The 60948-nt window shown below is 39.2% G+C and overlaps 2 protein-coding genes across 2 annotated transcripts; both read left to right on the top strand.

Annotated features, from left to right (window-relative positions):
- Nucleotides 1-905: 905 nt before the first annotated feature.
- Nucleotides 906-48684, top strand: LOC119766935 (histidine-rich glycoprotein-like). Its single transcript, XM_038253511.1, has 2 exons — nt 906-1395; nt 47568-48684. The coding sequence occupies exon 2, from the start codon at nt 48007-48009 to the stop codon at nt 48577-48579; it is 573 nt and encodes a 190-aa protein (XP_038109439.1). The 5' UTR covers nt 906-1395; nt 47568-48006; the 3' UTR covers nt 48580-48684.
- Nucleotides 13591-14387, top strand: LOC119766936. The gene is made up of 2 exons (XM_038253513.1): nt 13591-13797; nt 13855-14387. The coding sequence occupies exons 1-2, from the start codon at nt 13774-13776 to the stop codon at nt 14368-14370; spliced, it is 540 nt and encodes a 179-aa protein (XP_038109441.1). The 5' UTR covers nt 13591-13773; the 3' UTR covers nt 14371-14387.
- Nucleotides 48685-60948: the final 12264 nt, after the last annotated feature.

The raw sequence follows: 60948 nt of genomic DNA, 5'->3' as shown, positions 1-60948 counted from the left end.
TATAAAGAGATTAATACCTGTTTCAAAAAACTTTCAAATTATTGCAACATTACCAATTACATTTTAATGTCAAAAAGAATAATCGCACTTAAATCAATGCACCCATAACCCTTCCATTTTGGTAATCAATCAATTCAAGTGATTCAGACAGGTTGAAATTGGTTGAAATTGGTTCAAATTTGTTTAAATTTAAAGAAAAAATCATTGGAAAATCTTTGATCATTATTTTCCAACAGTCTGTGACTAGTCAGTCACGCCACGCCTGATTCTCTTAAAAAAATTATTTAAATTTGAAAAAATATTTTTTTTACACATTTGCTCGCCAGTCAAAAAATTAGGCACCCCTGCTTTATACATAACTTTAGTTATGCTACCATCTCAATTTGTAAAATATCAATAAATTTATGAAATATTTTTCGAACACATTTTAAATTGTTATAAACAATGTATGCTGGAATGTGTACAAGCAATTTTACAGTTATTTCAACAAAAATTCATTTTTTTTACAATCTGTTATGACTTCTAATTTTGTAATGAAAATGTAAAGGGGAGTTGGGAATAAAAAGTAAAAAAAAATCATTGACATTATTAAATTTTAAACAAGTATACTGTTTTGAAAAAAATGCAAAAAATTTAGAATAAACAATCACTTGGCTAAAAATTTTGTAAACGAATAATAAATCAAACCTCTAAAAAAAATTGACAAAACCTATGTAATCAACCCTATTACTCCACCACCCAGCAGGAGAAAAACCACGAGGTCTCCCCATCAAGAGAGCGTGAGCGCGAGAAAAACTCTCTCTCACACCACAACCTCTCTCCCGCTCTTCCCAGCAGCTGTTGTTGCTCTTGCTTGCAAGTTTTGCTAGGCTGCAAACCCTCCACAACTTGCCGTCGGACCCGCTGGAATTAGTCAAATTCGACGTACGAACTCGCTAGGATCGTTTCCGACCAACGGGCGCGCGCTTATTCGTGTTTTTGTACGAGAGTGTGTATTTGTGTGTGTGCGTTTTGGCCGTTGTTGTTTACAACCTGAAATTTTCCATAAAAATTTCCGCAAAGTTGAAAACTTTCCAAAATTTACATTTTTTCCTGGAGTGTAAAAAGGTGTAATTTTGACAGTTTGGAGAGGGAGGTTTTAGTGAAAACGTAACGCTGATAGATGGGGGTCGTCCCCAACCAAAGCTGCACCGCATTTGCATAACGTTCAGCAAGTCGAAAGATTAGTTGTGCCGCCCACGGAAAACGGCCTACGAAGAAAAAAGAGTAAAATAAAGTTTAAGGTGACGAAACGACACAAACGTGGAATAGTGCGCGAAACATCCGTCAAATCGGGTTTGACGGAAGCAGAGGAAACAAAACAAAACCGCGAACGTGGATAGCAGAGCCATCAAAGTACGTAAGGAAATCAAACAAAGTGATCGACACATGGGGACACGTGTGTGTGTGTGCGTGTGTGTGAGCAAATAAGTTGGAGCAACTAAAGGAGGAAGTGTTGAGCAGAAGCGATTATCGGATAGGCAAAAAGAGTTAAGAAAAGAGGAAAAAGAAAGCAAGAGAAGCACAAAGTCAATGAAGCAAAGCAAAGTGGAAATGAGCAATACGTGAAGGAAGAGCGATTGACAAAAAGGCAGTCAATGATGATTGCAGCGCGAATACAAAGTGACAAAAATGAGTTGACTTAACTGAAGAGAATGAGTTTAAAGAGAGAGAAGGATGTACCGTTGGATAAATCGGGGTGTGTTGATGAGTTGTCACCGTAATTCGCGCGGTTTCTTCGTACTTGAAGCAACGGTTCCAACTGTTTGTTTAAGCATTTTTTATGTCAACGAAGTTGACCCTCATAACCAGCAAAGGAAGAGTCGAGCAAACTCAATTTGTCGAAAATCGCGAAGCGATCCAAACTCTTTGTACGGAAAATTCAACACAAAATCAACTTTCAACATCGTTCTAAATCAACTTTCCGGACAGCGATTGGCGCCCACCTTGGTTCAGCGATTCGATCAACCAGATGCAGCAGCAAAAAGCAAGTGTTCGAAACCAGACTGCGAGGAAAAAGTGGTTGTCGAGTTGAGCTGAGCGATGTTGATAACGAAGTGGTTTTGGAGTGCGGAGCAGACTTCACCGGCATGCGTTCGGCGGAATCAATGAATAGATTTTCTATTCAAATTGGATGAAGTTTATTCAGGATTTTTTGTTGTTTCGACGCAAAACGAAGTAGTGATAGTTGGTCTAGACACAATAGACGTCAAATTGAAGAAATTTGACCGTACTTGGGGGGTGGGTAGAGTAATTGGCTCCCTCTTTTCATCTGCTGTTACGCAAGTTATTTGGAAGGGAAAATTGTTACTTGCTAGCCACCCTGCAACTACAGTGTAGTGCAAGCTGCTAGTATTTACATTTAATTGATTGGATTAATTTGTTGACTCACGCGCTGCTGGTAGACAAATTGCACGTGGTGCCAATTACGTGACAATACTTGGTTGAAATGGAGGGCTGATGATATCAGAAGCACCTTTGTCATACAATTTTTAAATTCAATTTTAACTTCGATTATTTTAACACAATATACTGAAACATTATGCATTTTTTATTAATTTCTGGTCGAAAATAAATTAAGGAAAATGTCTTTTTAAAAGTTACACAACTGTAAAACAAAGATTACCAAATATTCATTTAATAATGCTTATACAGTATATAAATTCTACCATCACACAAAAAATCAATAAAGCATAAAAAATTTCACATGTTTTGATTTCCGGTAACCTAGAACTGGGCATCGGCATACGAGAGGATAAAGAGCACGATTCGGTAGATAAATCGGAGAGGATAAATCCCGAAATTTCCGAGAGTACTTTACTTTTGGGTTCATTTTCCTAAAAAGTTCATCTGCTAAAAAAAGTACCAGCACCGAGACTTGAACCCAAGACCTTCGGCATATTGAACCGTGCCTTTGCCGTATGGGCCACCATGGTTCGGTGACTAAGTGGCGGTCGTTTGTCCAAATAAGCCAATCAATAGGATGAACTGATCCAATGAACGCATGAACACGCGAGAGGACTATACTCTCGCAAAATAGCACTTTCCTCACGTTTCTTTTCGCGAGGACTATCCTCTCGTTCTTTACCTTTGGGTGTTACAAATTTTCTAAATAATGATAAGCTCTCATCATTACAATTAAATCACCTACCGATGTTTGGCCACAAAATTTAAAATTCTTCTACTCAGGTGTGTTCACGTAACTAAACAACATTATTTAAAAGTACTCATTAAAAAAACTTTTAAATCAATCAATTTTAATAAAGAATAACGTGTTTTGTGCACGGGCCCTGAAAGCCTTTAAAATTTAGAATTCTTATTTATAACTTTGTACTCACATAAAAAAATTGTGTAAATTAGGATGGTGTAAAATTACAAATATTCAGAGATAAAATAACACATTTTTTCTTACATGAAAGACAAACCAAGTTCTTAAGCAGAAATTAAACAGAAAAAAATTATTTTAGTTTTCCACATGTAAAATTTGTTTTAATCTAATCAACTGAAAACAATCTAAAATGCATTTTTCTGCATTGATAAGCACATTTAGCATGTTTGGGCTTGTTTGAAAATGATTTGAATTTTTATGAAATTCCAATGAACAGCACCGCAAAAAAATATTTTTCGCAAAAAATTACATTTTCGTCAATACTTAGATATTTTGGAAACTAATGATGGCAAAACAACTGGACATGTGTATAGTGCATTTTAAAACACTTTTTTCATTAAAATGTTGAAACCATGGCTCGTAATTTCAATTTTTATACTTTTATATTTTTTGCCTCCCCCTTGACTTTGGTCAGAGTCGAGGGATATAAACTTCAAAAAATATTTGCAACGGCCTTATCAAACAATTATGGAAAATATTTTCAAGTCAATCTTCTTTCAGAAGTTTTGAAATTTTCTCAATGTAAAAAAAAAGAAAAAAAACACACGACTAACACAGAACAAATAGTAATAGCACACTGATTTTTAGTGATCCAGTGAAGAAGGCTTCAAAATATAAGCCGAAACGTCGGTAACGAAGGAAAACGGTTGTTACTTTTATTCGACGGAGCCAAATATGAAGAAAACTGAAAAAATATATAAATTTTTAAGCGAATGTAAATAATCATAAGTTATATTTCATACACTTTCAAACTATTTCCCACCGTTTCTAAAATTTTATCAATTTTGAAATTTTTAAACATAATTAGTCAAAATAGTTGAGCACAATCTGTCAGTTGCCAAACATTTAAAAAAAATATACAAATCTTTTATTATCAAATTTCGCACTTTGTAATCGTTCGGGAAATTTGTATTTTCTTCTTATATTTTTTTAATTTAAAGTGCAAAAAACTGTTTTTTGATTTAATTTATTTTATTACGTTTGGGAAATTTGTATTTTCTTTTTATATTTTTTTTAGTTTTAAGTGCAAAAAAAAGGCTTTTGATTTATTTTATTAAACTATAGAGTTTTTTGAATAGGTCCTATAAACATTTAAAAGACAATAGCTTATAGGACCTTTTCAAAAAAACTCTAGATTTTTCTTTTAACATTAAAAATTGGTTTTACATAACAAGTACACAGCTAATTGCTCTTCATCTCCGTTTTGCTTTTTGTGTTTGTTTATGTTAGAATGAACATAAATTATTAAAATTTCATTTTTATGAGCAACAAATTAAAATTTATAGTATTTTAAAACAATTTGGTAAGACAAATTTAAATATATTTCATATTATATTGTAATAAACTATTCTCACATTTAAAAACATGATTTGAAGATATAAGAATAAATTAAGAAATTCATGCAAAAAAGTGAAAGTGTATGATATCAAAAAGTTATATTTTAACAAGAATGGTAAAATTCAGCTTTTGTGATATTTTATGATTTCAAATTATAAAAAAATGAAGACTTTTAGATTTGAGGATTCATTCCCTGAATTTATTTTTTTTTAGATTTTTAAGCTTGTAAATTTAACTCACATGCAACAAAAAAAGCGGAACTATTTAAAAGATTTCATTGAATCAATCAATCAATGGATCAAATAATAAAATTTTAGTTAGAATAGTATACAATATTGTAGCAAATATTTAAAGTAGAATACTCAAAAGAAATCTCAAAATATCAATGAAAGTAGACGTGAAACTGATAAAGAAAAAGCACTTAAACTTTAAAAATGTTCACAACGTCCTTTAATACCAGCACTACAAATCTGAAGGCAAAAAATATTACAAGAAACTTCAAATATGCATTGAATTATCAAGATATAATTTTACAATTTTGACGCGAAAACCATTCATTTGCGTTTAAAAGAGCTACACTTGGTTTAAATGTCAAAAAACTTATTTTTTAGAAAAAAAAGTTTTGTTTGCTTTTTTCACAAAATGTCATTTTTAGGAACCACCCTAACATGGCTAGGAGCATTTTAATGACCAAGTTAAAAATCTCTGAGCACATACAATTTGACAAACAAATTACATAGTTACCTGTTTAGCATAAACCATGCATCGTGTTGTTCCTTCTATGAAGCAAATGATTAATTTCGAATGTAAACAATTCCAAAAGCAACTTTCAACACATTTTAATTATATTTCATTGAAACCATGTTTACACTTCAGCAACGAAAATTGATTACCCCGACAGTACACACACTCACACGCAATCGACTATCCAAAACAGGTCCAGTTATTTGCCCAACCAAGTCACGTTCCCAACCCCCAAAACTCTTTGTCCAGCAGCTTGACTGCAAATTTAAGCCAATTTGCAGCCCCCAGCGGACAATCAAATTATACCATCGTGCCAAAACAGTTCGAGGTCCGGCCTCTAATATTTTATTTTTATTTAGTTTTTCACGATCAACTACCAACAACTATTATTCGCGCGAAGCGTCACCCGGTAATTACCGGTGGTGCTAATCAGTCATATGGCGAGTGTCGCACCCCTCGCCAAAACTCAGACCAGGGTTGCCGATTTGGACCCACATTTCGTCACGCGCACTCACCTTGATTGGTCTGGCTGAACGCCTTTTAAGGAGACTTGAACTGGGGGCATCTCGGTGCAAAAACCAGTTCCGAAGAGTCTTGGGCAAAAAAGTAGGCAAAAACCGCATCTTGGAATTATAAATAGCTGCGATGACATTTGCATTGGTGTTGGTCCCCGCTGGAGCCACCGACTTGAAGAAGTGGTGGAGTTGAGATATAGTTTTTAATTGGGCGTATCTCAAACTCACTTTTTTTTATATATTTTTTGTGATATTTGTAAACAATATCTAGATGTTTTCAAAAAAATGGATATGCCCTTATGAAAAACTTCTCTCGCAAAAATATTGTCTCATCCTAGTTTCGCAAGTTTTAAGTGACTGCGACGCCTCTCAAACACTGCTAAGTAAGTTTCGCGTACCAGTAAAACGAAAGTGTAAAACTGGCCCTGGAGGCGTGATCTACTTACAAGTGGTCTTGCCTGAAGTGGACGGATTTGCGCGGACAATCTCTTGGTGCAGCTACTAAACGACCTTCAGCCGGTTTGGTTTTTGCTTGATGATAATCGTAATGGACTTTCGCGGTGCAAAACGGTGATGGCTGCTTCATTAGCTGGTTTGTCTTTAAGAAGCTGACTTCATCAGCTGATCGGTTGCTGCAAGTGCAGCGACAGCTGGGGAAATGAGGGGGTGGAACTGGAATATCTCGCTGGAACGGTAGTTGACCATTGATTGGTGGGTGGATGAACAAATTTGTGGAACAACACAAGCAGTGCATGTTAAATGACTGAACGAAGCCAACTTCACGAAATATCTTGAGATTTGATATTTCGTGACGGTTGCTAACTTAAAGTTGACAGATTGACAAATTGACAGAGGTTGGTTTACGGGAACCACTGAATTCACTTAAGTCACTTCACTTACCTTACACTTCACTAATATGAACACCAAACGCCATCTTTTCCTTAAAGTTAGTACTTACCTCAACAGTTTTTTTCTGTTAAACGATTTTACTACTTTATGTTGAAGTCCGTAATATAAGTGACATTGATCATTTTTCAAAATTAAACCATAACTGCTCGATAATTCTGCTATAGTTCCAAATTTTCTTTTATCTCAAATTATAGTTAGTTGCAATACTTATAAATTTTCAAAAATAAATCTTAAATGGAAAATAAGCAAACCTCACGAAAGCCAAACGGATATCCTCTCACTTGTCCACTTCAAAACGGCTAGAATTAAACCCATATCGTACAAGGGGCACTAAAATTTAACAACCCCCGTTGCCCATTAATCAAACCCCAAACTTAACCACCAACTGTAGACTGCAACCCGTTGAAATAACGATTCCAATCTCCAAACAAACATCCGCTCGCCAGAACATCGCCAGCTCAACCACAAACCTCAGCTTAGCTTAGACGCTCCGTCAAAATGATCAGCAACTTCCCCTTCGAAATCTCGACTTCGCAGTCGATGACAGATCACTGCCCAAGGGGGGCGTCACCTGATCTGAGATCACCCGTCAACAAATAATCCTCATCCCCGGTGTGTTTGAGTGAATCATAACGATCCGCAGAACCGATTCTTAAGCCCCAACGAAAAATTCGAGCAGTTTTGCTCGAAATTCGCCGCAAAACAGGTTTGCAATGAAGTGAAACTGATTGCTTCTCGCGCTCGCGCGCGCTCGTGAAGGTGAATAATAGTTTGGAATAATTGGTTGAAATTCTCACTTTCGTTGGAAACCCGAGGGGTAAGCCTAATCGTGAAAACTGCTCGAAGAAGAAGACAAGGCGCGATGAGGAAAAAACACAGTGAATCAACGAAAAAAACGAGATGGAATTCAGTGAAGGTGAAAATGAAGTGAAAAAAAACGTCGAAAATGGATTAAAGTTTTTGCCTATTCAAATCGCTTCTCAACAGCTCACACACACAACCGCAGGTGCACGCATGTGTGATCACACTATTAAAAACAAATATGCTTTTGAAAGTCATTTCTGGTGCCAACGAAAAGTCGCGGTGGATTAAAATTGCCGCAGCACAAATCACAAAGCCTAGTTTTATGGATTATGTCGCAAGATAGTTTATAAATTTTTCGGTTCAAGAATTGTCATCGCCTTCGGGGCTTAATTAGAGCCATTATAGTGCGCCGCTATTGTTTCCACAGCCAGCCCTTTTAATTCGAATCACGGGGACACATGACAGATGCGCGCTCCTTGACGACGACTTACGATGTGTGTGTTATTGTGAATGACAATGCCAACCAGGGTTGCGAAACAATAGGTTCCGTGAAGAAAATTGCGCGCGTGACCTGGGTTGGCAGTGTTGCTCAAAACTAGTTAGTTTACGCAGCCCCAAACAACACAAAAGTCATCCTTTGTGCTGTTGATTGGACGTTGCGTAAGAACTTCACGAAATATTGGAACAGCAATATTTCGTGACAGTTGTAGATTGAGGTTGACAGTTGACAGAATTTTGACACTTACATTCACTGCATCTCACTCACTTCACTTACCTTATCATTCACTGTAATGCACTCACTTCACTTCAAAATTCATCTCTTTTATACTTACCCCCTTGACTTTGACGTCCGTAATAGAGAAACACTTTAAGAAAAATCATTTTCTTGAAATCAAAAACTTTCGCCACGCCCTTGACTTTGACGTCCGTGATCGGGAAACGCATCCGATGCTTTCCAATTGCATTTTTTCGATCAAAAACTCAATAATTCATCCCACCCCAGTCCAAACCTACGCACTAATTGACGCCGCTCACGACTCGTGTGTGTGTGTCGTTTTCAAGGTTGAAGCTGTTAAACCTGATATCCCACCCGGCATGACAACGTCCGCGACGTCGACGCTCGTGCAACTCACATTTCATTTCCAGGAACCGTGCCAGAACGGCCTGCAAACTAGTTAGCCTACTTTCCGTGAAGTTGGCGCTGCAAATGTGATACCTCTCGCAAGACTCTCGCTTTTCGCGCGCTCGTTCCAGTTTTTCCACCCGTAGGGCATTCGGAATGTCGGCGGGAAAAACTGCGCGGAATCGTCGATTGTTTTCAATTATTTTAATCAAAAAAGGCTAGTGCGTTACCATACTTGGGGTGGGTAAAGTGATGGCCGGAACACACTAACGAACGGCATGGCGATGAGCATGCTAGGTCTGCAATCAGGATTAAATTTTGAGCCAGAGCGTGAAATGAAATGTTTTGCTGAAATTTTAATGACTGTGCGCGGGGGTGGAGCCCCCAGCCCTTATGAAAGTGAGTAAATTTGGGGTATCATGGGCTGGAGGTATGAGAGTGGAACCTTTTGAAGCACATAGATGAGTGATCAAATTGTTGGAATTGGAGCAGGGAGTTCATTGAATGTGAAAAATCATAATTGGTTTGACAGATTGACTGATTTGACAGTTTACATAGCTCACTTACCTTCCTGATTAATATTCGACTTGCTACTTAAATTATCAACTCAAACCTTTATTCTGACGTCCGTAGTTGAGAACTTCTTCCCAAGTACTTACGTCAACGTTGTAAAGTTAGTTGACAGGTTGACAGAATTGACAGTTGACAGCTATTGATAAAGCACTACATCACTTACCTTTATTGCTATAAATCACTTCAAACAAAGTATCCACTGTTCTTACCTCTATGATAATTTCATAATGTAACAACTCTTGACTGTATTCTTACGTCCGTAACTGAGAACTTCTTCACAATTTTTCACTAAAAACGTTGTTTACGCTTGATTCTAGACAACGGTGCCGTCAACCTGTTCAAATGAAAAGTTGATTTAGTTGACAGGTTGACAGAATTGACAATTGACAGCAGCACTACATCACTTACCTTTATGGCTTTAATTGACTTCATACAAAGTCTCCACAGTTCTTACCCCTACGATTTTTTTCTTAAATTATCAACTCTTCACTTAATATTTACGTCTGTAATTGAGAACTTCTTCACGTTTTCTTCTTCAAACACACAAGAACCTAAGTTTACAAAGTACTAACCTCTTCGAATATTCCTGAAGTATCAACCTTGACTTGAGTCTTACGTCCGTAATTGAGATTTTCTTCACAATTTCATATTTAAAAATATTTTTCAAGCTTGATTCTAGCACACCGATAGCGTCAAACCAGTGAAGTGAAAAAAGTTGACTTAATTGACAGAATTGATTTTTGACAGATGTTGAGAAAGCCCTACATCACTTACCTTTTCTGCTCCAAACACATTAGGCAACAAGTCTCCACAGTACTTACCCCTACGAATATTCTTGAAGTATTGACTCTTGACTTAATTCTTACGTCCGCAATTGAAAACTTCTTCACAAATTCCATCAGTAACCTTTTCTGCTTAAAACTCACTAGAAACAAAGTCACCACAGTACTTACCCCTACGAATATTCCTCATGTATCAACCCTTGACTTAATTCTTACGTCCGTAATTGAAAGCATCATTGTTTTTTTTTTTCAAGCCTTTAAAAATCATTTCTAAGCGTTCAGCCTAGTTCAGCACCCCCTCGAAACACTTCCTCTAATTACCAGACCACCCAGCTCTCCAAGCGATTCTAGCGCACCGATAGCGCGCGTCAACCCGCGCGGTGGTCATCACTACCGTTCGGAACACTACCGTTTGATGACTTAGCTGTGCGCTCAGACGCGCACGTGTTTTCCTAGATCTCTTCCTAAAGGCGGGGGAATAATAATTAAAAGAGTTGCTTGTGTGTACATATCGGGGAAGACGAGAAAGAGTTGGATAACTGCTGTTGGATACCTCCTGCTGTAGAAATCCATAAAAGTGCCTGGACTAAGACAATACCTGGGGTTGGAAACCTGATGGGGGTTCACTGGAGCGTTTAGGCTGGTTAGCTGTTCTTTTCTCCGAACGTGCACCGGAGTTTGTTTTGCACGTTACGGTTGGAAGATCCGGAGAAGGAGGGAGCACGCTGACAGTTGTTTACGAAGCATGTTTCAAAAAATCTTAAGTTGAGACTTTGCTGGACTCAATATTGCTTCCAAATCCAAAGATCTAAAAGTCACGAAACCAATGAAGACATCTCAAAACTCACCCAAAATCACCGCGGCATCGCGGTTTCAATTAATCTCATCCGCTCTACTTCCCCTCAAGAACTCCCCAAGCCCATGCCAACCAGAGCACATCAAGCTGCGATGACTCACTCGAAAAAAGCTCCCCGTTCGTTAAGCTCAGCTTCCGTGTCTTGGCGGGTTCTGTACCACCTACACAGAGACGCGACTTCTTCCTGGGAGCTGCATGATGCGCAAAAGTTTTACAAAAAGCGAAACCAAGTACACAGAAGAAAGGCAATTAAGTCTAGGCCACATCCCGTGTACTGCATCCGGATGGGGGGGAGGGGGGTTAAGTCCTCCCCTCCCCTTTTGAACATTGACGAACGCTGGGCGCATAAGGCACGCGCGCGCTGAAGAGGGTTCGCTCTTTTGTGTTCACGAGAGAGCAGCGCATTGTTGAAACTGGTAAATTAAATTACCATAAAAATAATAGAAAAAGAGTTGCAGATATTGCGCTCGAAGGGGGGAACGGAAATTGAGGAAAGCGCGCGAGGAAGTGGCTGTGTTTGCTGATGAGTAGCTGTTGTTTAGACTGGGTTTAGGTTGTAGATTAGCTAGGGTTATTAAGTGAAACCTTTTGGATTAGTTAGTGGAAAGCAAAGGGGAGGGGGGGAGTTTACAGCTATAGGGCTGACCTAATTAATGCTAGTTGACATTGACAGCTGGTGACAGAATACTTACATGATGTTGATCTAATCACAATAACTAATGTATTGTGGCTGCTTCTTAATCACTACACTACACACTGTTACACAATCACTTCACTTCAAATATTTCGATGGAGTTCACTTACTCCCTCGACTTTGAAGTCCGTAATTGAGATCTGCTTCTGATTGTTCAAAATACCCTGAAGTCCCTAATCAAAATCTCGTTCTTCTAGCTTAATTATTAAAATTAATTAAAACTAGTTAACATTGACAAGTGTTGACAGAATACTTACATGATGTTGATCTAATCACAATAGATGATGTTTTGGGGCTGCTTCTAAATCACTACACTACACAATCACTTCACTTCAAATATTTCGATGGAGATCACTTACTCCCTCAACTTTGAAGTCCGTAATAGAGAAGCAAACTATCAAAGCATACCTAATTGAACGCTAGTTCTTCTAGTTTAAACTACTCTTCCGAAATTGTGCTTACCACCCAAAAAGTCACGTATGCCAATTTAGTAAACCTTACGAAAACATTCCAAGTACGTTCCAAGTACGCTCCGGACTCGCTTTATTTCGAACCAATAAAAATCAACCACGGTCACTTTTCGCTGACCGTGCGTACTGGCAGGCATTTTGATGACCCCCCGCCATAAATCCGTTCTAGGTTAGCACTTCTGGTGCAATAAACAACCAAATTGGCCTGTCCGGGAGTTCTGTAGTTACCAGTGCAAAACAAACCGACATGATAAATCGCGATGATTTCTGCATTTTATGGTATCACCTTTCAGCGGCTTCTGGGGGTGCTATAAATTGTGTCTGAGTTGATTCTGGCGAAAAAACAAGTCGAATTATGCAGCTCGTCACCGAAAGGCATCCATTTTGGCTGAGGCGACTGAGTGCCGCACGATCTCGTTGAGCACTTAATTATTGCTAAGCGGTGCGAAATTGATGCGCTGATTGAAAGGTTAATTGAACGAGTCGTGGCCCAAATTGGCCACACCTCGTGGCGCAGATCTTGAACTCCAAAAGTTTTGTACGCGATAAAAATACTTCGTCAACAAAAAGTGTGTAATTTTTTGCTTCTGCCTTGCAAGCTCATCAATTTGGGCTGCAAACGGTCATCAGCGGGCGATAATTACTGCTTGCAGGAAAGTTATGCTATCAATTACATCGTTAAGCTGTTTTTTGGCGCGCTCGCGCAAAAAACGTGTCCCAAACAAGATGTGTGCATTGATTGGATGATTATGGATTCACTGCACGTGATAAATGGTTAGGAAAATATGCTCGTTGAGAGAATCGAGCATATTTGACTTATTTGACAGGTGACAGAATTGACAGTTGACAGAATATCACTACACTAAACACTGAATCACTTCACTTTGAAAACCATACCAGGAGCAAGAAATATCATGAAATTGATGTTCGTAATAGAGATGCATCACAATTGTTTTGATTTTGACAGTTGACAGAATTACAGTTCACTAAACACTGACTTACTTCACTTCGGAAACCTTACCAGGAGCAAGAACTCCCATGACTTTGTAGTCCGTATTAGAGAATCATCGCAGTTGTTTTGATTTTGACATTTGACAGAATTTCAGTTCACTAGTCACTTTTATTTTGATTTCGTCACAATTGTTTTGATTTTGACAGTTGACATAATTCCAGTTCACTAGTTTGTTTTGATTTCATTACAATTGTTTTGATTTTGACAGTTGACAGAATTTCACTACACTAAACACTGAATCACTTCACTTCGAAAACCATACCAGGAGCAAGAACTACCATGAAATTGAAGTCCGTAATAGAGATGCATCCGAGGGGCGTGACATTGGCCTTTATGAATTAATTTTAGCAGTTAATATATTAAGGAATTAAATACCTCACGTCATTTGACATCTGACAGCGCCACACCTGCATTCAAAACATTGGTTTTGTTTGTTTCTCTTTCGCGCGCTCAACTGTCAAGTTTGTTTGGATTCCGTGAAGCGTTGGAAAAAAAGTGGTGATGGATAAAGTGAAATTTACGGAGAATGCAGAAAAGATGTGATCCGCTGGTAGAGTAGATGCTGCCGGAGGAAGAGATTACATTTGCATCATTATTTTGCTTCCAGAACGATGGCTTTGCTGAGGGGAACGGAGAATTATTCTTTAAGCCCAACCTGTTCCACGCTCGGATCGCACACAATCTACGCCAAAATCCCGTGTCCCCGCTGGACGATGCCCATCAGCCGGCTGCTGACCGAGATGACCGGCCTAGATTCGAGCGAGTACCAGCCGCACTGCTGGCCTCCCGGTATCTGGTCACACAGCAAACGAATAACGGTTCCGCTAAAAAGGACCTGGACGGTCCCATTGAACCGGTTGTGATAAAGCCGGCGGTGAAACGACCGGAAATGAACGACGTTTGCCAGTGGATGATGACGGCGGGCCGGATGGGCGGGCGGTGCCCTTTCAGAAGAACCTGGACAAAAGCAGCTGATGCAGACGTGTTGCTTAATGGGAATGGGTGGACGCAGCAGCAGCGAAGCAAGAGGCAGAACAATTTGGACGAGGAACGGCTACAGATGGACGAAGCGGAGATTTTTTCTTTAAGCATGAACCCCACATGGCAGAGTTGTTGCGGATGATTACGGTGGAACCTATGCTGAGCAGCCCGGGAGCATGTTGACAGCTCCCATACAAACTGAGCGTACCTCTTTTTGTGGGCCCAGTGGGCCTAAGATGGCGGCCTTTGATATCATCTAGCCAAACATTTGAAAATGGCGAATAGTTTAAATTAATATAGTTTTTGCCTACTTTCGGTTTAAAACGACAAAATAAGCATTCTGGAATCATTTTCTTGAAAAACTTGTTTAAAGATACGCCACGTTAAAATATTAGTCTCGAACAGTTGGAAGGAGCGTGCCGCGAAAGCCGTCACGGAAAAAAAGTTTCCCATGCAAATTTTGAGTTGCGTTTTTAATGGGCGGACTCCGACGAGGTCCACATGCCATCTGTCGGTGGATACGCGCAATTCACGAAAACTGTCATGTTAGGGGACGGCTGATGCTGAGGATTCTGAACCGGGCATGGTGAAGTACCTGACAAAATGGCGATGAGCAGCTGGAGAACAAAACGGTGCTGCTTCCCGAAGGATTGAAAGGGCAAACCGAAGTTTCTGTTGAGATAACAACCACTGCCCCCTCTTTTTGCTGCGCTACTGCGCCAGACCTGAGTGACGTGCTCCTCTAGCTGTCACTGTCTGTTTATAATAATAAAAGTCTTTTTCAACCGCTTTGACTGTACGCACGCGTTTTCGTCGTTCCTCCTGTAAGCCATCCGAAACCTCTTGAGGTTATGGGCCCAGGTCGTTTCAAGTCCGGGTAGTTTTTCGCAAGTTAAGTTTTCGCGATGTCGGAGGGAGCAGTTGTCCGTGAAGATCGGTACCATGTCGCATTGTTCGACGGTACAAATTACGCGTCCTGGAAGCTGAGAGTTCGGGTACTCCTGGAGGAGTATGAACTCTGGGACTGCGTGGAGCGTGACGTGGGCGAGATTCCGGAGATCGTCGTGAAGCCGGAAGATGCCCCGGCGGCCCAGACGGCGAAGCAGAATCGACGGGAGCTGGAGCTCAAGCGGCGGCGGAAGTGCAGGCGACTCCTGATCGAGCGGATCCACGACTCGCATCTGGAATATGTGCACGACAAGGTCTCGCCGAAGCAAATCTGGTGCACGCTGCAGGATGTGTTCCAGCGAAAGAGCATCGCCACTCGCATGCACCTGAAACGCCAAATTGTGGGCATGCGATTCGAAAGTGGACGGCTGGCGGATCATTTTCTGCGTTTCGACCGGCTGGTCCGGGAGTTCCGTGGAACCGGTGCTGTGATGGAGGAGCTGGATGCAGTTTGCCATCTGCTGCTGAGCTTGGGGTCGGCGTTTCCGGCGGTTGTGACCTCCATCGAGACCATGTCGGAGGATAACCTCACAATGGAGTTCGTAAAATGCCGGCTGCTGGACGAGGAAACAAAGCAGCAAGGCATGGGCGATCAAGTGAGCGAGATGGCTGCATTTTACGGCGCGAAACAGCAGAAGAAATTGCGCTGTTTTTCGTGCAAGAAGGAAGGCCACAAAAGTGTCGACTGCCCAGCGAAGAAGAAACAACACAATGAGAGCGCGAATGTTGCTGACTCGAGCGAGCGCAACAGTGTTTGTTTTGTTGGTGTGCGCGGTGCTGAGCCGCAGAAAAAGCAGCGGCAAGTAAAGTGGTTCCTGGACTCGGGAGCGTCCGATCACCTGGCGCGGGATAAACAGCTGTTTATGGACCTGCGCCGACTGTCGGAGCCGATCGAGATCGCCGTGGCCAAGAATGGCCAGTCTGTGGTTGCGGAGTACTGTGGCACAGTGAAGATGACGGCTGCTGTGAATGGCCGATCGATTGAGTGCACAGTGAAGAACGTTTTGTTTACACCGCACCTGCGGCACAATTTGCTATCTGTTGTGCGGATCGAAAAGGCCGGAATGCGAGTTGTTTTTGACAGCGGAAAAGCTCAGGTTTATCGTGGAAATGAGCTGATCGTGTGTGGTGTTCGTCGGAACAATTTGTACGAGATGGATTTTCGTACTTTCGATCGTGAAAAGTTGTTGTGTGATCGTGCACAAACAGAGCATAATTTGATTGCTCTCGCTGAATGTTACATGGTGTCATCCCCGAAGCAGATCGTTGGCAGAAAGTGCAAGAAAACGATCGTTTGCGACACGTGCGGTGCAGGTAAACAAACACCGTGTGGAACTTGGGTTGTACCCAGTCGGAGAGATGTCGGGTACGAAGCCGGTGAACGGGTTGAAGTCGGGCTGGAAAGAAAGCAGCAGAATTTGGTGCGTCCGATTGCTGCCGATGCTGATGAACCTGGTGGTGATCCCGCTGAAGAAGAATTTGGCCGTTGGGACGAAGAACCTGAAACTGAGCCGAATGTTCGAGAAGATGAAGAATCCGGAACAGTTGGTGCGGATGCAGAACAGGGACGTGGATACGGATTCGCCTTGTTTGCTACGAGTTACATCGACAACATCACGCAAACGATTGCTGAGAGGACGAAACCGGACGAGGTGATTGATTCGTTGGGGTGCAATAAAAATTGTTCTTTGACGATGCTCCCCATTGGTCGCACACCGGTCACCTGCAAGTGGAATCGTTTGAAGCGAGGTGACGGAGTTGTGGCCGACAAGTACGAGGCGAACCAGAACGTTCCGGCTGGTGTTTTCGTTGGATCATCAAGAAGAAGAAGAACGCGCAGCCAGATGGACTTCAGCAGGGGAACGCCCCTAGGTGTTGGCTGCGTTGATTGCTGTGTGAGAGTGTAGACGGGATGCTTCGGATTGTTCGGAGAGTTGGGACTACTGTTTTGTAGTTGAGATGGTGCTGTGGTTGAGCAGGGGTGTTGAGATAACAACCACTGCCCCCTCTTTTTGCTGCGCTACTGCGCCAGACCTGAGTGACGTGCTCCTCTAGCTGTCACTGTCTGTTTATAATAATAAAAGTCTTTTTCAACCGCTTTGACTGTACGCACGCGTTTTCGTCGTTCCTCCTGTAAGCCATCCGAAACCTCTTGAGTTTCTTCTCAATATTGTTTCTTAGGACTAGACAAAATCAAAATAAAGCGGAATAATATTCTTTAGTGTGGTGTGGATATTACGTTGCGTGGTGAAAATGCATTTTTATTAGCACAAATAAAAATAAGATTTGGTTGTTGTTTTTTTGTGTTCGCTTTTTATTACCCAAATAATTTTACCGAAAACTCTGCTCTCGCAGGCATCTTCCGTCCTAACCACTTCTCTGGAACCAAGTCTGGAACAGTTACGTAATTTTACATCGTTACATAATTCGCCACAATTGGCTCTTGGTCCTGGCCCATCCTCATATTCCGGGTCTTCCGGTCACAAAACGTACGTCCGCTGGATCGTCTTCGATGGCTTCTTCGTTGATGTTCAGGTGCAGGCGCTCTTCCAAGACGAAATCCATGAAATCGGTGCTGTAAATGTTGGGAAGGCAGGGTTGGAGGCCAGTTTGCACTCGAAAACAGACACGGCGATTTGTCGAAGCCCCGTGAATTCATTTGCGATCATCCAATGGGGACGAGTCAGCTAATTTTCCAGAGTTAATCATGTCGATGGAAATGATGTAGGACGTTGTCTGCCTGGATCCGGTTGACCACGTTCAGGAGGCAGGTTAGGATCTGGAACGCCACAGTTTCAAGTGAACTGGCATTATTGTACTTTCCGATGCAGTAAAAGCGATGTACATCTGGCAGGAGTTCAACCAGTTGGCTTGTTGGAGCAGATTCCTGGCGAGCAATGCCCTTTGTTTGGTTAACGCAAATACGCAATCAAAACAAAACAAAATTTGACCAAACACAACAACAAATATCCCGCGCAATGTCAAGCTGCCAAATCAATGTGGTGTGAAAAGAGGTGGCGTTGTTTTGGTCGTAAACAAAAGTTAATTTTGCCTTAATTTGTTAATTTTGACCGTTAATTAATTAAATTATTTAATTTCTTACTATTGTCCCGCCCCTTGGATGCATCACAATTGTTTTGATTTTGACAGTTGACAGAATTTAAGTTCACTAAACACTGACTCAGTTCACTTCGGAAACCATACCAGGAGCAAGAACTTCCATGACTTTGTAGTCCGTATTAGAGAATCATCGCAGTTGTTTTGATTTTGACAGAATTTCAGTTCACCAGTCGCTTTTGTTTTGATTTCGTCACAATTGTTTTGATTTTGACAGTTGACAGAATTTAAGTTCACTAAACACTGACTCAGTTCACTTCGGAAACCATACCAGGAGCAAGAACTTCCATGACTTTGTAGTCCGTATTAGAGAATCATCGCAGTTGTTTTGATTTTGACAGAATTTCAGTTCACCAGTCGCTTTTGTTTTGATTTCGTCACAATTGTTTTGATTTTGACAGTTGACATAATTCCAGTTCACTAGTTTGTTTTGATTTCATTACAATTGGGTCCTAAAATGAAGCTTAGATTGCTGATATTATTGTTTACAGCGATAAAGCTTATTTTTCTGAGTACAATGACCCTTTGTACGACCACAAAGAGTTTAAAATGGATTTTTGAATCAATTTTGAAAAATTAACCTCGCGGTCCTTCTTGACAGAAAAGCTCCTACTTGACAGCTCGTTCCATGGGGACCATAGTTGATCCATAGAAAAAATGTTGTCGTGTCAAAAAAAATTTTTGCACTAAAATGAAAAAAAGTGATCAGAAATGGTTTTTAATCGTGTTTTTTACCGTTGTACATAAAAATTTACATAGGGCTTTAGTACCCAATTGTTTTCATTTTGACAGTTGACAAAATTTCACTTCAACACTGAATCACTTCACTTTGAAAACCATTCCAGAAGCAAGAACTCTCTTAACTTTGAAGTCCGTAATAGAGAAGCACCTCGGATGTCTCAATTATCTAACAATCTACCTCAAAAGCAATCCCAATTCATGGGAATTCCCATTGCGCCCCTCACAAAAGAAAATTTAATCAGCGCTTCCTAGGCAATTGACGTTTTAATAATCATAACTTTTAAAAGCCCTCATCTTCACCGCTGATACCTTGAAGAGGTAGCTAATCACTTTAGGAGTGACATCATCACGCAAAAGGCCAACACCCACGAGAGAAAACCCCGTCCAAATGAAACTCTTGAAAAATGCATCCAAACCTAAACGGCTTTATCACGCCAACGCTCCGTGTCTCAAATCCACTGAATGTTTAATTTCTGTTGAACCTCCCTCCTCATGGGAGGGGGTAAACCCTAGATCTAACCACGCGAGAGGGCATCGCTGCGCTGTCGCGGTGGGAATTCGGAAGTTTCACCCGCCATTGTTGTGACTGCTGATTAGCTGCATCTGCCACGTGTGAATGTCACTTGTGCCAGTTTCCAGCGAAATTTGTTGTTTTCGTTATGGATTTCTCAATTACGGACTTCAAAGTCGAGGGACTAGAAACCTAGAAAGCCACTTTTGAAGTGAAGTGAACATCAATCAGTTTGTTATGAAGAGTATCTGTCAACTGTCAATTCTGTCAACTGTCAAAATTTGTCAACCAAGTGTTCACATTTGCAAAGGGCATTTCGTCAAAAGTAAACAAACTTCTTGTTCTTATTGATTTGAACGAGTCGTAAGTGAACTAAATATGCAGAAGTTACGACCTTTTCAAAATGTAAACACAAAACTGTCAAACTGTCCACTTTAAGTGACTAAAAAAGTGAGGTTATCCCTCGGTACAACCCGCTTCAAATGACCCTATTCGTAGGCATTGTTCGTTTGAGGGCGTAGCCACTAAATCATCGCGTTACTATTTTACAGCGCGCTGCGGCAGAGTTATGACAATTGAACACACCCAAACAACTACAATGACAGATGTCAACAGAGGCGTACACGGTGTTCCGCGGGGAGAAAACAGGGCACCCACATTTCCAAACAACCAAAATGAAAATTTTATTGCCTTTTCACGTGTCTCTGTACGTGTACTCTTCGCCGCAATGTGACAACTATAATGGCAATATGGCGCAAGCGACCGCAAAATACAACACCGACGTCGTCGACGACGACAAAGCAAAAGGGCCAATGTCCCATAAACGGTACAACTTTCGGCCGACGACGGGGGTCATACGCGTTGTCGCAATTACGAACGTGCGCTGTCCGAAATTGGGACAAACCGTTCGTGTTTTGTTGTTTTCGGCGGCGAACATGCGTTGACGCGAAGAAGCGCACGCGTAATTGCCAGGTTCTGGAAAGTTGAGAAGGCCAACTGCCAACGACCGGTGTGGCAGATGGCGGCGTTGACCGGACAGATGGTGGTGTTTATTGCGACGATCAGCTGGTGCAAAAACAGGTACAGTTATCGTCGTCCAGGCACACGTTGATAGCTTGATGGAAATGAACGGCATAGTCTTGAACTCGGTCAATATCGAAGGGGGGGTTCTGTAATGAGGAACATCTGAGTCGCAAAAACCTTGGAGGTGTTCCCTGTATCGTTTAACAACGTTTTTAGTATAAAAAAACAAGTACTTTGTACTTTTGAGACCTACAAAGTACTTGCCTGTCAATACTGGTGACCTTTTCGATGTCCCCATCCTCTTAAATCACAGCCAGGAACTCGCTGAAGATCCCGCACAGTGCGGAATTGTCCGCGACCCCACCATCATCGATATTGATCGAGTTCAATTTTTCCAAACCACTATCATCCACCAAACAAACTTCGCATCAAAGCCAGAAATCGAACCTCTCATCGAGGATTTGTTGTTTTCCCGACGACTGTGTCTGCGCCACTACTGACTGACTGACACAACCGAATGCACCACATCGAGCCCGGGCCGGCTCGTCATTATTATTAAGTAGTAAATGATTTCGCTAAAAAGCTCATAATAATAGGTTAGCCCGAGACTCGGCACCGCGAGGAAGAAAAGTGAATCTCCGTTTTCTCATCGTAGCGCGAACGGCCAGAAAATCGGAGAGAAAGATGGTGAACAGATTACACGCAGCAACAACACCATCAAACGGATCATCAATATGAAGTTGGTGTAGTTGTTTTCTCTAGTATGGGATGGGTTAGTTTGCCCTATTGTGAGGAGGAGGGAGGCAATTAACACCAACCCTCCCGGGACGATTAAAAGGGAAAGGGCACGAAATTGGTTTTTGGTGAGTTTTGCTATTGCTTCGGAGCAATGTGGAGTACGTTGGCGTTTGAACCCGCTCATTTTAGGGCTTTTAAAGTTTGGGTGGTTTAAAGATCAGAAGGTTGAACTCGCTAAGGTTTACAACTTTCTGATCGCAGACATATCATCCTTTCAGAATGATATGACTGAATCATAGTTTGACAGAATTGACAGTTGACAGACGTTGAAAAACTTACCATGATCTCCTATTCATACCACTACGCACTACTTGTACTTACCTGAAATCGCAACATAAACTACTTTCAAGCCCTCACCACCTCCCGCTTGACGTCCCGAATTGAAGTGTCACTTTCCCAACCCGCTAACACACATCTCCCTAGACCCACTTCACGGCTGGTCACTTTTCTGGCACATTCAAAACAAGCCGCCGCCGCGCAATCTTCCTCTCACAGGGCTAATAAATCATCATTGATTGCCGGTTTGAGTCTCGGATATCTTAAGTGTTGAGGTATCGCGAGGAAGTCATGTTACAAGCCTTTCTAATTACTATGCACGGTGCGATCGCACCCACCCCCGCGCGCAACACTTGGAAGCGCGTCCCACGTGATGGTGGTGGGCTGCGAGCCCACTCGCGTTCTTTTTCGAAACCTGTTGCTCCAACAAGCTCCAATCATAAGTGGTCGGATGGACCGCGAGGGGCAACTATGTAATCAAGCGCTAACCCCCGCATGCCAAGGCGATACGAACTTCGTCGGAGTGTGGTGATGATAGTGCCGGCGATGAGGGTTCAGCCGGAACTCGGCTAAACCTAACCTCAAATTTGAACTGGGTGTCAATCAGTCATTTCCTAGCTGGTGGAGGTTGTTCACACTGCAAAAGAAGATGCTTTAGTCTAGTGGAGATTACGTCACTTTTTAAAACATAGTTTGCTTAGAGCGTATCCTAGACCTTTCCAAAAACTGTCCAGCTCCAAGCGAAACTTTTTTTTTGGGACATCGTGGAGATTTTCCCTTTTCCCCTTAAAAAAAGTGTCCTTAAAAAAGTGGAGCATGAATACTACCCGACTTACAAATTCTTTTCCATATCACAGATGCGAATCTGATTCAGGTAGAATTGGCTTTATTTACAATCAATTGTTAGGCATCCAGTTCTGGAAAATCATCATATATACATGACGAAATCCAGACTGAAAAGTCATTTTGTATCAAAATTGAACCGATTCAGACAAATCGGTTCACCCAACTGGTTTAATAGTTGTACCGGTTGACCATTTCTACCATAAAATGTATTATCCGACATATCTATCTTCATCAAATTGGCTGAAAAGTCAATCTATATCTTAATTGAACCGGTTCCGACATTTGTTCAAGTCTTCGGATCAGACAGCTAAAGCTGTGAAGTCCGTAATAGAGGAGCTCAACAAACTACTCATTAAAATTGAGGAGCTTTTTAAGGTTCAATAAACCAATTTGTTTATACTCCATTAAATACAGTGGAGATAACGTCATTTCGATGACGGATTTAAATCGAATTTTGGGGATCTGTGAAAGTCAAAAGGTGAGGCATTGCGAGCTTCACAAAATGGCGTTCAACACGCCATTTTGCCACAAAACTTTTGTGACAGTTGACAAAAATTAAGTGATTTGACAGTTGACAAGATTGACAGGTTTGGCAGAACTGTTAACCAATGAAACTTCAGCAATTACTTTTTCGCTTTTACTTACCTCAAAAATCTCCCTCAAAGTGCGTATTAACCCAACATTAAAGTCCGTTATAGAGAAGCGCATCAACCCACCTATTACCAACTTCACAGAAAGTCAGTATCTTGACAGATTTTGATTTCATGCCGATTTGAAGTCCGCAATTGGGAAGCGCCTAGGTTCAATTCCAACCATAAAACGTCACTTTTCACTGTGCAGTTTTCTAATCACTCCTCAATACCCGCGTTCGATACGTTCCACAACCACAACTTCAACGTCGCGCTCAACGTTTATGCAAATCTAGCCCAGCTGACGTTGGTGGCGCGGAACGGCGGCGGATGTGTGTGCGATTTGTATCAACAACAACATCATGCAACACCCACACCAACCTCCACAGGCAGAACATGGCGGTGTTCTTCGGCAAGGCCCATTGTGGCGTACAAACTCTCAGGGATTTAGGTTAGTGTGTAAGGGTTTTTTTTGCTGGCGCGGTTTGCAGATTGAGGTTGTTGTTGTTGTTTGTTTTTTTATGGGTGAGAAATGTCGATATGCGTACGATGGGAGCATTCTTGCGGAAATGTTGTTGTACTATTGATTGTTGGAATGATTGAGATGTTGGAGGAAATTCTCACTCAGTTGTTTTCCGTGTAGTTTGAAGAAGGAAGCAAGGTACTAGATATCTGTAATATTTTTTACAGATTTTTACTCTATACGGAAATCTGTGCAATAAAAGCTTGACAGAGATGGCAGATTGTGACAGATGTTGAGAATTTGACAGTTGACAGAACATGTAATCACAACATCACTACACCACTGCACCTCACTAAGTTCACTTCGAAAATCATCGCAACGTACTCCCATGACATTCAAATCCGTGCTAGGGCATCTCCAGCACTTTCGAGTCAACGTTCGTTTCCAATGCTTCTCAATTACCATATTGCGGAACAAACGAATAATTCTCCACACACGCACACACCTGTCAGCAAATCACGTCGTTTATCCTAATGTCACCATCTGTCACTGAACCCATTGCAGCTCAGCAGCTGCTGCCGAGAGCTGCTCAGGTATTCAGGTTACATCTCAAACCCCTCCGATGAGCACGTGATTGCCAATAGCTAGTCACTCCAACTAGTCTTAGAAGCACGCGCGGAGGAGTATAATGCACACACTTGCGCGGTGGTTCGATTAATATTCAATGACATCACGGAACCGTTTCCGAGTTTGAAGCAAATTGAAGAAAATCATTCAAGTTTGTGTACACACGCTAAATGCGAACTGCACGTGGGGGTGACTGCTGGTACAGCTAGATTTATAATTAATGATGCTCAGCGGTTGGACTTTTGACGGTTGACAATGTTGCCAGCAGGGCAGGATGAAAGGGCAACGTTCCAATTACGGGCAACACTTGCACAACGCAGTTGTTTGCCGAGTCAGCGCATACGGCTTTTGCCCAGAAGAGATTTCCTAGCCCTGGATTCACTTTGAAAACAAACGAAAACAAACAAGTGAATTATGAGTTCAGTTCAGCGCAAACCTGTTTGTACGGTTAATTACATTTGAGCTTCTCCGGGTGCTCACCTTGTTTTTGCTTCTTCCCCGAAAGCCACGTGTGTGCGCGGGCAGCCGTGAACCAGTACCGCGCTCTGTTGTGACTGCTACCTGGTTGTGGAAATGTGAATTAGGGGTATACTGTGCGGGTTTTGCATTCGTAGAACAACGGTTGAGGAGAGTCTGGGTTAAAGGAATACTTAATATAATTAAATTCTTTATTAACTTTAAATATTTGGAATTCTAGAAATAAAAATATTTGTAAAACAGTTAAACTTAAAAAAATAAATGTTTAAATACATAAAACTATTGCAATACTTAAAATGGGCAATTCCAGGTCAACTGAGTACACTTTTGGACTCGACCTTCACCGATTAGGACCAAACTTGGAGGGAACGTTCATCTATCGATAGTTAACAGAAATCCCAAGTTTGGTGCTGATTAGACCATCCCTCTATTTTTGGCACCGCCCTCTTTTTTGAAAATTTCTAAAATTTTTTTTTTCTTTTAATCATAACTTAGCAAATACTTGCCCACTAATATTATATTTTACCGTGTCAAGTATTAAAAATCAGTTTTGACCAATTCCTTATGTTTTTATTTGTTTTATTTTATCACCATCGTGTTCCCCAGACAACCTAAACCTGAAACTAAAATGAACTATTGGCGAGATACAGCGATTTTACTAAAAAAAAAAAGTTTGATTTTGCGCTGCACTCTGTCCTATGAATTCAAATCCGAAATAAGTTTCTCACATATAAAAACCGAACTATGCGGGATTCATCCCTTTTTGTTGAAAAGTGCACCATGTACTTTCAAGTGCTGCGCAAAATCATACTTTTTTCAGTAAAATCGCTGTATCTTGCCAATATAGTCCATTTTAGTTTGAGGTCTACATAGATTATTTTGTAAAATTGTCCGAGGAACACGATGGTGATAAAATAAATTAAATAAAAATATAAGGAATTGGTCAAAACTGAATTTAAATACTTGAAACGGTAAAATATAATATTAGTGGGCAAGTATTTGCTAAGTTATGATTAAAAGAAAAAAAAAGTTTTTTAGAAATCGTTGAAATAAAATATTAGTGGGCATTTAAGGGTTAACATTTTATTTTTATCGAATTTCTTGGACAATTTTCTATAAAATAAAACCTCTAGAAAGTCTTTTGCTCAAGTATTTACAAAGTTATGATTAAAAGAAAAAAAAAAGTTTTTTTAGAAAATCGTCAAAAAGAGCGCGGTGCCAAAAATATTGGGATGGTCCAAACAGTTCCAAACTTGGGATTTCTGTTAACTATCGATAGATGAACGTTCCCTCCAAGTTTGGTCCAAATCGGTGAATGTCGAGTCCAAAAGTGTACTCAGTTGAGATGGAATGACCCAAATGCTACTTAAAAATCTTGAAAACTTGAAAAACTTCAAAAAACTTGAAAAACTTAAAAAAAAACTTTAAAAACTCAAATACTTGAAAAACTTTAAAAACTTGAAAAACTTGAACAACTTAAACAACTTGAACAACTTAAACAACGTGAACAACTTGAACAACGTGAACAACTTGAACAACGTGAAATTCTTGAAATTCTGAAAAAATCCAGATATTTTTAAAATTCATGCAATTTATAACATTCTTAGAATTCTTAGAATTCTTAAAATTCTTAAAATTCTTGAAATTCTTAAAATTCTTGAAATTCTTGAAATTCTTGAAATTCTTAAAATTCTTGAAATTCTTAAAATTCTTGAAATTCTTAAAATTCTTGAAATTCTTAAAATTCTTGAAATTCTTGAAATCCTTGAAATTCTTGAAATTCTTGAAATTCTTGAAATTCTTGAAATTCTTGAATTTCTTGAAATTCTTGGAATTCTTAAAATTCTTGAAATTCTTGAAATTCTTGAAATTCTTGAAATTCTTGAAATTCTTGAAATTCTTGAAATTCTTGAAATTCTTGAAATTCTTGAAATTCTTGAAATTCTTGAAATTCTTGAAATTCTTGAAATTCTTGAAATTCTTGAAATTCTTGAAATTCTTGAAATTCTTGAAATTCTTGAAATACTCGAAATTCTTGAAATTCTTGAAATTCTTGAAATTCTTGAAATTCTTGAAATTCTTGAAATTCTTGAAATTCTTAAAATTCTTGAAATTCTTGAAATTCTTGAAAATCTTAAAAGTTTTGAAATTCTTAAATTTTTTTAAATCCTTGGAACTCTTGGAAATCTTGAAATTATTATTTTTTATTCTTTAAATTCTTCAAGTTCTTAAAATTCTTAAAAAAATGAAATTCCTCAATTTTTAGATTGCTCGTTAACTAGAAAATTGACTAACATTTGTAAAAACACAAATTTTCTTTAACTCTTTTTTTTTCAAGAATTTCAATAATACATGATGATCACGTAATGTTACAAGGTTTAATCTTCGATTCTTTAAATTATGGTTTCTCTTTATCCCAAGTTTCCCCTACCGCAGAAAGCAATTACCAATTGAAAACTAATTAGTCCGCAAAACTTTTTGTTCCCCCACGTGCCGTCATAATCTGCAGTGCAATTGCCACACGCACGCACACGTGTGCTGTTTCGAGGGGCCTGCAAAGTGTGATTACGACTAAACTTTTTTCGATCAACAACAACTGCCAGCGACGACTATGGCTACGACAAATTGCACCCCAATCACAGGTCTAACGTTTCAATTAGGTTACTTAATGGCGACGACCTAATCGAACCGCCGAGTTGTTTTTTTCCTAGTTTTTACTCGATCAAAGTGAGATTATGTAAATCCGGCTCGAGCGTGCGTCCAACGATCGGAAAATTTTCCCGCCCCACCCGGAAAACACGCATTAGTTCCAGTCCAGAAAGAAGCTAGTTGGACCGACTTGAAACCCCAAATGATGCACCTGCTATCCCTAAGTTTTAAGCTTGGCTGTCACACGCCCGGAACGACACTAATTTGAGACTCGACTTTTTGCTCTCTCTATTTTTGATGGCTTTTTAAAAATTACCTTCCCAAAGGCGGGAGGCAACGCCCAAAATAAAAGTAGAGCACGTCGTATTTACCGTGTAAAAATATATTGAGAGTTCTTTTGCTGTATAGTTTCTTGAACGAGGTGCTATCAAAATTGAAAATGCGACGGCTAATTGAAAAATAATTGAGTTTTAAATGGCGCTGCTGGCGACGAGGGGGGTTTTACGTGTGGCGCCGCCGATGTCAATTCGATCAAGCACATTTAAATTGTATCACAATGTTGGCTTCAAATTGACGGAGCTGCTGGTGGTGGTAATGGAATCTCGTTAGGCACGTGGCTGGGAAGTTGTTTGGTGAGTTGATTGAAATTGGAATTCGAAAATCAGTGAACTACTTACAAATAGTGTTTTCTCGATTTAGTAAAAAACATATTAAAATTCTCTGCAAAAACTTCAAATATATGTACCCAAAGAAAAAATACAGCAAAAATACTTTAAATTGCTAGTTGTCTACCAGAATATGGATAGTTTTGAATGAGATCTGAAATCTGCACCAATGCACACTGCTTAAAAACCTCCAAATACTTAAAAATTTAAGAGATTTTTAAAATAAATAAAAAAATGTCTTCTCATAGGAATATTGAAGTTGAAATACTTTGAATACTTGATGTATTTTTAATGCTTGAAACACTCTTAATAATTTAAATACCTCGAATACATAAATTGCTTGATATGCAAAAAAAAATAATAAATTAAATTCTTGAAATTGTTAACAATCTTGAAATTCGTAAAATTTCTATTTTTTTAGCTCTTGAAAAACATAAAAATGGGTTTTTGAAGATCTTGCAGTTCTTGAAATTCTTGAAATTCTTGAAATTCTTGAAATTCTTGAAATTCTTGAAATTCTTGAAATTCTTGGAATTCTTAAAATTCTTGAAATTCTTGAAATTCTTGAAATTCTTGAAATTCTTGAAATTCTTCAAATTCTTCAAATTCTTCAAATTCTTGAAATTCTTGAAATTCTTGAAATTCTTGAAATTCTTGAAATTCTTGAAATTCTTGAAATTCTTGAAATTCTTGAAATTCTTGAAATTCTTGAAATTCTTGAAATTCTTGAAATTCTTGAAATTCTTAAAATTCTTAAAATTCTTGAAATTCTTGAAATTCTTGAAATTTATAAAATTCTTGAAATTCTTAAAATTCTTGAAATTCTTGAAATTCTTGAAATTCTTGAAATTCTTGAAATTCTTGAAATTCTTGAAATTCTTGACATTCTTGAAATTCTTGAAATTTTTAAAATTCATAAAATTCTTTAAATTCTTGAAATTCCTAAATTCTATTTTTTTTAATTCTTAAAAAATATAAATTCTTAAAATTCGTAAAATTGATGAAATCCTCAAATTTTTTAAAAATTCAATGAATTTAGATCTTTTTTTTTTGTAATTCCTCAATTTTTTAAATTTTTATAATTCTTGAAATTCGTAATTTTTTTTAAATTCTAAAAATGCATGATCTTTACCAAATTATTTATTTTTTACAAATCAGACCACCTGACATTATCCAACCATCCTAAAACCTCGACCACATGCGCCGAGCTCACCTTTCAACCTGGTCAAAACCGCTCAATCGCAAAGATTCACCGAAATCGTCCTCCAATCGCTCCAGTGAACCATCGACCGAATGACTTACTGCCTGGCCTGCAGGCTGCTGCCGTCACATAATCCGCGGAATCTGCACAAAAATTAATTCCCATTAAAGCCATCTCCTCTCTTCGCTATTCAAATTTCACCCAGTTTTCGAAAAGCAACATTTTTAATGGCTCGTCCGAGGGGTCCACCACCACCATCACCGTCCAAGCATGAGCGCTTTTTCCTCATCACAAAACTCCACGATGCACGACTGATTACAATCGGTTGGAAATCGAATCACCATTTGAGCTGAGCGGCGCTGCGCCGCCTCTTTCCCGCGATTACGAAATTGACACTGACGTTTCAGCCTCCCCTGCTTAAGTCGACGAGACTTGGAGGCTGGATCTTATAATAGTAATCGAGTGCCAATCGAGTGATTGATTCCGCGCCACAAAATGCAATCATCGCAATCGAGTGCAGCGCTCAGCTGATCGGATCTTGCCGCGCGCTTCAGTGACTTCTAAGTCTGATCGGGCTTATGCAAATCTCAATAGACTTGGCGCAACCCACGATTGGGTTCTGCGGTAATGGCGAAGGCAATTCTGCGGTTTCTGAGTGAGTTTCCTGTGCGGTTTGACGGTTCGAGTTCGGTGCTCCACTTGCAAATTAGAAGCTTCCGGTTGCGAAATGGTTGGGAAACTGAAGGTTGAGCCGCATCGGCAGAACCGGTTGGCGAATACGTCACTTTGCCGAAAAACTTAAAAATTCTATTGACAGTTGACTGGTATTGACAGATCTTATTCTATTTACCTTGGAATTTTCACTCAATTCGTTTTGCCTAATCAAATATATTTGCACTAGTACCATGATATTGAAGTCCGTAATAGAAGAGAACTCTACATGTACAGACAGCTGTCATGCCTAATCCAGGTCAAAAGACAGTAGCGTGACGTCACGAAAAGTTCGGCAATTTCTATTACCCAAAAACGATAATTGCACGACCAGCTCTAGCGTGAACCCAAGGTTATCTAATTACCAAGTTTGCACCAATTCTTCAAATCACGACTCGCGCGCGCTGCATTCTGGGTCAGCAAACCTCCCCGTCTTTCCTAGCTGCTGCAGCATAACTAGCGTGACTTCGATTCCAGAGCAGTCCGGTACATGCAATACGTGAAAGTCCATTCCGACTGGATTGGCCGTTGCTGCGCGAGGAGAACTAGGACTGTTAGGGCGATGGAGACCCCGCAATGTTTTTCATTTTCCGCGCTCTAGATAAGGCGCTTTGAGTGTGGTTTGAGTATGTTAAATAACTGACCACAAGAAGTGGTGCGGTTTGCTGCCGTGTGAAGTTGATAGTTATAGCTTTGCGTGTTAAAAAAGTGGAAAATTTTATTAATATTGGTAAAATCAACACATTTTACTAAAAACAGGTTATTTTTTATTCAGATTTGGTCACATCACATAGAAATAAATTACATTTTCTAAAATTTTCATAGTATGTCTACGATTTTTTTCCAGAACTTGTATGACACTCAAGTCTGGAAATTAGGAAAAGTCGGGAATTTGAGAAAATCTGCAAAAATCGACAAAAAGTCAGGAATTTGAGATTTGTTGTCACGATGTCGGAAAAAATCGGGAATCTTAAACATACCTACTTGTTTGAATATTATTTTGTAAAGACATGAATGCCACAAAAGTGGTAAGATGTCTATAATAAAAAAAATATTTTGATTAAATATTGAATTTACATTTTTTTATCAATTGCGCTAAATTAGTATTGAGCACTTATCTTAAAATAAAAGGCTCCTTATTATTTTCAGATTTCAAGAAATTACACAATTTCAAAAATTTCATAAATTTCAAAAATTTCAAGAATTTCAAAAATTTCAAGAATTTCAAGCAATTCAATTTTTTTTTAGAATTTCAAGAATTTTAAGAAGTTCAATAATTTCTAGAATTTCAAGAATTACAAGAATTACAAGAATTTCAAGAATTTTAAGAATCTCAAGAATTTCAAAATTTTTAAGAATTTCTAGCATTTCTAGAATTTCTAAAATTTCTAGAATTTCAAGAATTTCAAGAATATCTAGAATTTTTAGAATTTCTAGAATTTCAAGAATTTCAAGAATTTCAAGATTTTTAAGAATTTCAAGAATTTCAAGAAGTTTAAGAATCTCAAGAATTTCAAAATTTTTAAGAATTTCTAGCATTTCTAGAATTTCTAAAATTTCTAGAATTTCAAGAATTTCAAGAATTTCAAGAATTTCAAGAATTTCAAGAATTTCAAGAATTTCAAAATTTTTAAGAATTTCTAGCATTTTTAGAATTTTTAGAATTTCAAGAATTTCAAGAATATCTAGAATTTTTTGAATTTCTAGAATTTCAAGAATTTCAAGAATTTCAAGATTTTTAAGAATTTAAGGGATTTGAAATATTTTAGAAATTTATTTATTTTTAATAAATTTGTGTATTTAACAAAAATGACGGACCCAGGAATTTTGAAGATTTAAGAATTTTATGAATTTAAACACTTTCTTTTAATTTCAATTTAATTTTTTAAGAATTTCAAGAATTTTAGTAATTTCAAGAATTTTATGAATTTTAAGAATTTCAAGAATTTTAAGGATTTCAAGAATTTTAAGAATTTCAAGAATTTTGGGAATTTGGAGAATTTAGGAATTTCAAGAATTTTAGAAAAATTAAGAATTTAAGGAAATTTAAGAAAAATCAGAACTTTAAGAATTTTTAAAGTTTTAAAAATATTAAGAATTCAACGACTTTTAAAAATTTTAAGAATTTCATAAATTTTAAGAATTCTAAGAAAATTTTAAAAATCCAACAATTTCAAAAAAATTAAGAATTTGACGGATTTCAAAGATTTCACATCATGTTATGTCAGATGTCAGAAATTTCAAAAATTTAAGAAGTTTAAAAAAATCAGGATTTGAAAAATTTAAAAATATTCAAGAATTTTTAAATTTTCAAGTAATTTAGAATTTAAAGGTTTCTATTTTAAATTCAAAGATTTCAAAAGATTTTAGAAATTTAGAAATTTCAAGAATTTATTGAGCTGGATTTTTTTTATCGTGCTAGGCATATAAATTATGAGAAATTTTGCTTTTTACTTAAAATTAAACCAATTCTAAATTATGGGATCTTATTAATAATCCAAGCCATTTCAGCGCGATTTTTTCTAATCGTCCATTAGCTAATCCCCCCTCAAATGTCGCTGACATCGATTCTTGCACACTCTCCAACGCTTCCATATTTGGCACCCCTGCGCTAATTAAGCTGTAAATGTAGTTCTTTGGATCAGCTGTGGTAAAAGTGCTACCCCACAGTCTGCCCGCATCCCAAAACGGGCAATCCGAATCAAGAACTCCACAACTCCCAACTCAACCCAATCGGTCACCCCCACGCCCGAAGTTTCCCAACATGGCTCGTCCTCAAAAAACAACAATAACGGATTCTCGACCGTCGGTCGTCGAGGGAAACGTAACCTGCTCCGGGATCAATTGGGTGAAAGATGGCCCGAGTGCGTGGGCAACTCCCCTGAGAGAGCACTTTTGAGCGCGCGCGATTTCAATCGATTTCGTTATTTTTCATTATAATGGCTCCCCTCTAGGGTTCGAAGAATTGAACTGAATTGTGGAATGAATGATGTGGAAGCCCTCCAACCGTTTCGAAATGCGCGCCCGAGCGATGTTTTCAACGCTCCGCCTTATTGTTGCTGTGTTCCCTTCTCTCCCCCTTTTCGACGGCTAATTGCTTCCTGGCGTGTGTGATGAAGTTCAATGAGCTTTACCTTGATCGAGTGCGAGTTCAGCATTACCATAGGCCATCTCGCGAGCGAGTTTCCTCTTGAAATGCGTTGGCGACAGTGATGCGATGTTTTTGCGGGCAAAACATCGCATGCAGCGTCGCTTCGCGACGAAATGCTTCGGTTCAATAAATCTGTGGAGTATGCACAATACCGCCTTGTCTGGAAGTTGACAACGAGTTCAGCGATTCCGACTGACTGCGTCCTCCGTTGATCGTGTGCAATTGAGTTTCTTATGAAATGCCAAAGATATTTCGCACTTTATCCAAATCTACTAAAATCCATCAATCTGCGCAGCACTTTAAGCGCGGCAATTTCGCCACATCAAAGCGTTGACATTTCCAACCAAGGTCCCGGAAGTTGCGCAAATGGCTTTTTATTGCCCGAAAACCATGAAGAAGGGCTTTCAAAAATAACCGCATAGCCGACTTGTCACTTCTCCCCTCGAAAAACACACAAAACCCAGGTATTGTACGTGACCCACAGGTCTCACTTTCGCTGGCGAAGACGTTTTTTTGGTCTGACGCAAAACCGCTTCCAAGTTTCGTGGAGTTGGACTCGAGAGATGTTCCACCATTATTCAATTAGACGGACCAACCGCGGCAGTGGCGGTCAAGACACAAATCAAAACCATCAATCAATCCGGCTGGAGTACGTTACCGATCATTAGAGACCGATCAGCGCGGCCACACCGGAGACCCCGGATCGGTGTATTTGCTTAGCCGCGGAGCTCCCTGGCTTGGGCGATGATATCGCTCTGGACCGCGCGGAAGTGAACAAACGAAAGGCAAACCCCGAATTATCTCGCTGTCTCTTCATCGGCTTCTTATGGAGTGGCTAGCCGCGCTGTCAAGATCTGGCTTTAATCGTTTTACGACCTGTTCCGATGAGTTCGACGACTTCGGCGTAGACATCCCAAAAGGTGTAATCAAATTAGTTTGTCAAGCCGGGTTCTCCGTCCATCAGTGACGAACCGGAACGAATTTCAATGGGATTACTAACTTTCGAACCCGCAATGGTGACTTCGCACTGGGTGGCGTAACAGTTCACACGTTGAGACTCTGAATCCATCTCCAAAAACGGCTACTACTTCTTCAAGCTCCACAGTGTCCACACACTCCCTTTCTACGAATATTTTGACTTTCATAATCCATTTCCGAGTTCTATTCATATTTATATCCATTTTAATAATTTTTACTAGCTTATTTACAATCCATCTTCATGGTTTGCGATATCATGAAATCATGTTCAACCCATCAAAATCCATCTCCAAGAACAAAATGACCTGTTTAATATTTTTTATGCAATCTGCATTGATTTTTTTTCCAAAATTTGCGCAAAATTTCTCTGGGAACGACTTTTATGACGTTTATAATCCATCTACTAGTTTTATTCTTACTCCATTCCATCTCCAGATTTTTCAGAGCATTTTAAAAAAAATCGAGCCGTTTGGGTGCCTCCATTCAAATTTCATGTTGAATTTTTTTTATGAAATTGTTTAGTCGAATGTCGAAATTTTCATATTGAGGATTTGTAATTCTCAAATTTTTAAATTAAGAAATTGTATGGAATTGTTTATGTTGGGACGGCGCTATCAGAATTTGTCTGAAATTGATTAAGTATATGGGTAATTCTCTACCAACTCACACGAAATCGGGAAAAGTTGCCCCGACCCCTCTTCGATTTGCGTGAAACTTTGTCATAAGAGGTAACTTTTGTCCCTAATCACGAATCCGTGGTCCGTTTTTTGATATCTCGTGACGGAGGGGCGGTACGACCCCTTCCATTTTTGAACATGCGAAAAAAGAGATGTTTTTCAACAATTTGCAGCCTAAAACGGTGATGAGATAGAAATTTGGTGTCAAAGGGACTTTTATGTAAAATTAGATGCCCGATTTGATGGCGTACTCAGAATTCCGAAAAAAACGTATTTTTCATCGAAAAAAACAATAAAAAAGTTTTAAAAATCCTCCCATTTTCCGTTACTTGACTGTAAAAATTTTTGGAACATGTCATTTTATGGGAAATTTAATGTACTTTTCGAATCTACTTTGACCCAGAAGGGTCATTTTTTCATTTAGAACAAAATTTTTCATTTTAAAATTTCATGTTTTTTCTAACTTTGCAGGGTTATTTTTTAGAGTGTAACAATATTGTACAAAGTTGTAGAACAGACAATTACAAAAATTTTGATATATAGACATAAGGGGTTTGCTTATAAACATCACGAGTTATCGCGATTTTACGAAAAAAAGTTTTGAAAAAGTTACTTTTTGCGTTCCTCTTTGTTTCGTCGTCCGTGTCTGTCGCGGGTGACCATGAACGGTCATGATCGATGACGACCAACTTTTTCAAAACTTTTTTTTCGTAAAATCGCGATAACTCGTGATGTTTATAAGAAAACCCCTTATGTCTACATATCAAAACTTTTGTAATTGTCTGCTCTACAACTTTGTAGAATATTTTTACACTCTAAAAAATAACCCTGCAAAGTTAGAAAAAACACGAAATTTTAAAATGAAAAATTTTGTTCTAAATTTAAAAATGACCTAATTTTACATAAAAGTCCCTTTGACACCAAATTTCTATCTCATCACCGTTTCAGGCTGCAAATTATTGAAAAACACCTCTTTTTTCGCATGTTCAAAAATGGAAGGGGTCGTACCGCCCCTCCGTCACGAGATATCAAAAAACGGACCACGGATTCGTGATTAGGGACAAAAGTTGACCCTTAGGACAAAGTTTCACGCAAATCGAAGAGGGGTCGGGGCAACTGCTGTGTGAGTTGGCGGAGAATTGACTTGAGAATGACGCTAATAGTCAAATTTCACATTGAGAATTTTTATGAAATTGCTTTTAGTAGAGGGGGCGTCTTCAGTCAGTCTTTTATATTGAGAATCTGTATGATTTGTTTTAAGCCAGTAGGGTACCTTCAGATTTTTATTTTTTTCTGAGTATTTTCGAAAAAAATTGGTGAGGACGCCTTAATACAAATTTCACATAGGTAATTTGTATGAAATTGTTTCGGGCGCTGAGAGGGCGCCTTCTGTCTAATTTGCATATCAATAATTTGCATATTTTTTTAAGTGGATAGGGTGCCTCAAGATTTTTATTTTATTGTAAGTAATTGCGTAACCAAATTTAAATTAGAGAGGGCGCCTTAATCTAAATTTCACTTTGAGATTTTGTCTGAAATTTTTAAGTTGAGAGGGCCCTTCAGTCAAATTTTTGCGTTCAGAATTTGTTATTTTTTTTAAATCGAGAAAGCGTTTTCAGTCAAATTTGTGAATTGAGAATTTGTCTGAAATTGTTTATGTCGAGAGGTCGCCTTTATTTAAATTTTCATATTGAGAATTTGCACGAAAATCTTTAAATCGCGATGATGTCTTCAGTAAATTTTCCATATTCAGATTTTTTATGAAACTTGTTAAGTCAAGAAGGCGCTTACAGTCAAATGTTTATGTTTAGAATTTTTATGAAATTGTTTAAGTCAAGATGGCGCTTTCAGTCAATTTATCATGTTAAGAAATTGTATGAAATTGTTTAAGTTGAGAGGTCACCTTGGGTAAAATTTTAATTTTGAGAATTTGTATGAAATTGTTTTAGTCGTGAGGGCGCTTCCAGTAAATTTATCATTTATAGAATTTTGTATGAAATTTTTTAAGTCAAATTTTTCATTTCTATGAAATTTTCCTAGTCGATAATTTTCATCAATCATCAATTTCCCTTATTGAGAATTTGCATGAAGTTTTAAATTCACAAGAAAGGCGCTTTCAGTCAATTTCTCATATTGAGAAATTGCATGAAATTTTTAAGTCGCTGGGACGCCTTCAGTAAAATTTTCATATTGAGAATATTTATGATTTTTTTAAGCCGAGAGGACGCTTTCAGTATATTTATCATATTGAGAATTTGTATGAAATTGTTTAAGTCGAGAGGGCGCTTTCGTCAATTTATCTTTTCTAGAATTTTCAATGATTTTTTTTATGTCGAGAAAGCGCTTTCAGTAAAATTTTCATATTAAGATTTAGAATCAAAATGTTTCAAGTCGAGGGGCGCATTCAGAAATTATTTAAGTCGAGAGGTCGTCTTCAGTCAAATCTTAATATAAGGAATTTGAATGGTTTTTCTTTTTAATACAAGAGGGCGCTTTCAGTCAAATTTCACTCTGACAATTTGTATGAAAACATTTGATCGAGAGGGCTTCTTCAGTAAAATTTTAACGGTTAGAATTTGAATATTTTTTTTTCAATTCAAGAGGGCGCTTTCAATCAAGTTGAGAATTTGTATGAAATTGTTTAAGTTAAGAGGGCGCCTTCAGTCAATTTTTGATATTAAGAATTTAAATGATTTTTTTTTTATTTCGAGAAGGTGCTTTCAGTCAAATTTTCAAAAGAATTATCGCTCCTCGACCAGGTGATTTTGCGACTAACTGTGACAACCCTACACTGGGACACTTAAATGTTTGGCTGGATTTCCATTAAAATTGAGATATTGAAAGATTGAGCAAAGAGCATGATGAAACTTGGGACAAGCGCTCTTTGGTAAAAAAAATTGTCCAATTTGTAAATTCTTCCTTTAAAAAAAATATAAAATTAAACATAAAGCTAAGTAGTTGTCATCTACCCATAATCACACCTCTGATCTAGATAGTCCATCTCTACAATCAATGTCCCTCTTTTCTATCCTTTGTGAGGCTTCACATTAAATTTATCTCATCATGATACCATGTATTGTACAGAATACATCTCCAAAACAGCTTGGAAAAACATTTCTTCGCAATCTTTGGGAATCTATCAAAATCAATTGCTATCAATATGGTGACCTAGTCATTTTCTTGATCAAGAAGCAAGTTCTATGGTCACCGTAAAGTTCATCGTCTTGGTTCGTTGAGATCCACCTCCATGGTCTCTTTCCAGCAATCCTAACTCATCAAGTCTTGCACAACCCATTTCCGCAACCATCCCGAGACTTCCGTTGACACGACCGTTTACACCTCAGCGCGAAGATCTTCTCAAACTCCCACAAAAAGAAACCACGCGGCAAGATCTCCGCATTCCCACGAGCCCCAAAACCACCTCTTTTGCATAATAACCAGAGCTCGCCCCCCAACATTGTACCAACTCTCCACCATGCACTTTCGCTTTCCTCACCGTTTTTTGATGCTGTTTCCGTGAGCCCAAGTTCTGCAGGCATGCTAATTGAATCAGCCAGCCAGCTCTCTGAGAGCCCACCACACTTCCTGTGTAATTCCGGAGCTCGCGATCTTGCGTGCCGATGCGATTTTCCCAGCACTCCCGCGCAAAACCGCGCGCGCGCCCTCTGTGAGAGAGCACTTGCGGTGGTTCAACGGTTTTCCCCCTGCGAATACTCTTAGGGAACGCAAAAACGTGTAACGATCCCCGAAATTGGCCAATTATTGCCAATTTGGGGGGTAGAGATTCAACGTTTTTCGGTTGAGCAAAAACCGCATCAATTTGATAATTTAATCAGCTGTTCACAGAGCGAGTGAGAGAGGAGGTTTTGTGGAAACTGGGAAAAACGATTCGAGGGATTTTCGGATGGGAGTAATTAGTGTGGATTAGCTGTCGTCGTTGATTCGATTAGCGTCGATACCTTCGAGGAGGTGTTGAGAAGATAATTAGGGGAAACACTGTTGCCGTGACGTAGGAAGTTCGTCACTGGCAACATTGTTTTTTAACAAGACTTCAAACAGGAAGTTCATTGACAGCTATTGACAGAATTGACAGTCACTCTTTACACTGTTTCACACTACACTGAATCACTAGTACTTACCCGAACCAGACAAACATGACATACTGCATGAGTACCTTATTTTTGAAGTTCGTTTTTGAAAACTCACTTCCACTGAATCACTGAACACTTACCTGAACCAGACGCTCAAACATCCTGCGTGGGTACCTCGGTTTTGAAGTCCGTATTTGAAAGGTGATTCATCGACACTTCCCTGAGTCGGTAGAACGCGCTTTGAAGTCCCGGAAGAAAGCCGTTCCCAGATATCGATGACGTATCGCCGCTTGGAAATGCCCAGAATATTTCAACAATGCCAGCACCTCAAACTGGATCGACCGCACGCTAGTGTCCCACATCCTACACATTTCACCATAAGTGAACGCAAATTAGAAAACGCGGACAAATGCTCAAAGCGAGACTTTGGAGGGTACTTGGCATGCTGTTTGCGCGCCACGACACTACACGACAGCTACCACGCAAGTCGACCGCTCTGGGAACCAGTTTTGAGGTTAGGTCTAAACTGGAGAAGCCGAGCCCCAAACAAAAACAATCTCGTTTGAAGAAATTCTTCGTGAGGTTATCCAACGCAACTGGTCGCGGAGATCCACAAAGGTGAACATTTCAAAGCTATGTTGGCCCAATAAAGTTACGTAACGTTGACGGAATCAAGCCGCGGTTCTAGGGAAAGCGAAAGTCAACACGTGCTAGATAAAAGGGAGACATAAATCTCCCAGTTTCTTTCTTCAGAAGAAAAATGAGACTAACAAATATCGTTTATGGTCAGGGCGCGCGTGCTTTATTCGAGAATGTAGATCTGATGATCATCTACTGCTTACTTCCTCACCAAAAAAGCAATTAGTTGACGTTAATTTGGATCTCTTGGCGCCCCCGTCACCTTGGGAAGTGGCAAGTTTTATGGCGGAAGCCGATCGTAAAACTGGTTCAATTAAACGCGAAGAATTCCCGTCGCTTGTGAGATAATTCGGGCCAACCTTAACTTCCGATGGACACCCGCGGCAGCTGTTGTGCAAGTTGCAGCTGCCTGCCTCCAAATTTGTCGCGCAATGACGCCAGAGAAATGAAGCGCTCATATTTCAACCGCCTGCGCTGACCAATACTTTGTGAGCCAAAAAGTCCCAATTAGACGGGTGACGATAAAGTCGTGACAGCGCTCTGTGCTGGTGGTGCAAATTGGGCGGAATCGACGCCATGTCATGACTCGCAAATAAACTGTATTAGCGGTAGTCGCCATAACTCAAGAAGCGGTTCTTTGTGCAGTCAGTCATGACTTGGGAATCAATTTTTGAAGTTGGAGTGACTCACGATCCATCTCCAAGAGCTGCATGACCACTTCCAATAATGCTGTCAATCCATCTCTACCGATGTCTTCGATCGATGTTAAAATCTATAAATGATCTTTTTGGTTTGTCGAACAAGCGTGACAGCATCGAATCCATCTCCGTAGTCATAACCTGATATAACAACTGTTGTAAAGTAGGAGTTGGAGCCTGGAACATAGGTGAAAGTCGTTTGGAAATATCCTATTCCGCATCCCTGTAACTTGTTCATCTCCAATATCGTTGACCTTCAAACAGAATCCATCTCTATTATAGATCATTTCAGGGTTTCGCGGGTTCCTTAAATTATTTTTTTTACAATTATACCATTTTTTAATATTTTGGTGCGCCATGATTTTTAAGACCAAGTTTTGCTTTTTTCAGTTCTATTATATTATTGATGAAAATCATACAATTTTCAAAACTCTAGGGAATACGACTTTATTCTTGTTATGAAATTAAGGCAAATTGTATTGTTCGCATATGTTTGGTTGGATTTGTTTTTGTTAACCTTTTCAACATTTTTATACACGGAAATAAAAAATATTGTTTTCGTTTTTTATCACTTTTAATATTTGAGTTCTACGACCCCATTTTGATTGTCTGTTACATTACCAAATGCCATTTTGGAATCACAATTTTCAAATCATTTAAGATCATTTTGAGGTCATATTTGAACTTAACGACTCAAAATAAGATACCGTCATCTGGGGCGAATCGGGACTACAGCCTATTCAGACAGTCCTTTTAAGATCAGTAAAAGCTTCAAATTTTGAAATGAAGCTTTTTGTGATTCCATAATCCGAAGTGATTTTTTTTTCAGAAGACTTCGAATTAGTGCGGCTATCCCGGGAATTCTAGGGACAAGTTCCCCGGATTTTTCCAAAGGTGGGAATTCCCATATCCCGGGATTTCTCAAAACGGTTTTCTCAAATTAAAAAAAAAAATCTATACTTTGCAGAGAAATTTAGATTTGGTTGTGAAAAAAAATTAACAGTTGAATATTTAGTAATCGATAAGAATTATATAACATTATTTTTTTTCGCCGTATTAAGAGCATTGAATTGGCTTATTGGGGTAAATTGTAGAAAAATGTAGTTCACAGATCCGCAACTCTATGTCATTTTATATTTAAAAAAAATAATCATATCTTGTAATTTTCCTCAAACAGCAGTTAAAGATAATTTGTAGAATATTTTCAAATATCTCAATTGTCTAAATGTTGACATTGACTGCATATCATTTTATTTATTATTAATTCATATTATTTTAGAATTTTTTTAACATTTTTTAATGTTTTTCTGTCGATTCAAAAAAAATACAATGAATACTATTTTAAGAGACTAATTTATTTGACATAATGTATTAAAATTGTTGTTCATTTAAAATCCAAAGCACAACAAAGAACAAAAAAAATATTAAAAGCTATCTAAAAACTGCTGTCCCTGTTCAAGTGAAGTTTAGATTATCTCCAATTAATAGTATTGATACAACTCTATGATTTGAGGCTTGAAACAACAAATATACAAATAATAAATATGGGTCAATCCAGGTCAACTGGGTTCACTTTTGGACTCGACCTTCGCCGATTTGGAACAAACTTAAAGGGTTCAATAGTTAACAGAAATCCCAAGTTTGGTGCTGATTGGACCATCCCTCTATTTTTGGCACCGCCCTATGTTTTGACGTTTTTCTGAAAAATCTTTTTTTTATTTTAATCATAACTTTGAAACTATTCGAGCAAAAGACTTTTTACAGGTTGCATTTGATAGAAAATTGCCCAAGTAATTCGATAAAAATAAATTTTGAACCCTCAAATGGCCTCTAATATTATATTTTAACGTTTTAAATTCAGTTTTGACCAATTCCTTATGTTTTTATTTGTTTAATTTTATCACCATCGTGTTCTCCGGACAATTTTACATAATAATCAATGTAGACCTCAAACTAAAATGAACTAATGGCGAGAAACAGCGATTTTTCTGAAAAAAGTTTGATTTTGTGCATCACTCTGCCCTATGAATTCAAATCCGAAATAAGTTTCTCGGATATAAAAACCGAACTATGCTGGATTCATCCCTCTTGTTGAAAAGTACACCATGTACTTCCGAGTCCTGCGCAAAATCTTTTTTCAGTAAAATCGCTGTTTCTCGCCAACAGTTCATTTTATTTTGAGGTCTACATGGATTATTATTGTCCGGGGAACACGATGGAGATAAAATAAAACAAATTAAAATATAAAGAATTGGTCAAAACTAAATTTTAATACTTAAAACGATAAAATATAATATAAGGTGGCATTTCAGGGTTAAAATTTTATTTTATCGATTTCCTTGGACAATTTTCTATAAAATGCATCTCTCTTTTGCTAGAATGGTTGCAAAGTTTTGATTAAAATAAAAAAACGTTTTTTAGAAAATCGTAAAAAGAGGGCGGTGCCAAAAATAGAGATGATCCAATCAGTACCAAACTTGGGATTTCTGTTAACTATCGATATATGAACGTTTCCTTTAAGTTTGGTCCAAATCGGTGAAGGTCGATTACAAAAGTGTACCCAGTTGACCTGGAATAACCCATATAGTGAAAACATAGATTATATTACTGGTTCGAAAATATCCCAGGATCCCGGGAAAATTGTATCAGCTGATCCAAAATATTTCTTCAAAGGTGCCTTTCTATCAAAAATATGTTTCAAAACTAAAACACCTTTAAAAAACGAAAATAAATACCTAAAGGTATTTATCAAAACATTTCCATTTATTAAAAAAAATAAGATTCTTTTCGATTACAAATTCGTTTTGCTTTGAAAAAATTATGTTTAATTATTTTTTGTCCAGATTTTCTGATATTTTCAAAAAAAAACTTTTTTTACATAATCATATATTTTAAACCAGATTTAGCAACAACATCACGCATTGTGGCTCTAAGATGTCTTTTTCAGTTCTCCAAAACGCAAAAAAAAAAACAAAAAAAATTAAACAAGCAATTTGGGAATTCAACTTTTAGTCATAAAAGGATCAATGAATGAAGGGATTTTTCATTTCTGAAATGTCTTAACCATAACCTACAACTTTGAAAGAAGACACCAAATCGATCAGAAAATCCTTTCTCAAGATATAGAATTTCATACACTTACTACCCATTTTTATGACCAGCACCCAACATTGTTCAGATACCTGAACGGAAAAACGAATAATGTAAAATTGGACATGGACAAAGTTTCCTCTCAATAAAAAATAATATTAAAAAGTCGCGAAAAAATCCAAAATCCAAATATCTACTCAGAGGTAGTTTTGAATCTTATCGCTAGCTGCTAACTAAAATGTTTTAACCACCCTGTAAATTGCATCACAATATTGAAGTTACAGAATCCAACTCCAATGTGGAATCTAAAAATTGTTCTTTTTTTATTTGATTTGATGTGACAAACAGAGCTACAAGAATGACCTCTGAAGTGTTTGCCTAAAATTACAGTGGCTCAGAAATTGTTCTTTTTACTCCAAAAGTAGGGTCATAATTTTCGAATCCATCTCCACTTAGTCAGTATTAACAAACCAAAACCGATGGTGATATTCTGAAACCTAATGACCATATTTAGCCCCAAACAAAAATGGTGTTCGTCCTCCAAAGACCGTTTAAGCTACAACTTAATTTGCCACAGTTCCGTTTAGAGCCGCAAACCCCCCTCGCTTGCAACCTTCTACGCGCCCAGAAAAGGTAAACAAACGCCGTCACATAATGCAGCTTAACCTAAAAATGGCGCCCAAAACCTTGTCGTCCAACCGTCGTTTGTAAACAAACCAAAAACCGCGTCTAGCTCACATTTCATGCTGGACGCTGCTCCTAAAAGGAAAGTGAGACCATCGTGTCAACTTGAACCTCAAAACCTCCTCGTGCAAAACCGGTCCCGGACTTTACCACGCCAATTGTCTCCTCCCCAGCGCGGCCCCAATAGACCTGATCAGTTTGACATTGAAAATGACGCCAAAAACGCGATACGAACAAAGGGGTGTTGTCTTTTTTCGAGCTTGTTAGAGAGTCCACCAGGGTGCGCGCCGCACCATGCAAATTAAATTTAATATTTATAGCCATTTACGGGAAGGGGAAGTCCAAGCCGACTCCATCAAAGTGAAATTTCGGTGTCCGAAGAAAGCGTGCAACGACGACAATCATGTTTATGCTCGCGTGAGCCCGAAGATCATAATCGGTCCTCGCCAGGTAATGCAAAGCGGACGCTAATCGCGCAGCTGATCGTATTAAATGCGAACCGAGATTGGCTTAATTTGGACGTTTTATATGACTTTACTCACGCTTTTGTGCACCTTTTTGTGTGTGAGAAATGGTCTCCTGAAAGGGGTCCAGTTTTTGTTTTCGATTTATTCGGCGCAAGGATAGGTTATGTAAATTTTAATGTCATAAATTGCTCCGTAATTACGGAGCACGGCAGCACTGGACAAGTTTTGGAAAAAAGGAAAGTTGGACAACTTTTCCTTGCATCCCGTGACCACTCGAGATCTCGGTTGCGTAAAACTTTTTTGGAAAATCGACATCATTTTTGAGTTGCACATCTTGGCGGTCTCCTGCATCGAATGTCGGGTTTATTTTAGGGCCCCGCAGCTGTCACACTCCAGAGCTGCCAGACAGATTAATTTCACCAACGCACACGCCAAAGTTGCCACATCGAGAGCCGGCTTAGTCCAAAACAAAACTCGTAATAACTTATCCGCAGAACAAAATATCAACAGAGTTGATCTTGTCTGTATAGTGAAGCTTCGGTAGTTGGACATTAGTGAATTTGGAGAAAAGAAACGCTTTTACACACACCACAAAACGTTTGTTTTGGTTTATTTTTAAACATCAAGCTCGTTTTACACGGCGCTCACACACACTACCAAACGTATATTTTGACAGTTCGTCAATTTTAAAGGTGAACTGCACGGAAAAAAGTCAATTCTAGGAATCGTGAATTGTGTTCATGAATTTGAGAACCAGGTAGGAATATATTCATTAGGGTGTAATATCAAAATCGATTTTCCAGCACAGCAATTTTTCAGTTCCTTTTGGGGTCCTAAACAACTCCCCAAAGTTTGGGCACGATTGGATTAGTCCTCACTTTGCGCAAAGCGATTCAATTTTCCATATAAATTTGTATGGGAAAACCCATTTTTTTGAATTTTGATATTTATAATATCCACGTTTTAAGCTGTACTAAAACCGGATTCATATTCAAATGCTCTGGAAGGTGCTCTACAACTTTCCCGAAGAGAGTATGGTGCTAGCATGTCCCTAAGAGAAGATACAGCGTCCTCAAAACTCGTCTAAAACGTGATTTTCGAGCAAAAAACACATTTTAGACGAGTTTTTAACACGCTGTATCTTTTTTTAGGAGCAAGTTAGCACCATACTCTCTTCGGGAAAGTTGTAGAGCACCTTCTAGAGCATCCGAATATGAATCCGGTTTTAGTACAGCGTGAAACGTGGATTTTATAAATATCGAAATCCAAAAAAATGGTTTTTCCCATACAAATTTATATGGAAAATTGAATCGCTTTGCGCAAAGTGAGGACTAAACCAATAGTTCCCAAACTTTGGGGAGTTGAACCCCAAAAGGAACTGAAAAATGCTGTGCTCGCTAAATTTGGACAACTTTATTTTTTTCCATACAACCATATTACACCCTAATGTACCATACTCATGAATAAGTTCCTTCGTTGTTCTCAAATTCATGAACACAATTCATGATTACGGGAATTGTTTTTGTTCTGTGTTCAAACTTAAAAGTGTCAAGTGAATAACGGTCAAACCACCTGTGGTTTGCAACAGTAGAGTTTGTGTTAGTTTGAAAGTGACAGTTCGTCATTCTGAACAAATATCGCAAAAGCTGGTTTTCACTGTACTCGAAGTAGTCTGCCCAGAATAGCCAGCCAAAATTTTCTCATTCCTCGTCCAAACAACAAGCCACTTACCCTCGTTTGACACCTCCGCGCAGAAGTAAACAACAAGCCGGGGAGGGATCAATTTGGAGGTCAACAAAGTGGTCACCGCGATTCGGCGGCTCTGTCCCACGCAAAGTTGCGAGTTGTGTTTTGTTGTTGACTCCGTCTGTGTCTGTCGCAATGAACAGTTAGCTTGAGACGAGGGTAATTCCCGGATTTGTCCACCGACTTTGTTTTTTCGGGGGTAGAGGCTACGCTTTTTGCGACGAATGAGCGGTTTTTGTTTACCGTTGGTAAACAGTGACGCATGAGTTTGCGAAATGAGTGGTTCTTGAACTTTGTTGTGGGGTAAAATTTAAATATTCAAGTGTGTTTGAGTAAGTTTTTAGTATTTGACAGTTACTGAACTGAATTTGCGACTAACAATTAGATGTAAACCGACTGAAACATTGAGTCAAAAATTAATCTTAAACAATAATTGAATTCTCAAGCGTAAAGTCAAAATTATTTGATGACTGAAATATTGCCAGATTGACACGTTGACCAATTGACAGATTGACTTGTTGAAAGAATGACATGTTGACAGATTGACATTTTGACAGATTGACATGCTGACAGATAAACTTTTTGACAGATTGACATGTTAACAGATCAGCCGTCCCCTAACATGACAGTTTTCGTGAGTTGCGCGTCTCCACCGACAGATGGCAAGTGGACCTCGTCGGAGTCCGCCCATTAAAATCGCAACTCAAAATTTGCATGGGAAACTTTTTTTTCGTGACGGCTTTCGCGGCACGCTCCCTCTAACTGTTCGAGACTAATATTTTAACGTGGCGTATCTTAAAACAATTTTTTCAAGAAAATGATTCCAGAATGCTTATTATGTTGTTTTAAACCGAAACAAGGCAAAAACTATATTAATTTAAACTATTTGCCATTTTCCAATGTTTGGCTAGATGATAGCAAAGGCCGCCATCTTAGGCCCACTGGGCCCACAAAAAGGGGTACGCTCAGTTTGTATGGGAGCTGTCAACATGCTCCCGGGTTGTAACAGATCGACTTGTTAAAAGATTGACTTGTTGACAGGTTGATATGTTGACAGATCGCTTTGACAGCTACAACGCGATTCACTACACTGACCACTCCACAAAATCACTACTGTTCGCAATAGAATAAGTGTGTGCGAAATTGGCATATCAATTCCTACGTCCGTACTGAAAAAGCAATTCTTCGCCACTCCATTACGTTTATGGAGCCATTATTTTCCTCCATCCATCTGAAACGAACCGATTGCGCCATGGTTTTCCACTTTCGCGCGCATTTTTCACACCCTTTCCGATCGACGAAGAACCACGTGCCCAGCTAAAACACCAGAAATGACTTTCAGGAAGTATCAATCAATCGATCACCACCTCGCGGGATCGATTTTCTTCGCAGCCATAACCATAACCTCACTCTTTTCTTCCCCCTTCGACCAATAGGAGAAATTTGTTATCCAGCCATCGATCGCCACGAACGACCAAAAATAATTGCCAAACTCAGCTTAATCGAATTTCCCGCCCAAAAACGCGCAAAACCTAACCACGAACCCGACGAAATCGCAAACGAAACAGAAGAAATTAAAAAATTACAGCTGCCGCCCCGCCACCTAGCGTTGACTAGTTTAAAGTGCTACGGCATTGTTTTGAAAGCTTAGTCGCGGAGAAATGACTAAAAGTGGCACCTTTTGTGTGTGAATTTGTGTCTGTGTGTGTCGACAAAGGAAAGTTTTTAGCTAAAAGTGAAATTTAAATCGTCTAGGTCTAGCTGGTGCACGTTTGTAATTAATTAACAATACCCGTGACTTGTGGAGGCACTCGCTGTAGACGCGCAGAACACAATGCCAGGCGTGGTGACGCCATCTTGAGCCCTCGAAACACAATGCTCGATCCGGAACTGTACGGTGGCAGCGGAGTGGACCATCACCACTTCAAGAACCACCACCACCGGCACTACCACGGCGGGATCGCCGTCGGCGGAGGTCACCACCACCACCGGCACACCCCGAGTGCCTCCTCGTCCGGAGATCGCAAGTCCTCGTCGCGATCCTCGCCCCGGTCACACTTTCACCAGCACGGCGAAGGCGAGAAGCTCCGTTACCAGAATGCGTTCAGCTCGGGGGGTTCGGGAGCGTCCGGCGAGGGTTACTTCCGGTACTACCCGCACCAGCACAGCAGCTACTACGACCTCAGTGAAAAGCTGGACAGTCTGAACCTCAAGTCGGAAGGAGAGGGTGGTGAGCGGCGAAGAAACGACAGCAACAACAACCACAATCACGGGCACAGTCACGGGCATAACCACAGCCGGAGTGCGGAGAGGAGTAGCGTTAGTGTGAGCGTTAGCAACGGGAGTAGTGAGCACGGTGGGGGAGGAGGGAGTAGTAGAACTAGTGACGGAAGTGGTAGCAAGAAGAAGACGACGGTGGTGTACGTGGGGATGGGAGGAGCCGGGTGAGGAGGGTGGTGAGAACCCAGACCCGGCATATTACGGTGGTGAGCTACTCGGGCCGGAAGCGGGAGTCGGAGACGCACACGCAGCATCATGCGACGGTGTTGAGGTAAGTTCGACTTTGAGAAATATCACCTAACCTTTTCTACTAGCAACAGAGATGAACTTGAGCTGTAAGATATGTAACACCGTATCATATCCAGATAACTTCACAGATTATGGTAGACTTATTTGTTGATATGTTGGAATGTCCTAGGTCACTCATGTTCTGGAGTTCAGACCTGTGGGTCTACCGCCGTAACAAGCAATAGGTCGTTGGAATATGGTCATTGGATGTTGACCCCAGATCATAACAAGCTATAGGTCATTGAATTATGACCCCAGATCATACCCACATTAGGTTAGCGAGTTTTGCAGAAAATTATGCTGATACAAAGAAGTATTTTGGGTCATCCAAAAGCTTCCGAATGTTATGACCTATGGGTTTGCCACCGTAGCAAGCAGTAGATCATTGGATTATGACCCCAGATCATACCCACATAAGTTTAGTGAGTTTGGTAGACACTTGGCTGATACAAAGGAGTGTTTTGGGTCATCCAAAAGCTTCCGGAAGTTATGACCTATTGGTCTACCACCGTAACAAGTATAAGGTCGTTAGATTGTGACGCTAGATCATACCCATAATAGGTTAGTAAGTTTGGTAGAAAACTTTGCTGATACAAAGGAAAGCTCTGGGTCCTTCAAAACCTTCCGGATGTTATGACCTATAGGTATACCACCGTAACAAGCAATAGGTCATTGGATTATGACCCCAGATCATACCCATATTACTTTAGAGAGTTAAGAAGAATACTTTGCTGATACAATGTAGTGTTTTGGGTCATCCAAAAGCATCAAGAAGTTACGACCTGAGAGTCTACCGCCGTAACAAGCAATAGGTCAGTCGATTTTGACCCCAGATCATATCCGCATAGCTACAGTGAATATGGTAGACTACATTTTATATGTTTTGGGATGTCCTAGGTCATCTAAGAACTCCCAGGAGTTAAGAGCGCAGCCATAACCATTATAAATACTCTAACTATCAAGCCACCGTTGACTAAGACAACTAAGACACCTGTTTTTGCTTCCTGCATTGCAACTGGCAGCACATTATCATAAGCAAACAAAGTCTGTCTCTCTCGATAAAATGAAACCAACAAACACACACATCATCACGTGCTTATCACCTCACCGCGTTCAAACTATATCTTGGTGCGGGTTGCCAGTTTCCAGCCACCACAAGGTGAGCTAGTCGCGACTTCACTGTCACGGACTCGTCGAGTCGATGACAACAAATCTTAACAACTCACACTCACACACTCTTTATGTGACTTCAAAAATCCTTGGATAACTTTACAAATGCAATTATGTTTGCACGTGCGAGTCGGCGCAAGTCTGCGAACTTGACCTTTTCCCGCCATGACGAGGGGGGCTTTTAATAAAAATGGCGATTTGGCGGCAAAAAGAGGCTGTGAAAACTGCTCAAGTATCAACGGCCCGGAACGTGTTTTAACACTTGTACTGGCAGCCATGAACTTAACATTCACCAGCCAAATTGATTTACATTAATCAGACTAACGATGTGTGCAACAGCGCAGCAGCAACAGCGCTTATAGTGTACGGTTTGTTGTTGATGTTTTTCACTCAACTATTTGTTTTTCATGAAAAATGCATGTCCACAAGCGGCAAAACATGCCCGGCGCTCGGCGCTAATTTTGGTTTAGTCGATCGATCGTTTAAGTTTTTTTTTTTGTATTCATCATGGAAATTTTTCGCCACAACCAACCAGCACTATTTACTTTGTACTAATCAAGGGTTTTCACCACGCTTTTCACCCTAATGATGGATGGCCCAGCGCCAGCGAAGCGCACGTTCGGACTCTCGCAGTAATCAATCACCGTCACTGAAAATCAGTTTGATTGACTTTGACGATGATGTTGCAGGATTCGGATTTTTTGCTTGAGCTGGTTTCTGATAGTTTTTTTTTATACTGCGCTTGTCTGGTTTGGGGTTCGCTGCATGCGCAATCGGAAAATGGTTTTCGAATTTTCCATCCATCAAAGCGAGATTGCATCGTTTTGACAGATCATTTTAATATACAACGGAAGTACTAAAGATAATAAAATTTTGAATAACGTTGACGAACGCCTTTGAAGCAACAATAATCAAATATTGTTTCAAAATTTTAAAATTATGAAAAACTTTCCGAAAAGACAACAAACTCTTATTTTGATAATTTTCAAATGTTAGGCTGTTTTTTATAGAAATGAGCAGAAAATATCACACATTTTTTTTACATAGAAAATCGAACCAATAGTTTCCAAGATATCGCAAATTGAAAAATTAGGGCCAATTTAGTGACACTGAGAAAAACTTATACATATTTACAAAATTAAAAATTCGAGAGAAAAAGAATTTCAGAATTTTTGAATTGCTCTGTTTTTTTAATTTCTTCAAATTTATTAAAAAATGATTTGCTTATATTTCTTAAATTCTTGAATTCCTAATTTTTTGTTTTTTTTTTTTTAAATCTGATGAATTTCTTGATTTTTCTGAATTTCTTGAATTTCTTGAATTTCTTGAATTTCTTAAATTTCTTGAATTTCTTGAATTTCTTGAATTTCTTGAATTTCTTGAATTTCTTGAATTTCTTGAATTTCTTGAATTTTGAATTTCTTGAATTTCTTGAATTTCTTGAATTTCTTGAATTTTTGAATTTCTTGAATTTCTTGAATTTCTTGAATTTCTTGAATTTCTTGAATTTCTTGAATTTCTTGAATTTCTTGAATTTCTTGAATTTCTTGAATTTCTTGAATTTCTTGAATTTCTTGAATTTCTTGAATTTCTTGAATTTCTTGAATTTCTTGAATTTCTTGAATTTCTTGAATTTCTTGAATTTCTTGAATTTCTTGAATTTCTTGAATTTCTTGAATTTCTTGAATTTCTTAAATTTTTTGAATTTCTTGAATTTCTTGAATTTCTTGAATTTCTTGAATTTCTTGAATTTCTTGAATTTCTTGAATTTCTTGAATTTCTTGAATTTCTTGAATTTCTTGAATTTCTTGAATTTCTTGAATTTCTTGAATTTCTTGAATTTCTTGAATTTCTTGAATTTCTTGAATTTCTTGAATTTCTTGAATTTCTTGAATTTCTTGAATTTCTTGAATTTCTTGAATTTCTTGAATTTCTTGAATTGCTTAAATTTCTTGAGTTTTTTTTATGAATTTATAGATTTTTTTTATTTTTTTATTTATAAATTTTTGATTCAATAATTTTTTATTTCTCAAATTTTTATGTTCCTTCTAGCTTTTTTTTAAATGCTGATTTTCTTGTTTTGACTTTATTAACTTTTTTTATTTTTCTTTGATTTTTATTTTAGTTTTTAATTTTTTGAATTTCCGGATTTTTTTCTGAGTTTCTTGATTATTTTGAATTAGTTTTTTAACCTTTTTGAAGAAACTATTCGATTAATTAGATCATTTTAGGTGTTGTTAGCTTCGTAAAACATTTCTTCAGGACCTAATTCAAAAATTGAGGATCAGCCTGTATTCTATTCAGAGTTATGACAGTTTCAGTAAAATATCAAGGACCTAATTTTTGGTGTCCCTGTCCCTGAATTTTATTTATTTTTTATTTGGATGAAACGTTGTCCTTGCATTCCCTATGTCAAAAGGAGTGATTTTTCATCATTAGTTTTTCGTTACAAGTCTCCTTACAATTTTAAGGGTTAAGTAAGTAAATCCTCCCCAGTTTCTGAGGGGAACACCCTTGAAGAGTATCGGGGCCGGCAATACAAAGCGGATTCAGTGACAGTTTATTAATCAACTTAATGTTAACATTCCATAGGTTGTCTTCCTAAGGTGCCTTGATAAAGTCCTGTTTGTGACGATACACTACCTTCCCTTTACTAAGCAATCGAATCTAGAAGGGAAAAGATCACCAGCTTTGTAGGTTCGAGCCGGGATTTGATCCCCGATCTACAGTTTGGGAAGCGGAATCGTTACCACTGGGCTACGTGGCTCGGATTTTAAGTGGCGGTTATACAAAATGGGTATGAAAATGTATGAAATTCTGTATCTTGAGAAGCGATTTTTCGATCGATGTGGTGTATTCGGCAAAGTTGTAGGTTATAATTAGGACTTTTCAGAAAAAAAATAGGTACAAAGAAAAAAATATTTCCGATTTTCTTTTAAATTAAATTCTTAAAATTTGTATTTTTTTGAAAATTTCAAAAAAGTTTTATTTTTTACCATTTATTCACCCAAAGGAAATATATATCTCAAAATCTGCAACAGTGGATTTGCTGCAGAAAATGTCACATTTTATAACATTTTTTGCAGCAAGCCCGTAGATCATTTTTGCCCGCGTGTAAACATTTTAGCGATCTGCAGTTCTCACCAACACATATAAAGCTGGCCCGTCCAAGAGCAACAAACCAAAGAGAAGAATAAGTTGGTGCTCTTTCACTGACATTTCATCAAGCGTCCATGGCGCGGTGGTAGCGTGTCGGACCCATAACCAAGAAGTTGGTGGTTCAATCCTCGTTCTGTTAAGGTTTTTTTGTGAAACACAACCAAAAAGCCGTCGGTAATGTCGATAATTGTCGATAACGGGCAAAAATGTCATACCCCTATATCGCAAAAAATGCATGAGGACAGTTTTCATGCAGATTCTGATATACTTTCATGCCGCCATGCATCACAATCATGCGACCGCCGTTTGGGTGTTCATTCACGGGTTAATAGTTTTTTTTCTCCCCCATTAAAATTTTCCCGAAAATCCCGGAGGAAAAAAATGCTAAAAAAATAAACTTATCTAAGGTATACCTTTTGTTGATTTTTTTAAAAAGAAAACTAGGCTTGATTTTTTTTCTCCTATTTGTTGACTGGTTATTGTTGAATATTTATCGTATTTCAATAACGATACGATAACCTTCTAGAAAATTTGCTGCAAATAAATAGTTTGATGATTTTATCAAGCAAACGATAGAAAAAAGAGCAGAATAGGGAAATATTATCACACAATGACAAATTTAAAGGAGTAATCCTAGAGTAAAATCTAGAAATACATTACAACCTCCCCGTTCTTCACTGGAACGATTTATCAACTTCTCACGAATCAACGGTGTATCCATGAACGTGATTTCTTCCAGAACCAACCCAGACAAGCCCCGCCCTGTCGTTGTTGTTGATGACTAATACACGCGAGGTGAAAACACACCGCCCCAAGTCCAAGACTTCCTATTATTCTTTCTCAGAATCGTCACCACAATATCACCCTCTTTGCAGGGTTTGGTTCCGCCCGAAACGTGCAAATATTCGCCACCTTAGAACCTCACGTTCAGCATGTGGTTGCTGCTGCTGCCCTGTATGGTTGCAATAAGGTTGCCAATTCCACCGAACAAGGAATCAACTTGTTCGGATCTCCGCAGCACCCAAGTGAGTGACCTTTAGACAAAGTCTAATAGTTTTGATTGGGGGGGATCTGTGGGTTGCTGGCTTGAAATTGGTTCTCATCGAATTCTGACTCAAGCTGATGATCTGGAAAGAAGTAAATGCAACCTATTGAAACTGGTTTCGCTCAAAAGCTAAATAACTGTCAAAAAAATCAAGGCTATACATTTTGAAGGTGAAAATTTCTTCGTTAAGATTTTCAAAAATCTTAAATTTGACTGATTTTTATGCTTTTCGGTTCCTTGATTCAACCTAGTCGCCGTAGGCGACTAAGTCGACATCGGAGATCAATTATATTTGCTCTAGCAGTAGCTACTAGTTACAAGTACTAAGGGACACCCAGCAATCGGCTTGCGCGATTGCAACAGATCGTGAGAACTGTGTTCTGAGAAGTTCTATTTATAAACCTTTTTTCTTCGCTACACAAGTCGCAACGACTTGATCAGGTTTACGCGGCGATTGTTCTAAACGGCAGCTCTAGCCCACCTGACTCTGACTATTACCTGTTAATCTTTTTACAGCTGCGGCACGATTTCGCGAGCCGGTTTGTATCTCTTTTTTTCCTCCTCCAGTGTTTAGTGTTGATTTTTAGTTTAGCGGTGAGAACGACTTCGGAGCGGATTTTATTGCTTGCGCTGGTGATATTGTTGGACAACCTGAGAGCGATGGGAAAATGATTGCTTTCATAATTTGCTACCATTTTTTTCGACAAACGCTGCAATATTAGTGCTTAGTTTGGTTTGGTGTGTGGTCCAAGCCCCCTCCTTTTCTTGTCAGGTGTCCATTAATCGATGTAAAGTGCTGAAGTTGTTGTTTGAGTTGGACCAAAAAATGCTAAATGATTGTTGTTTGTTTCTTCGAGCGTTGATAAGCATTTTTAAGTGGGGATTGTTTTGGCAAATTTATGTTCAGTTAAATACTAGTTCTCTTTGCAGGTGTTTGGAGTGCGGGAACCCTTCAGTGCCAATTATTTTACAGTCTATAATTTAGTGTTTTGTTTCAAAAAGAGCGATAATAAATATTTTCCATATTTTTTTTTCTTACAGGTAAGAACTTGAAGATTGATGGTAAGCAGTATAACAAAAATTGAAAACTATCTTCTGAATAAAAACAAAAATTTAATTATTTGGCATCTTCAGAGTGCACAATCAAAAAATTGAATATTTAAATTTTGGTTTCTTGAATTTCTTGAATTTCTTGAATTTCTTGAATTTCTTGAATTTCTTGAATTTCTTGAATTTCTTGAATTTCTTGAATTTCTTGAATTTCTTGAATTTCTTGAATTTCTTGAATTTCTTGAATTTCTTGAATTTCTTGAATTTCTTGAATTTCTTCAATTTCTTGAATTTCTTGAATTTCTTGAATTTCTTGAATTTCTTGAATTTCTTGAACTTCTTGAACTTCTTGAATTTCTTGAATTTCTTGAATTTCTTGAATTTCTTGAATTTCTTGAATTTCTTGAATTTCTTGAATTTCTTGAATTTCTTGAATTTCTTGAATTTCTTGAATTTCTTGAATTTCTTGAATTTCTTGAATTTCTTGAATTTCTTGAATTTCTTGAATTTCTTGAATTTCTTGAATTTCTTGAAGTTTTTGAATTTCTTAATTTCTTGAATTTCTTGAATTTCTTGAATTTCTTGAATTCCTTGAATTTCTTGAATTTCTTGAATTTCTTGAATTTCTTGAATTTCTTGAATTTCTTGAATTTCTTGAATTTTTTGAATTTCTTGAATTTCTTGAATTTCTTGAATTTCTTGAATTTCTTGAATTTTTTGAATTTCTTGAATTTCTTGAATTTCTTGAATTTCTTGAATTTCTTGAATTTCTTGAATTTCCTGAATTTCTTGAATTTCTTTCTTGAATTTCTTGAATTTATTTCTTCGACGTTTTCTCTGTAATAAAAATAAACATCATTCCAGTTTGACAGCTCGCACAGAGCAGACGTGTGTCCTTTGATTGGAGCTTAGCGCGTTTTGACGGTGTTTTGCCTTCCTCACCTTACTGAGGAAAGGCTATAAAATCACTCGAAAAATGAACTTCTTAATTCGACCTCGTAGACCCACCTTTATGTATACCTATCGACTCAGAATCATGTTCTGAGCAAATGTCTGTGTGGATGTGTGTAGGTGGGTGGACAAAAAAATTGTCACTCGATTATCTCCGGACTGGATGAACGGATTTTGACCGTATTAGTCTCATTCGATCCGTCTTGGGGTCCCATAGGTCTCTATTTAAAATCAGCAAGTTTAGTTAAGTACTTCAAAAGTTATGCTAAAAAAACGATTTTGGCATATGTCCGGAAGATTGTAAAAAGGGTGGTTTTTGCAAGAAACCCTATCATGTTATACATTTTCAAAAAGGTATTAAAAAGACCTTTCCAATGAGCCTAAAACATTGAAGATCTGAAAACCCTATCAAAAGTTATTAGCACTTAAGTGTTATTTATACACTTTTTGGAGGCCGGATCTCAGATATCTCAGTAAAAATGACGTCTGGGTCCATCATGCGACCCATCGTTAGTTAGATAATTGAAAGACCTTTCAAATGAGCCTAAAACATTAAGGATCTGACAACCCTATAAAAAGTTATTAGCACTTAAGTGTTATTTATACACTTTTTGGAGGCCGGATCTCAGATATTTCAGTAAAAAATGACGTCCGGGTCCATCATGCGACCCATCGTTAATTAGATAATTGAAAGACCTTTCAAATGAGCCTAAAACATTAAGGATCTGACAACCCTATCAAAAGTTATTAGCACTTAAGTGTTATTTATATACTTTCTAAAGGCCGGATCTGAGATATTGTGATAAAAATATTGTCTGAATCTTTCATGTGAACTTTCGTTGGATAGGTTTTTTTTTTATCAGACCTTGCCGATGAGCCAGAAAAATTGAAGGTCTGCGAACCCTATCAAAAGAAATCAGTAATAAAATTGATTTGTTAAACATGTTAAGGGAATGTTGCTATTTTTACTGAATGTATTGACTTTATGAATGTGAGGAGACACCAACCACCTAAAGGTGAATTAAGTATCGTTTTTTTTTAACTTTCGCCGACGGCCATGGCTGCGGCTGCTCCGGCGGAGAGTGTGTGGACGGAGCACAGGACTGAGGATGGAAGGCCGTTCTACTGGAACGCGGCCTTGAAGAAAAGTGTGGGAGAAGCCGGACGGGTTCCAACCCAAAACGCAGGCGGCGACGGGCATGGAGGTGGAAGACTCCGAAGGAGGAGGAGAGGACGGGGGCGAATTTCGTCCCGTTATCAAGGTTCGGCGCAGGAAGGCTATGGAGGAGATCACCGTCGCCGATGGCCAGGAGGTGAAAAAACTGCTCAGCAACAACAAGTTCAGCCCGCTAGCGGAGGAGAACAACAACAACAACAATGCGAGCCCAGCCGCAGGAAAATCCACCCCGTGGTACCAGAATCCGGCAAGTCGGCCGGGGAAAGAAGCAGCCGCCGCTGGTGGTGAAAATACAAGCTTCGCCCGCCTTGCGAAGGTGATGTTGACATGTGATGTCCAGCCGGAACACAAACTGACGCGGTACGGTACCAAAATTACGAGCTTCAAGAGGGACGACTTCGACACGGTGCAAGCCCACCTGAAGAAGAACAAGGTGGAGTTCTACACCTACGGAAGGCGCGGTGATAGACCGCACTGGGTAGTGATGAGAGGTCTTCCGAACCTGGAACCGGATTACATCAAGGAGCTGCTCAAGTCGGAACATCAGCTGGACGCCTTGGAAGTTCACGCCATCAAGCGGAAGCAGCAGCTCCCCGCCAACGATGAGACACCTTTCGTTGTACTCTTCTCCAAGGGGCACACCAGTCTCAAGGAGTTGAGTAGCAAGGTAAAGAAAGTGGGATCAGTCGTCGTCCGGTGGGTGGCCTTCCGGAACAAAGAACCGCACGTGACCCAGTGCAGTTCGGTCACGGAACCAGTAACTGCCATATCAAGCCCAGGTGCAGCAGCTGTGGGGGTGCCCACAGCACAGAAAAGTGTAAGGAAGAAGAAACGCGAGCTAAGAAGTGTGTCAACTGCTCTGGATCTCACGAGGGTCTGGACCGCAGCTGTCCCAAACGTGCGCAGTTCATCCAGTCGAGGCAGCAGGCGTCCAAGCCAAAGCCGCCAGCATGGAAGAAGGACAAACAGACTCCGGCTGTAGCCGCGTTCACCGCGGCGGATTTTCCTCCGCTACCTGGAGCGGTGCCGTCCGTCGGGACGGAAGAAAGCGTCCCGCAGGAAAAAGTCGAGAAAACACTGGCGCCGGCGCCGGTGCAACCCCGAAGAAGCAACCAGGCGAACGGAAGCTGTACAGCGAGTCCGAGCTGTGGACCATTTATCGAGAATATAGAGTTCGCTTGAGGCAGTGCAAGACACCCGAGGAACAGATTGATGTGATCGCACACTTGTTGACACATGGCGCGGGAAAATGATCATCTTCTTTTTATTATTTTTTGTATTATCGTTCCTCGGTCCTAACCTGGTCGCAGCACCTAAAAGGACCTAATAAAAATAAGTTTTGAGAAAAAAAAAATAAATAAACATGAGTTTGCTAGATATTTGCCATTTTATTTGTTGTCAAGAGATCATTTTAAATTAAGTACTTGTTCACTCAACCCGGATGCTTCGACTTAACTGTTTCAAATGAACCACCAAACTATTATACACATATGTATAACCCACCAAATCACATACCGTCGCCATCGTGCTAACTTGTCGTACGTGCATTTTGGGCCAAATTGAGTTAAGAACGCCATTTTGTGCCGCTCACAATGCCTCACCTTTTGACCTTCACAGATCCCCAAAATTCGATTTCAATCCTGAGATATTCAACAAAAACCGAAAAACTCCGTGCATTTTTGTCACTTTACATATGAAAGTAGTTTCAATCTTGTCGTGCTATCTTGTCACTCCATGAAAATTGATGTAAGTGCGACAAAAGGCCAAAGGGATTTCAGGCCAGGAAAGTCAGGATGCGTTTGTCGCACGTACAAGCTAGACTACCGTAAACATTTGTAATTATAACTCGGGACTCCAGCAACCAACTTCAACCAAACTTTGGGACAATACACAGAATGGTGAGCCAAACAAAACGTGTTTGTTATTGTTTACATTGCGTGCTCTCGTTTTTGAATATTCAAGGTCAAACATTAAAACGCGTTTTTCTCGGAACGTCAAAATGGCGTGTGCGACAAGATAGCACGACGACGTCGATACGCTCTGGTCATTACCGGCTAAAACCTTCCCAAAAAAGTAACATTGGTGCTATAATACGTGACACTTGTGCACGTACCAGCCTCGTGCCCAAGTCTCGCTCTCGCGTGTGCCTCACTTTAGTATACCACGTCACAAACCCGTTTCTCCACACACACCGTCACTTAACCATGCCCAAACCGTACTTACCATGGTCCACCAAGCCCCGCCGGTAGATCCGGATCGGTTATGGCATTATGGCATTAAAGTGAGCCCACAGTTGCCAACCCTTGCAGAAAAACAGAACGAAGGAGTTAAAAAAAAACCTTTTATTAATTAATGTTTACTTTCGATTCTGCGTCATTATTCAGAGGTTGTTGTTGTTGTTGAAACCGGTTGCGACCAAGATGGTGTATGGAAAGGTTGAAACAAATCAGATTCTTTTTAAGGTTGTATCAATTTGTTTCACTAATGAAAATGGTTCCAACCTTACATTTCAAATATCTCGAACTGCATCGACGAATTGTCAACCATGTCGACCTGGCATATCTAGGCTCAACACCTTGTTGGCCAGCCCGGACGCTCGAGGTGTAACAATTAAGATCGGATTTCTTGGAGGTTCGCCAAACGCGCCGGCCTGTGACTCGTGACTCGAATCTAGCTGAGGGCCAATTTGGAGGTTGGAACTGATTGATTTCCCGGCCCTGCCAGGCCGGATTAGACACCCCCCAAGAGATACGCAAAATCTGTGTGGAACGGAAGTGTATCATTTGATGTTTCCACGAGGGCTGACTCAAGGATTCGTTAGAGGTTGTTGATTCGTTTTTTTGCCAAACCAGCATCGCAATCAAGCAATGACAAACGGATTTGGCCCAACCGGTGAGTCTAGGCCATTAGCTACGTCGGGGGGGTTCTCCCCCCAGCGTCAGGTCAGGTGTTTGCTGTGGATTATGTTGTTTTTGCGGTCGTTTAATGATCTCCAAACAGATTTTGGGTTAAATTAATTTCTCACGCTGATGTTGCACAAATGGTTATTTTTTTTTTAATGGCAGACCTGTAAACGATTTGAGTTCAGCTGATGAAAGAACGCAGCGGCGGTGTGATGGGGTGCGGGTTTGTTGGCTACCCTGCAGGTCAACGAATTGAAGTTGCGAAAAGACAGCAATAGATGGTAGACTAAGACTTACAGTTTCGTTATTATTCAGTACTTTACTCTTAGGATGTTCTATGAAAGTTCTTCCAAAGACCCACTTTAGCTAAGGGTCATCTTTATAATGTTTTTTTTTTTAATTTCATAGTCAAACAAAACCATCAAAATACGTTAAGATAAATGGTTTTGACCATACCACAAGTCCATTTCGACTTGTGAGGTCCCCTGAAGCTATCCATGGTTTAAACACGGCCTTCAAACTCCTCAGTAGACACAACTACTCATCGTTAATTAACAGGTTATTGCTCATCCACACTCGCTCATCTGCCTCGGCCTGCGCCTGCGTACACGGAGGACCCCCCGTTGACCTTTGGCAGAGGTGTTGAAACTGATCCGCTGCCAACATCATCTCCCCATGATACATTGCAGAATGATTGCGTTGAGTTGAGCTTATAAGCTTTGCAAAACTGGTTGCGTGGCGTCACCAGCGAATGATCAATCCCCGATGTTCCCAGGCCATCTGCCGGTGAGGCT

The sequence above is a fragment of the Culex quinquefasciatus genome, chromosome 2 (assembly GCF_015732765.1).
Source record: "Culex quinquefasciatus strain JHB chromosome 2, VPISU_Cqui_1.0_pri_paternal, whole genome shotgun sequence".
Lineage (NCBI taxonomy): Eukaryota > Metazoa > Arthropoda > Insecta > Diptera > Culicidae > Culex > Culex quinquefasciatus.
This window is presented reverse-complemented; position numbering and strand designations above follow the sequence as displayed.

Coding starts and splice junctions, on each gene's coding strand:
- LOC119766936 (XM_038253513.1), top strand. CDS start 13,774: ATGCAGAAAAGATGTGATCCGCTG. Junction 13,798..13,854: donor AGAAAAGATGTGATCCGCTG/GTAGAGTAGATG, acceptor TTTTGCTTCCAG/AACGATGGCTTTGCTGAGGG.
- LOC119766935 (XM_038253511.1), top strand. CDS start 48,007: ATGCTCGATCCGGAACTGTACGGTGGCAGCGGAGTGGACCATCACCAC.